At 46.4% G+C, this 72,089-nt stretch overlaps 2 protein-coding genes across 2 annotated transcripts; one reads left to right on the top strand and one right to left on the bottom strand.

The window, feature by feature from the left end:
- Positions 1-18,575: 18,575 nt before the first annotated feature.
- Positions 18,576-21,006, top strand: LOC125758081 (uncharacterized). The gene is made up of 4 exons (XM_049414842.1): positions 18,576-18,712; positions 18,802-18,981; positions 20,396-20,549; positions 20,870-21,006. The coding sequence occupies exons 2-4, from the start codon at positions 18,890-18,892 to the stop codon at positions 20,924-20,926; spliced, it is 303 nt and encodes a 100-aa protein (XP_049270799.1). The 5' UTR covers positions 18,576-18,712; positions 18,802-18,889; the 3' UTR covers positions 20,927-21,006.
- Positions 21,007-39,617: 18,611 nt separating this feature from the next.
- On the bottom strand, positions 39,618-64,092 carry LOC119391417 (neprilysin-1). The gene is made up of 7 exons (XM_037659099.1): positions 63,654-64,092; positions 52,157-52,255; positions 50,418-50,540; positions 46,504-46,701; positions 43,193-43,323; positions 42,747-42,893; positions 39,618-39,959 (listed from the first exon to the last, which is right to left on the bottom strand). The coding sequence occupies exons 1-7, from the start codon at positions 64,090-64,092 to the stop codon at positions 39,618-39,620; spliced, it is 1,479 nt and encodes a 492-aa protein (XP_037515027.1).
- Positions 64,093-72,089: the final 7,997 nt, after the last annotated feature.

Raw genomic sequence — 72,089 nt, 5'->3', positions numbered from 1 at the left:
TAGAGAATGCTGTCAAATAGTACAAAGGAGGCGTGAAGCTGTGCACTTCTACAAAATATAATACACTTCATAGGGGAATTGCGGTAGCTAGAAAGACAACATTTATCTATGCTGTCGGCATTACCATTGGTTTGTAGTAAGCTCTCGGTACTTATCTCTTGTAGGAGCGATTACTGTCCTACACAAGCTCCAGGCGGATAAATTAATTGTGTGGCGCTGAGTTTCTTTATAGCTATATGTCTGGTTATACGATATTTGCCGGATATTTCTTGCTTCTTCTACAATGCGTCAAGGACTCCCATCAGCCGGCCTCTTCCTTTGCACTACTCATATTTGTCTGCCCCGGTATAGTAAGACCTTACAGCAAGGTTGGCTCTTTATATAGCAGTGTCAGCAACATCATGTCAAATGTGACACTTCTGACAACTAGCGATGAAATTAGGGTTGGCGCTGCAACCAACGTATTGACCAGTGCACTAGTCATTGATATAGTGAAGAAAAGACACCTTCTTTGGAAGGATGGCTGCAGCGACATTCGTAGTTCAGGCATTGTGGGCTTAAAGATTGCGTAAGATGTTAAAGATTGTGTAAGGTCTTTTCGTAACAATCTGTATTAGCGGCAGTCGGTCACCAATGACTGTCTTACCTCTAAGTTTCTCAAAACTTTAAGACGACTAAAAAGAGAAACTATTTTTCTTGCATTAAGAAGTAACCCTTTCACAATAACAGACGTGCTATATTTACAGCAAAAAGTAAGCGAGAAAGCACGCCAAAAGAAAATTCACATGGCGACGCCGCCCTGACATTTTTTCAGTCGCCTATTAGGGCCTACACACTGCGTTTTGAGAAATACCATGTACATGGTGCTACATAAGTGCGTTCTTAACAAAGAATGTCATCGAAAAATATTTCGAGTTTGTAAATCAATGTGGACAGAAATTGAAATAATTTACATCAAACAACTGCGGCACGCTCAAATTCATTTGTTCTAAATAAGACCCGAAATTGAAAAATCAAACTGGCATTGACGTTCTCTTGTAACGTTGAAGCTGTCATGTCGAAAATGACGACAATAAATGGCAATTAATGCGTCGGGAATCATCTACTATTTTGTAATTGTTGTCCTTATACTCTTCTTTTTCTCAGTCGAAGCGCGAATTATTGAAATAGCTGATGACGCTTAAACCTGTGCATAACGCAACGGTAAGAATTCGTGGAGTACCTCGGAAAAAACGTCGGGTCCCGGCCACTTGAACGTGCCACATACATAGGTGTAGAAATCTTCGCAAGGATCTGCATTTGGGTCAAGCTTCTGGCGGAGCCACTGGGACAAGAAGTGGCATTGTTCGGTCGTGCAAATGCTGGCGTTGTTTCCAGAAGGTGGTGAAACAGTCACCGGAACTGTCGTCGTAGTCACCGGTACAGGTGTCGTAGTCAGCGGTGCTCGTGTCGTAGTAACCGGAACACGTGTTGTAGTAACCGGAACACGCGTCGTAGTCACCCGCACAGGTGTCGTAGTAACCGGTGCTCGTGTCGTAGTAACCGGAACACGTGTTGTAGTAACCGGAACACGCGTCGTAGTCACCCGCACAGGCGTCGTAGTAACCGGAAGACGCGTCGTAGTCACCGGTACAGAAGTCGTAGTCACCGGTACAGGTGTCGTAGCCATAGGGACAGGTGGTACTGTAGGTGGCGTCACAGGAGTGGTTGGAGATACTTCCGCAGGGCTGATAGTGACAGCCCGCCCGGCGGTGGTGTATAACACCGATGGTGGTAGCGTCATTGACCCTCCAATTGGAGGTACGACGATATCACCGCCGGATGAGCCAGATGATCCCGATCCTAGCCCCCCCTGTTTAATAAACAATGCGATTAAATTACTCACAGTCGCCACTGACTTATGATCTTTAGGCGTGCTATTAGCACTATGTATGTTCTCTCGAGCCGTTAGGAGCGAACAAAAAGAGCTCGTACAATCATGCAGCAATTTATGTAGAGGTGGACCGCAGCTATGGATTGTACTATGTGAAATTCGACAATTATAAGCTGATTCAAACTGCCTTTGAGTTGTACAAAGCGAACGTGCCCGCATGATATCTTAGTCGATATCACAAGGCTTTTTTAAAAGAATCATAGGTGTATGTAACGGCAGTTTATTAAATAAAGGTACTCAAAGCTGAATGAAGCGTACGTGCGCGCAGTTGTCAAGACACCCAAGCTTTGTGATCAGAGTAACGTATTCTAAGTATGCCCTCGCTTAGCGCGCTACCACGATCTGCATAAGTACCATGGTTCTGTAAGATAACTCTCGAAGTATCTTAATTAGGGACGTGGCTACTCCATGACAATGAGACAGCGACTTTGGTGATCCTTTCGGCATGCTGCAGCGTTCCTAAATGGCAGCAGTGACAAATTTTGATGTAATGCTTTTAACTAATACCATCATAACTCAGAATCATTTATGGAATGACTACCAGGCCACGGCGGCTCCTGCGATATGCTCCTCTGCCATTTTAATAGGCGCGACATTATCCTCGCCGCGTTATCTCTACTACTCTCCGTGCATTGCAGTAAAGCTACGGTTTGCGCCAGGCGGGGAAATGAAAGTTTTGTTCATTGTCTTGGATGAAGCGTTCTTGATGCTAAGACGTCTTCCTTCACCAAGTACAGATTTAAGGAGTCGAAGTTGAACACTTTATTGCGATAGCAATTATATGGACACTATCTGCCGATTTTTGCTGTCGCCGTCATGCGCCGGATATATATATATGTATGTATATATATGAAAAAGGCATAAAGAAAATAAAGAACAAGAAAATTCTGCAGTACCCGACCGCGGATTCGAACCAAAACCCTCGCTCCCCAGCGCGCTGCGTTAGACAACTCCACCACACGCCATGTATGCGCCGGCGAAATAACGGCGTGCTATTTATATACACCACCATGTACCGCTGGTGGTAAACAAATCTTTCAAAGCAAATTTTCTTTCAATTTGAAACCTGCCCTTGAGACGCGCACGACAAAGTGGCCTTTTTCTGTACTCATTCGTGATGTGGAAGGAAAAAAGAAACAAAGAACACCGGGCACCATAGAGTTTCTTACAATGATACCTATAGGGGAATCTGGCGCTAGTGTCTACGTGGGCTCCTTGAGCGGCGCTTCAACCACCATGGGAATGATGGGAAGTACAGGCTTCGGATGTGCTTCGGATGGATTAGGTTCTTGAGATTCGCGACGCTCGTTTGCCGAGTGTAAAACAAAGCGATATGAAGTTATTTCCAATTAAAACTTGCTTCATTCTTTTGTACGTAAAACTTGTTGCAAAAAGTTTGCGTGACCGCGAGATGGAACTGAAGCCTAAACAAATACAACCACCAGGGTATGCATTGCTCTACAATTGCGTTCCAGATTTGGCATCACAATATAATGAATTATTTTCTTTACAACACTTAAAACAAACGCGCTTGTCTTCCCCTCTAAAGTACGCATTATCTATTTATGGAAATAACAGTACCGTACTGAGTGAGAAACACTTAATGTATCATCTGCTGCAATGCCAGATGCGTCTGTCTAAGTGGCCTGCCCCCAACGCGTCTCTCGTTTTGTTGTGAAGTCGAGTCAGAGGAACGCGACGGTGCGTCTACTTAGTTTCGCCGTCATTTTGCGGTTGATTTGAAAGAGTTTTGACAAGTAGCGCTTATCACAAAACGTGAACTCTATGCAACTTCCGGCACTGGCATGGGACGCTACATCTATGCGCAGCGGTGAGTGCACGACGCTTCGCTAAAACTGTCAAATACAACCTGTAAAGCTGCAACGTCGCAGCAAGTCAAGAGGTCTAGCCGTGTTCAGCCTCTCTGAACGACAAAGACGCTGCTTGAGTGCTTTGAAACGCACCACACTACCCACGCTTCGCGAAGAACGAAACTGAAACTGTAGAAAAAGATTCGAAGACACTACGCTAGCTAACGCTATCCAATCCGAAGCCTGTACTTCCCATCATTCCCATGGTGGTTGAACGATCGCAGCGCCAGTTTCCTCTCTAGGTGATTGTATGAAACTCTATGCCGGGCACACCTTGCATCAGACGCCCCCGTGTGGCTGGAGACGCAGGGGGTCAGTCTACGGGCCGCAGTTTAAAAGCAGAAGAAATATCTAATAGCGTCTGATTCTCCATTGTCGACACTTGCAGATGCAGCGCTCCTAATTTTCTTAAAAATTCGAAAACTGCCTTTGAGACGCGCACGACAAGGGGCCATTTTCTGTACCCACACGTGATGTGGAAGAAAAAGAAAGAACACCGGCCACACCTTCCATCAGACGCTCCCGTGTGGCAGGAGACGCAGGGGTCACCCCACGCACCGTAGTTTAAAGGGCCCCTCACCAGGTTTGACAATTTTTCAGCTAACGAGCGCAGTGCATACACTGGGCGTTCACGATGACGTCTGCCAAAATTTGAAACGCTACGCGCCGCGGAAATGGGTCAAATTTCAAGGTGAACACTGCTTGTCCATCCTCTCGCGGGCGTGCGCCCAGAGAATGAGGGATGACGTACATGAGAAAATGGCCCTACGTAAATAGTAGTGCTGTGACGTCGCACCTCTACGTAGACGACTGTGCTCCGACGTCGCCAACAGTAGCACGTGACACTGCGATAATTAGTTACACGACATGTGTAGTTTGTGTAATTTGCTGCTTGAATAGATTAATAAAGCTTGAGAGAAATAATGAGCACACAAAGGGAATGTGTGCGTCTTTTTCAATTTTTTTTCCTGAATTGCAGCGAGATGCGGGGCTAATGTGCCTCAGCTGTTTCCCATGCGTTTGTGTCCCCGCGGCTAGCGCATCGAGCAGACGCCAGCCCTGAACGAAAGTAATGTTCTGGCGCGTTCGAGCACTCGATCATTATGCTCATTTATTCTACCGCATCCAAGTAAACGTTAATGCGGCACTGGCTCATGATAGGCACCCTGCAATGCAGTTTCCGAGATACGATGGTAGCGCCAGAAAACACAGCCTAGCGAGTAGACGCAGCAAAATCGAGTGTCTATCCTCCGCATCCTCTATGTTCAGAAACGCTCCTCGACTTGAACGTGACTTGCCATCGCCTCAATGCAGTGAGTTTGAAACGCGTTTGTAGCGTTTCTGCTGCCTTGGCACAGCCTGAAAAGAGCGCGTTCTAAACGCGCTTGTGCTGCATTGAAGGCGGTGGCAACATCCCTGAGGTGATTACGAACGCACGTAGGAAGCGTTCGTTGAAAGAGGCGCCCAGAAGGGAGACACTTGAGCGCGTCGATGTGTCCAGCGAGCGTTTCATTTTCTTGGTATCCCTGGCGGCTGGTGCCCTCAACACTCAGGCGTTCGATAAGAGCTCCATCGCGCCCTCTGGTCAGTGACGGGTGCCTATACCGCCACTCTCGTGCCCGTACAAATGTCGCAGCTTTCATGCCCGTCCCACAGAAACAGGCAGTACACCACAGAGAACGCCGTCACAAAGCCAACGGCCGCTACATAAAAGAAAAGGTAGCGGCCTTGCAACGCCGCTCGTGTTCTCGGGCTGGCTCAGGCACGTCATGCGCACGTGACCATGCATGCGCATGACGTGTTTATGCGTATGTTGCCAAGTGAAGAGGGCAGGAAGGGATTTGCTTGCGAAGGCTACACGGGGCGACTGGCAAGGTTTGAAACTCGCCTCCTCGCATCATGGTTTCGCGGCGCTACATAATATTGTTTTTCTCAGCTCGTAATGAACCGATTTGAAAAATTCTTGCGGCATACTGCACTTCATTCGGCACACAACAACTTCCAGCGTCTAACTAAAATTTGCTATGTGCCTGGTGAGGGGCCCTTTAAGAGAAGATAAATGTCGAAGAGCGTCTGGTTCTCCATTGTCGAAACTTGCTGCGCGTTGCTCTAGCACATAGACATAATAATTGTGACAGTTGTTAGTTCACGCTTGCCCTGTGCATGCCTGTGCGTTCTTTTAGGTCGTCCTTCTTTGTGCTTCAGCGGCGCGCTGCAAGTATCGAGCTGCCTCTGGTTCTTCGTGTGACGTTGCAATTGACAGAGCACGCATCTGCAACGCAGCGAGCGCGGAGCGTCGGCATCACGAGGCGAGAGGGGGGGGGGACTAAAGCACGAATCTGCAATGCAGCGAGCGCCTCCGCGCCATCTAGGGATCTTTCTGGGAACTAGAAGTGGCTACGACAGCGCCATCTAGTGAACACTCTAAGAACTGGAGGTGTCTACCTACTACTACTACTATACAGAGGAGGACAGACCCACACCCTAAGGAGCTTCGCCCCTAAAATACATTTTGATTGACACTGGACACATCTGTGTTGGTTAGTAACATTTCATATGTACCACTTATAATCTCTGTTACTGCAGTCCCTTAGGTATAAAAATGGGAGTGCGCGCGCCCAGAAGGGTGTTAGGAAGAGTGAAAATATGAGGTGTGCGCTCGGCGGTTTTGCGAACGTTTGGCGACGGCTAAAGTCGTGCGCTCTCCGCAAGGAGCTACCCGCTGGCAGCTTGAACGGGAATGGACGCGTGGGCGGCAACGACGCCGTCGTTCAGATTCAGAAGCCAGCGCCAGAGATGCCGTAGCCAAGCGCAAGCGGGGGGCAGGAGACCCATAGGTTCGAGTGAGGGAAGCTGTGGTTAGACCTGAACGGCTTGCACGGGACCCTGAGTTTGAAACGAGTAAAGACGAAGTGACAGAGAACGATTCGCTGTTCCAACAGCCTGCGCGTGGCTAAGTCACAGAGGCTGGTAATTTTTTTTTTGGTGCGTCACTGAAAAATCCATAAATTTCGCGGAATCGCTCTGTTGTGCAGTCTTACCTCCGCATCAAGCGCACTTCATAAGGCTTCAATGAATCATCCCTTTCTCGAGAGATCTGTGCAGTCGATGAGGTGGTGACAAACTTCACTTTTTCAAAACATACCTCGTTCTTTCCAAGTTGGCAGGCTGGCTCTCCTTAGAGCGATGAACACACCCAACTGGCCACGCGAAGCAGTAGCGGGACCATTTTGTTATGCTTGCTGATGGTGAGGATCATAGCATTCGGAGTATCAGGCGTGTACTCATCAAAAATCCGTGCATCTCGCCAGACTTTTTTAGGGACTGTATAGTCCAGTTGTTGCAAGCTTACTTTTTATTGATTCAGTATATTTTCGATTTAATTTATCTTGAAGTGAGTAGGGCATATCGGTCAGTGGGAAATTAAATCTCGCTCTCAGTCGTATTCAGAGCACGTTTTATTGCGTAAGCAATGCCAGGTCCATGGCCGCGGACGTGGAAGTAATCAGGTAATCCGGAACTGGCTTGTAGCATAGCGCGGAAACAAACGAGGACAGCAATGAAGTAACAGACGCACACAAGCGCTAACTTTCAACCACGAAATTTCATTTCCAGGAATTCGGAACGAATACATACGAATACGCAGTTTATGATGAACAACAAACCATATTGGTACCCTCGTCGCATAATTAGAAATGCACATAACAGGCCATTATTAGGACGATAACTCTTTGTTTTCGCTTTTTCACACACACTGGCAACCTCGAATCAGTTCCACTTATAACAACGCAGTGTGTTCTTTTTTTATTCCTGCGGAACATAAGATAAACGCACTGTCACTGTAGTGCGTTGCGGAGTTGAGCAACTTTCCCACTTGATTGTTTCTGCGTATGCCTCTTGGCAATGCTTCAAAGTTCTTAGAACTTCCAATCGACGGCTTTGTATCATCGGCGCCCAACATTCGTACCTCTGTGCATAAAGACAATTCTTTGTCGCAAGGCGCGTTCAGAGCTCGAAAAGCACCCAATATATAACAAATTATTTTTACACACAAATATTACCAGTGGATAGAGTATTCTGCTACGCAATACGATACATTAGGCATATAGTGGGAATAGTCATGGGTGGTTGCTGAACAATGCTATGAATTGTATGTGACTGGATTGAATGTTACAAAGAAAACGATAATGTGAACTTCTGGCGTTGCCATTCAGTTACACTGATTGTTATATGCATAGCTTCTTCCCACGAGCTATCAACGTATGGAATTCTTTGACCGAGGAAGCCGTTTCATGCGCATCCGCAGATTTATTCTTAAAACACGTAGCTCATATCCTCATTTGTAGCTAACAAAACTTTATATGTCTGTACGTGATCTAGTACATTTAATTTTATTATCTGGTTGCGTTTCTTGCTGTACTTCACTTTGTCCCTTTATCTGTAAGTTTGATTTTACATGTTAATTATGTTCCAATTCCAGATGACCGTTATATTTTGATGTATTGTTTTCCACTCCTGTAATAGCCCTGTGTAAGGGCTGACGTATCTGTAAATAAGTAAATGAATAAACAAATTAGGAGAGTACAGCAAGAAGCGGCCCCAGGGGATTACTCGGCTGAGCATCGAACATTAGACTTTTACAAGTCACTGGTAAGCGCAGTTCAGTTTGTCATAATTAAAAGGACTGAGATAGATGGTCAAGGTTTCGCTGACCACATTAGGGCCATGCCGAACTCCTGAAAAATAAAATTGGGGCAGCTACGCGATAGCAGTGCGAAGACTAAGGAAGCGGCGGAGCTAGTGGCTTTGCCTCACTCTCACTTCCCTTTCCCACCCTTCTTACGCTATACTATACAAGACAGCTCCACTAACGTGAAAACTGGGGAGGTGAGAAGAACCGTGTTTCGCACAGGGACACGTCAATCGTTGCTACAGCTAGATTCGCAGACATCGTCCATCGCAGAAACACAGCTCTTCCTGGGCCAACGCGCCGTCTTGATTGCTACTCGGAGAAGCGCACGTGGCATTGTCTCTCGCGGGCGAGCGCGTTCTGGCGAGTTCTTTTCTGAGCGAACGCGCCGTCTTACTTGTCCATTCCTTTACCTCGACGGGCGGTACACAGTGGCGGGCTACGACAAAGGAGACGCCGACAACCCTAGCGCATAGGGTGCTTCGCACCTAAAATACAGCTATGCGTCATACATAGCGAGGCAATACGCTGTCGACTAAGGCATGTTCATCATAATGGCTCACGGACACAGATTTACTGCTCTCGAAACCACAGAAAACAAGCCGAGCGCCAAACCACTGCGAAGTGTCCAACGTTGAGTGTATGTTCAGGAATTGTCAGCGATATTGGGTGAGACTTAAGCTGCGCCGCCCCCCGTAACTCTAATGCTCTAATTCACAGTACCGTCTCCCCTACACAATAAAGACGCTCTTTATTACAGTCGCACGGAATAACCTGTGCCATTAGGGTCACCTACACCGCTACTGCTGCGTATTGGCAAACATGTCACGCATTCATTTCATGCTTTTTATAGCAAATTGAGGCTTTGTGTGTCCCATAACTGTTATTGTTTCCGGCTCTGTCCCGTGCAGCGTTACGGAATGATTTTACAGGTATTGTCGCCCTGACTTATCAGAGGCTAAGGTTTTATGCTGCTAAGCATGACGGCGATGGTTCAATCCCAGCCGCGACATCTAACTGAAAGGTGATAGAGGTCAAGAGAAGAGATGTACAGAGTGGTCAAAAGTTCCCAGGCCGCAACGCCCGGCTGAGGAGCAGCAGCTCGCTGCTATCGGGGCGCTCTCATCGCAATCACGCCTTGGCGCTCGCTGGCGTCGAGCGTGTGCGTGAAAGGGGAGGGGCACCCCTCTCCATTTCTTGCTCTCCTTGATAAGAAAGCGAGGTATAAACTTGGTTCGTCATGTTTCCTCACTGTTCGCTCTTCGAATACTGTGCAGCGTGTAGTGGGGCGATAGTGTTCCGGAAACTGACGCATCATGCTTGCGGCCACATTTCCTATAAACACCCTCTTACAAACCCATTCCCGTGGTTTTCGGCTTCCTCGAAAACATATCGTGCGTTTAACTTTCCATTGGCACTGCGGTGGTTCTATCAGCCGTCTTCGCAGGCCATTTCGCTGCATACGAGTTGGTCGGAGCCCGAAATGTATTCAGAAGAGCTTGTGTTGGGGCTAGTTGGAACATCTGAGTGGAATAAGCAGCGCTGCACAGTAGTAGTTTATAACTAGGTTCCTTATGAAGGGAGAGCAATAAAGAGAGAGAGGGACACCCCCCCCCCCCCTTCCACGCACACGCTGGACGCCAGCGTGCGCCAAGGCGTGATTGCGATGGCAGCGCCCCGATAGTAGCGAGCCGCTGCTCCGCGGCCGGACGTTGCGGCCTGGGAACTTTTGACCACCCCTGTACATAGATTTCACACGGCATTCAGGAACGCAGCATGGCGAGAGTTATTCCGCACTACCCAATTATGCCATGTTTCATATCGCATCATGGTTTTCGAAACCATGACCCCGAAATTTATAATCTAGATAATTATTGTCGCAAACGCCTATACCGCTTTAGTCGTCTAATATTTCAAAGAGTCAAAGAATATTACGTTGCGCCTTTCGTGTTTTTGACGCTTGTTCTCAGTCGGGTACTCTGAGTAAACAGAAATGGCGCTTAGCATTGTGCAAGCTTAAAGTGAACCCACGCTAGAGACAGTGTCCTGGAAAAGTAGGTCACGACGCCGTAGATCACTTGGTGAGGGCATTAGCGTATTTTCTTGTGCACGCATCAGTATGCTATAATAGCCAGTGAAAATATAAGCAGTTGCCTAATATTTAGCGGCTTAGCTTCGCATAGACTCTATGTCTACTCTGTGGATTTGCATCTCTATTTTTCTCTGCCTCTGCAACGTTAAAGTAAAAGCTGCTCTTACCTTAAGGGTCGTCTCGGATACCGATTCATTGGAGATATAATAGAGGGTCAGCGCCGCGCTGGTGAAGATCCCTGGCACCACGGCGATCAGGCAAAATATATGCCAACTTGCTGGTACTGCTATGGTCTTTCCACTGTTCAGTATTCTGCTCCAAGTTTCCAGTTGATTTCACCAAGGAGAGTTGGGACATTGGCTGACTGATAAAGACCTGTGTGGAAAATGGCAATTCGAGCAGTAATAAATAATCATGACCGCTAGTACGCCTTCCTTGATTTTCCCGTACCAGAAGCTCATCAAGGCTGATATCCCTCTTTATGCTCCTAGGAAGCGGTTTTTATTTTTGCACAATGTTCTGGTAATATGCCTCAAGTTTTCATGTAATGTCAGACGTCTATCGCATATTTCCACCGTAGACTGGCGATTCAACAACGCTGCACTTCTTCAAATTGCAACACATTTATCGCATGTTGAAAACGAAAGAGAAAGAGCATCTCTCGGGCTACTTCGTCGCCACTTCGTCTTCGTCGCGTCGCTTCGTACGATACGTCATGTGCCCTTCAGTCGAGTGTTGTAATCGGGAGGAACATCTCAATTAAATTACGTGCCAGTATGTCGCGTAACAGTTTTGCGTTCCTTACGCCAGTGGCATTTTGAGTAGCTTAAGGCTGAAAAAAAGTCTACGTTGTAAACAGCTCCAAAGGTCGTTTATAAACAGTCCTTTCGTTTCAGCTGCCCCCCTTGAACACAGGTCACGGTAATACGCGGAGGGATTAGCACATTTGCAGCACCAGTTCAAGGGATGCAGCTGGATTGCGACACTGACGTGGGTACGGACGCGGCACCAACGACAGAGAAGCTTCACGAAATTACTGCACGAGCGCCGCATTGTTGCTGCACCTTTTGAAACGAACGCTAGGGTGCAGGCGGCGCTAATCTGCACCGCTGAAACTAATGGCAAGGTGTGGGCCCTGTGAACCGGTTGAAGTGCTGCAGCTGAATCGAACGGACTGAAAAGCGTCCAGAAAGGAGCGGACATGACTCCTGTACGCGCGTCTCCGCGGCGCATTCAACGCTTTCCTTACCAAAGTCTCCTCTATTTTAATAGAGGAGGCGCTGGCCTTACTCACCTCGAGACTGTTCTGCCCATCGAAGTCGAATGGTTACATGGGTGAGACGTGCCTACAGGGTCGCCTGGCTGGGGTCCAGCGCGTGCGTGCGTGCATGCGTGCGTGCGTGCGTCTGTGTGTGTGTGGGTGTGTGCGCGTGAAAGAGGGCGCCCCGGCGGAATTGAAGAATTGGCAGACGCCAACGCAATTCTAAGCTGTGCGAATGTATTTTACCATGGAGGCGACCGTTAGGTTTAAGCAGGTCCGTAGCCGCGGAGGGGCCTGGGGCTAAGTGGTCTGGCCCCTCTCTCCCCCATAATCTTGATGGAGGGGGTTGTTTTAAAGAAAAAATAATGGTAATAGGTGTTTTTCTGAAACAGTCAAGGCCTTCAGCAAGTGGGCGCCCTCCCCCGAAAAAAATTCCTCGCTACAGGCCTGGGTCTGAGTAAATCGTTTTTAGGGGCGAAGCTCCTTAAGGCGGCACCCGTTCGTCCCTCGTAGTCGTCGTCGTCGTAGTAGTAGCAGTAGTAGTAGTCGTAGTCCGTAACAAGTCTTACGCTTTTACCTCCAGGTGGTGCCGGTGGGAATTTTTCCTGTGCGTTGTTGAAACAATAAAAAATTCGCAGCGTGCGCGTTAACTAAAAGCCGAATTCCTGTCTCTCATTCCCCATTAGCAGCCATTGGCATGTTCCTAGGAAACGTTAGTAGAAGTAGAAGTGTAAGTGTTAGCTAAAAGCCGACTTCTTCTGTCTCTCATTCCCATTATCAGCCATTGTTTACCTCCAAGGTAGTGCCTGGTGAGATTTCTCCTGTGCGTGATTAAACAATAAAAATTTTGTTCAAAACGCTGTTGATTGATGAAATAACCAACGAAAGACGCCAGATGTTTTGTAAAGCAAAACGAAAGAACGCCAGATGTTTCTAAAGCAAAACGAAAAGACGCCAGCTGCTTAACGAAAGACGCCAGATTTTTCTAAAGCAATGGTTTCTAAACAATGAAAATTCACAGCGTACATGTAAAATTAAAGTGAGCTGCAAGTCGTCATAACTCTCATCGAACCTTTATTATAAACGCGCCCGATCTCACGTCGGTGATGATGTACTGGGCAGAATTCACGGAAGATTCACGGTTTACCGATGAACCTCCGCAGCTTCGCCCACTCATCATCATTCACTCGTGGATATGCTGTGATTTTTTTTTAGCCACCGGCCGGACTGCTTGTTTTTCACGTTGGCTTCACTTCAAGCATTTTTGTTTTCGTTTCTGAGGGAGCACACTGTGACATGGTAATGTGTAATGGTGCTTGGCAAGCGTGAGAACGTGCGTGGTGCGTAACGGCCTGATACCACAGACCACGGCGTTTCATTATGTCCTGCAAATGGGGCCCAGATTCAAAGGCACGCTCTTAAAGTAACCAAAATTGCCACGCTTGTGTAGCGCTTACGGGGCTCAGCTGCTGGCCCAAAGGTCGCGGGTTCGATCTCGGCCGCGGCGGTCATTCGATGGTGGCAAGATGCTGAAGGCCCGTGCGCTATGCGATGTCAGTGCACGTTAAGAACCCATGTGTTAAATATTCCGGGAGCAAGGATTGCCAGGCCGAAAACAAGAACTTGACAAAATTCGAAAAACTAGCCAAAAAGCAGCCAAGTTGAGCCGAGGGCAGCAAAAGGCGCCAAATGCAGCGACGCGTGTGTGAAAGAACTGCTACGTTGGAATTTAAGTTACTAAATTGAAGATCTTTAGTGGAAATGTTAAGAAGTACAGCAAAAACACTTCGAATGATCATTTCTTATATTAAAGTATTAACTGTTGACCTTAGCAATAATTTCATACAGGATGATGAATTTTTTTGCACTGCTGTAAAAATGAGATTACCTTCACTCGACCAGCTTGGCTTTCTTAATGTAGCTAGAAGTATCAGCGAGAATAAAATTGAGTACTCTATGAGCGGCTCAAAAGCACAGTTGCTGTGATTGAGGCATAAATTGGAGTCGCTTCCGCTATCGTATCTCGCGTGATCATCAAGTTCGAACAATTATTATTCTCGAGTCGCAGTGCGTACCTAATATTAAGAAACGACACAAGCAGTTCTTCATATCCGATCTCTAATGTCAATGAGTACAGAGTGTCCTAAATGCGCAGCGCTTTCGCTTGCCCCCTTCACTTCGAATTGGTGATTAAAGGCGTCTTCTAATGTCTGCGAAATGAGGCGCCAGGCAGCAGCTTTCCCCTCCAATTTCAGTTATTTATCCAAAAGTCTTTTCTTTCGTCTAATGCAAGCGCAAAGTCAACTTTGCGAGCTAGAAACATACCTTGGTCACCATATTTTGACACAGCTAACTCGACGCCAGCGGCGGGGACGTCACAGGATATTGATATTTGCTTCAAATTGAGGCAACAAGAAGCTAGCCAAAAGGTAGCCAAGTAGCCAAGTGCTTTTTTCTGGAGCCAGTGGCCTAAAGAGTAGCCAAATTGGCGCACAGTAGCCAACCTGGCAACCCTGCCCGTAGCCCTCCACTACGGCGTGCCTCATCATGAAGTTGTGGTTTTTGCACGTAAAACCCCTGATGATTATTAAAGTAACAAACTTGCGTGCACGTGATTCTACGGTGCTTCACCGCGGTGGGACGCTAGTTTTTTGATGTTTCTTATGATATTAGGCGGGCGTTTTGAAAACCGTCAAAATTTGTCATATTCGATGACGCTAGCTTTATACACGATACATTAGAGCATTTGTATCAAATTGCGGCAATACGAGATACAAAGCTACAAAATAATGCTTACAGTTAGAAAATAAACATTTACTGTCTGTGCTTCTTTAAGTTGTCGCGCATAACTTGTATTGGCCTGCTCTCACTGTTCGGTTTCCTTTTTCTTGTATTTCTCGGCTTTGCTGCCACTTGCACATGCGCGCTTCCGAAGGAATGAAATATGTTGTAAGGACTCGCTCACGAGCTGTGACTAGCGCGGGTTGTGTGATCAAGTTAGTCGCGAATGCCGCTTTGGTCGCAAAGTTACTGCTTTGGCTCAGTTGCTCGCAGCTCGAAATTTCAGATGCGCGTTTGCAGTCGCAAACCTCTGCACCAATCATGCCTCATAAGATGAACGCGTTGGTATGTTGGTCGAGCACCTCAAACCAGGAAACAGCGCGGTGAAATTGAAGACGAAGCCGAGGTGCTGTGTGTAACCCGCTTCTCTGCTTCCTCTTCGTTTTTACCGCGCTTTTTCCTGTTTCTGTCAGTTGCGGAATAACAGAACTTCAGCTTATATTACACCCAATGGCAGCGCGAGCAGGCACGAATTCTTTGTGGCGACGGGCATAGGTCGCACGCAAGTTAGAGTCTCGTTCACACCTACGACTATAGCGCCGGTCGCGCGACCGAGTTAGTCGCAAAGCGACTGGTTTGGGTCAGTCACTCGCTGCACGGTTTTTCAGTGGCGTGACTGCAGTCGCAAGCCTGTCACACCAATCAGATGTGCAGGAACAGAACGCCAGCTCATTTTTCGGGGCAACCGTATGCAAGCCATATGCGAGCAGACGTGAATTCTTTGTGACGACGGGCACGCAGGTGTGAACATCGGTCGCCATGATAACTTTACCACTCGTAAATGGTCACGCGACCGATGCTATACTTGTATAGTCGCAGGTGCGAACGAGCCTTACGTCAGCGCCTTGTTCGTCATGCTTCCTTGAGTGCTTGTCTAGGTAGTTGCACTGTGGTTAAACATGCGTCACCAACTCGCCCAAATTCTCACATTGCATACGGCTCGATTTTAAGGCCAAGTTCGTCCTGACGAGCACGCAACAGTCGCTCGCGGCCCCATTTAAGCTCTTTAAGCTCATGAAAAGGCACTGTACCTCGCTTGCAGTTTCATGGGGGAAACGGCGAAATAGTCGATGCGGTATCATGGCAATAATAGTGCTTGTGCTTCGTAGCTTGCTGCTTGCTTCCTTGGTTGGTTGGTTGGTTCCTCAGTACTTTGGCTCACCCACTGCGGGGGATAGGCCATGAAGCGGACGGTGCTTTGCTTAGGAACTAATTCACTTCGTAAAGGAAAAAGCTGAAATGAAATGTTTAGCCTTTACATATAAACTCGCAGATTTAAAGAAGAGAAAAAGAAAAAAAAACGCCTATATAGAAACAACAACAAGAACAATAAAAAAAATAATATATAATACAGTTGCATATAAGACAACTGAGGCTACACTCAACATTCAATTCTTTTGGATTCTCGTAAAAAATTAGAGACAGCGTTGAAAACGCTCCTGTGGCTAAAACCAAATATGGTTGCCCCAAATGAAAGAATCACCGGAAGTGACAAATTCAAGCCCAACTTCCGCAGGGCTTCTAGTAGTCTTTTTCTTTGTGTTTTAAATCTTCGGCACGTCAAAAAGAAGTGCTCCAGAGATTCCCTCTCATTACAGTGGAGGCATAACGGTGACTGAGCCAGACCCGACCTGTGAAGGTAAAAGTTCAGTGGTGGGACTCGACAGCGTAGCCTTGTAATTTGTATTTCTTCCTTCCTAGATGAACACCATCTGCTCTTCCAAGGAAACTTTAGCTGTGGGAAATCTGATGAAAACAAGGAGATTTATCGAAGTTATTGGCCGTGGTACGCTTTTCAAATCTCGCTGCTGTGACATACGCGACGTGGGCAATACAGACAAAATAGGGCCATCATGGGATGATATTGCCAGTGCATCCGCATATTCATTGAGTGCTAGCCCTCTATGGCCTGGTACCCACACTAATCGAACCAGCCCTGCTTGTCACCCCACGGACTTCTTCCTTTTCTTTAACGAGTGGCAGATGCCCACGTGCATAATATCAAGTTCTCTTTATAATAAGGAAATTATTAACCTGCCTAATTGCCTGCGATTTGAAATGTGTAAATTTGTTAACTGTATAATAACAACAGCCTGATATCGATTTCTTAAGGGCCAAGAAAATTACCGCAGATGACATGTCATGACAACACATTTACTTAAGTCCTGAGGAAATGAGACCTAGGGAAGCCGGACCCCCCCCCCTTCCCCTGATCAATTCGGTGGCTCCGCCCCGATGGGATCGGAAGACTGGGCCCTCTGGGCGGACTACCGGGGATTCCTTCGGCGACAGCCGCATTTTGTGTTTGCGCTATTGTTTGCTTTGTTTTCCCAGTACTGCTGGCTCATACACACTCTGTGGGGTTTATCAAATTAGAGATCATTTTCAACCAATAACAGCATTGAAAATTGAACGTAATATGAACCGATAGCAAATGCGTCGCAATAATTGTATGTACAAGTTAGTGAGTTGAATTGCTCTTTTGAAGTTGGCTTAAGTTTTGAAGTTGAAGTTTGAAGACGTGACGCAATATATAAATATGACTACAGGCCGTACTTTTAGGCGTTCGAAATGCGCGTTTTATGCGCCAGATATAGGCAGGCAGAACAACGTTTTAGGCCTCCAGCATAGTAAATATAGGCCCAATCAATTTTTACATCAATGCAAACAAATTCGAACGAATATGTGCGCGACATGTACCCGCAACAGAAAAAAAAGTGTTATTTTTTATCCTGATAAAGGCGTCAACGGTTGAACACAGCCGCGCAAATGTCCTTTGTCCTGCGTAGTTTTTGGAGCACGGTATCTCAATTTATACGGTTGCATGATTATTCAAGTGTACACTGCCGAATCAAAACACTCCCGAGGGTCTTTCTTCTCGGGATGTCTGACATAGCAGAGCAGGAGCAGATAGCCGACTACTAAAAGACCAGAATGAAGGAATCCCTCTTACTGATTAGGTCAAATCACGTAGACCTAATTTCTCCCCTAGCGGGGAGTACCACGCGCTCATCAATTTTTAAAGACGATAGTCTTTCTTGGGGAACTTAAACGCAAAAATTTTGGTCTGTCTGTCTTTCTGTTAGAAAAAGTTTATTTTATCGTAGGACGTTACGAACATTTAGAAACAGTGTCCGTCTGTCTTTCTGTCTGTCTTTCTGTTTGTCGGCACGTCCATAGAGAAGAAAGAAGTTAAGAGAGGACACTCCGCGAAATCTGGCCTCAGGAAGTACGTCACGACTACGTAACAACTAGTGCTCTCACCAAACGCCAGAGGACGCAAGCGCGAAAAAAGAAAAAGTTGTCATCAATCCAACAGAATGTTTTTACGAAATAATAATTATACGCACAAAGTTGGCCGGTTCTTTATACATAAAAACAATTTAACTCAACACTTGGTTATTTGTTGCTTGGTTATTTTCATTCAGCCGTACTGTCATAAACACCATCTCAAAGCGACAAACCCATGCATGACAGCGGGAAGGTTTCGTCCACGTCGGCTGCGTCGGTTTTTTCCTGTGTGAGACAACAGGTGAGGCACGTTTGCAAGAGAAGCTTGTACAATGACATGTTGTTAGGCTAGTTGGGTCATTCATTCAGGAAAAGGTTACAACTGCGCGAATAAGACGCCATGTAAGTAACATAGAAGCCCGCACACACACTCACGTTGCTCTTCGTGTGTGTGCGTGTTTCTGACCTGGTGTCTTATTCGCGCAGTTATCCGCTTCGTGCGCTGCTGCTTTGAGACGGACAGGTGGCGCCATCTACGGCAAAAGTGGCAAAACACAGATGTGCCGGTGGCGCCGGCTCACGAGTTGACCGTCCCACCCTGCAAACCACCATGGCGGACCGCAGTGAGAAACGTCGAAAAGGTCACTGCTGTGTATTGTTGTGTTGGAGGGTGCCACAACAGCTATAAAAACACCGCAGGAAAGCTGCCAAAGGTGATATTCTACCGATTCCCCTGGAGGAAGTACGAAAATGACAGAAGAGGACAGTGGATCAGGGCTGTGCAACGAACAAGGTAAGCGGCCGTTCTCTTTGTTCCTCTCTGGTAGATTATTTTTATACGATGTATTTCGTAATGTGATCAAATGTATTCCTTTCTTTAAGGCCGGAGAGGCAGCTGTGGCAGCCTGTGCGGGGCGAGAGTCGCGTATGCAGCGCGCACTTCGTGGGAAACAAAAAGAGCTCCGTTGCGATGCACCCTTCTTATCTGCCAACGATATTTCCGTCGTGCGGCGGAAGAAGCAACGGCGTTTCAGCGCAGTCAAAGCTCGACAGATACAACAGGCAAGTATCCCTATCCAAGTGCGTTGTTTGGGCCAGATCATTAGTGTATGTGTTTTTTTTTTTTTGCTCGTGTGTTGTTGCGGTGTGTGTGGCTCTGCCTCGCACGCATCCGTGTGCTAGATGTATAAAAAGGAGACGATGCAAAACATTTGGCACAGCTTTACGGTTCATACTTAGTATATTGTGGGCTTAAAATCAGGGGGGAGGGGGCTTCCCCCCCCTTCTATTTTTTTAGGAGCCCCCCTCGACAGGTCAGCTGTAGCACTGCAGCAACCATTCGGCAAGCGTTTGAGTTGACTATTTTGGCAGTACTGCCTTGTGCGGGGGAAATTGTAACTCTACGATTTGTCGCATAATGATTTAATGTCGAATGTTCGGTTGATGTGGTGGAAGGAAAACGGGTATATACTGTTTCGAGAGGCACCTGAGCGTGAAGCTACGGGCTAGTGACTTTGTGTTACTCCTTGCGGTACCAATCAGTTGTCATTCATTTAGTTGTGCATAATATCAATGTCGCATTGCATTTTGCCTACTTTTTCTATGTAAGTATGCGTGAAAATAAAATAGAGCATTTTCGTGACTGACGTTCTCAATGCAATGAGTAAATATTCTGCGTTGCAGTTAAAGTTATTTGCTTCGAGCTCTGTAACCCTTCACATCCCCAGCTATTTTTGAAGAATCATTTCCAAAATGCCACTAGTCTGAGTGCTTGATTGGATAAACATGTAGACGTAGTGGGAATTGTTTGCGAGATAATTTGCATATTCGCAAGTAAGTACAAATAAAGGCACGTCTGCAATACGAACTTGTATGTGTAAACAAAAGCGTTGCTAGGTGAACATGGCAGCAGTGACCAGACGACTGACGTAACTTGGGCACAGCTGCTCGGATTAAAACGCACACGCATGCGCTTGGTGTGTAAACAGAGACTATCGGCCAAAGTCACAGATGCGCTGACTGTAGCTCAAGTTCACCGGCCACATTCCTGCACCGCGTCCATGTGGAATTCGAACTTTGACTGCGTTCCCTCAGGGGTGCTGATTAAATAACCACCCCGAATACACTAGGAGTGATACAATCAATTTTATAACATAATAAGCATTTGTTCAATTGTAGAGACGGCGTCACTACATTGAGATTGTCTCAAACAACTTCTGTGACCTGTGAGAGTTGTGACGAAACTGTCTTTCACACAGATTAACAGTTAATCTCTAGAGTGTTTTATGTCTCTCTGTCTGTGTGTATATATATGATATATATATATATATATATAGTCGCCTCTCTGTGACACTACCCTCAACTCTAATAAAGGGAGGCTTTAATTCCTGCGTATAATGAGTGTGTGCTGTCTGTGTATGTTTTCCCGCTCGAGCTTTAAATGTGGTGATGCTTATGATGCGACAATGTATTGCAGAGCTCAGCGGCGAGCCTCGGCAAGCATGGCGACAGCAAGCATGGCGACAGCAGGCGTGGAAACGGCAGGCATAGCGACTTCAGAAGCTTCAGGTGTGGACGAGCTGAGTGACACTCCAGCACCAGAGGCCCAGTCACAGCGCTTTGCATCTGTGGTTAGTTTTTTTTTTCTTTTTGTGCAATGCCGTGCATTTGTAAGTTGCATTAATTGCAATGCACAGCTCCATTGAAATTGGTGTATGTTGTGGTGTTGTAAAGTGACGTTTAATCTTAAAGATATCGCATTGACAGTGATTGTATTTGTAATGAAAATTAAGTGTGAGTAACAGGTCCAGTATTACTAAACCCTTATGTAAGTTCTGTGCAGCTTTGAGCTGCCTAATCATGCTTAGCAAATCAAGTAAGGGTTGTTTTTAAGTTATCAAAGGCGAGCAACATGTCATTGAAAGCATACCTTCTGTGGCTGTCTTTCCAGATGACTCAGACTGACGACGCCGCACAGGGAGGTACCTGCACACTGTCTTGTCAGTGACATCTCATGGCTTGGCATCGACCCAGGTGCAGTGTTGGTGCAACGGCGCCATTTTGCTACAATCCGACCTATCTGAGTCTCGCTGCACTAAGCGCAGTAAGGTTGCATTAACTGCACCAAATTTTATTGTTCTGTCCCTCCACACAGGAAAGGAAGTTTTTTGCCCGAAAAACCCATACCGCATCAATGCGCTCACGTGCCAATGTAAAAGCCAATTTAAACAGCCACTGTCACGATCATTAGGCAGCAGTCAACTTCCTCCCAGTTTGCAAAACATCCCATCACGTGCCTACGCGCGCGACGAAATTTAATAGTGCTCAGCGAGGCCACATTGTCTGCCAAATAACAAGAAATGCCAGGAGGAGTCTTGATTGTCAATGCTGCCAGTCTCGCTACTCACCAACTACCGTAGTGCTGATGTAGCATGTAATGGAATTCATGCAATCTGAAGTGTATGTCTAAGTCATTACATTGTGTAATGTAATGTTGGGTAAATGTTTTGGGTTGTGTGTTGTCCCAAGCATATGCCGATGGTTAAAATGTCCTTCGTGAAACTTTACCTACCTCAAGTATGCTTCACAGGAATAAAGATGCGTTTTCTCCGGATATGGTCTCCGGGGTTACGATACGTGGCCTAGATGTCGTGCCTTATACAGTATCATTAAACACACTTGCTAACGCGCATGCTGTGCACAGTGTACGAATATTTCTCCACGTAATAATAGTTACGACATACAATGGAGTAAGGCATGCAAAGTTGGGCGGTCGATGGTATAATATGTATGTAAGTTTTATTTTTCAGGAATTTTGAAATGTGTAGGGGGCTGCAGGCAGCACCCTTTCTGATTACGTTTTGTTTGGAATGACATATTGACACCTGTTGCATGCAGAAACTTACTATGTTTGCCTTTGTCACTAATGCCTCACTGAAAGACTTCTTGTATATCGTGGTAAAATGAACATAGCATTACTCTATGTGAAAAAATTCTGTTCTCTTACGGTTGGCAATCCCTCTTTGTGTACATTAGAGCATTAGCTGTTCACCCAATGATGACAAGCTACATGAAATAGTCGCACATTTACTGTTACACTGCCCTATGTGATACCATACATTTCTTTTTCTGTTCCACCACATTGTTGTTCCTGTTCCAAAAGTGCGCCAAAGTGCTTCATTTTTACTCCGAGTGCGCTCCTAAGCGGCATTTTTCGTGCTATAAAAGTTGCTCCAAATCCTAAGTTCGCTGGACCACTACTGCAGGTGTGCCACAGTGCCACTGTCGACAGTGGTGTGCAGACGCAGATGTCCACAAGCTCAACAGCTGCCGGACCAGACGAGCGAACCTGTAGCTTTCTGGGCTACAACTCGCTTGTAGAAAGGAAGGACGCATTCAGAGAATTGTGTGGAGTTGACGCCAATGTTTTTTCCCTTCTAATGTCTGTGCTGTCACCTCTTGTTGTGAGATCAATTGATGTCCCCATGTCACAAAAATTGACTATCTTTTTAATGAAAATGAAACTCGGTGTTTCTTTCGCAAGTATTGGAGTACTTTTCGGGCTTCACCGCACCACAGTCAGCAGGATTTTTTTCTTTGTTTTAAGCAACTTGCTTAGCGCAATGCAGAGGTGGATCCCATGTCCATCACGCACAACTGTGCAGTCAACTATGCCCGACTGTTTTGTCCGCCACTATCCACAGTGCAGGTACATAATCGACTGCACGGAGATCAGAACAGAGGAGCCACCCACCATAGAACAGAGGCGTGCACTGTTTTCCCATTACAAAGGCTGCTACACGTTGAAGTTCTTAATTGGCATATTGCCCAATGGAACTGTCACCTTTGTGTCGGAAGCTTATAGGGGGCGGACTTCAGACACCCACATCACTGTAGAGTCTCGATTTCTAGACCGTCTAGAACCAGGCGACGTAGTGTTGGCTGACAAAGGCTTCCCTGGCATAAGAGCTCCGGCTGAAAGTCATAGTGGTATTGTTGTCCTGCCTCCCTTTTCAAAAAGTAGTGCACAACTTACATTGGAAGAGCTTCAGCAGACCTACCATATTGCCCAAGTGCGCGTGCATGTTGAAAGGGCTATACAAAGAATAAGATGTTCAACATTGCAAATTCTAGAGTACCAAATGAACTTATTCCCCACATGAGCGACATTATGAGAATGTGCTGCATTCTTGTTAACCTGCAGCCCCCGATTATTAATGTCTCTTAGTCTGGTTAGGCTGCTATTTGAATTATTTGCACTGCCAAAAATTGCAAAAGCCTGAGTGAAATGAATGCAGCCGTGAAATGCCTACATTTAGTTGTCCAGAGTAATAATATCTGGGGTTTAACGTCCCAAAACCACGATATGATTATGAGAGACGCCGTAGTGGAGGGCTCTGGGAATTTCGACCACCTGGGGTTCTTTAATGTACACATAAATCTAAGTACACGGGCCTCAAACATTTTCGCTTCCATCGAAAATGCAGCCGCCGCGGCCGGGATTCGATCCCGCGACCTTCGGGTCAGCAGCCGAGCGCCATAACCACTAGACCACCGTGGCGGGGCTTAGTTGTCCAGAGAGCGGTCTGTTCTGTTTTGTGTCGAAGAAGCATTGGAGGTGATGTGGTAGTAAAATAAATCAAAACTGTATGCTGATACAGATGCATTTAGTAGTCATAGCAACAGCGTGACCAGTGATACCTGTTGTCTTTCATTTGTGGCTTTTTTTGTTTGCTTGGATTGCCAAGGTATGCTGATACAGATGCATTCAGTAGTCATAGCAACAGCTGTGACCAGTGATACCTGTTGTCTTTCATTTGTGTTTTTTTTGTTTGCTTGGATTGCCAAGGTATGCTGATACAGATGCATTCAGTAGTCATAGCAACAGCTGTGACCAGTGATACCTGTTGTCTTTCATTTGTGTTTTTTTTTTGCTTGGATTGCCAAGGTATGCTGATACAGATGCATTCAGTAGTCATAGCAACAGCTGTGACCAGTGATACCTGTTGTCTTTCATTTGTGTTTTTTTTGCTTGGATTGCCAAGGTATGCTGATACAAATGCATTCAGTAGTCATAGCAACAGCTGTGACCAGTGATACCTGTTGTCTTTCATTTGTGGCTTTTTTTGTATGCTTGGATTGCCAAGGTTCCAATAGTAATACCTGGAATTTTACACTTTAAAACCTAGATATGATTATGAGGTATGCGGTAGTGTAGGGCTCTAGAAATTTTCAAACCTAGTGTTTTTTTAACGTACAGCTAAGTACACAGACATCTAGCATTTCGCCTCTATCGAAATGCAACTGCTATGGCCAGGTTTGAACCTGCGTCCTTTGGGTCAACAGCTGAGCACCATAACCACTATAGCACCCTGGTGGCTGGGGTGACTGATGCAACTGTGTGTGGGGGCTTGCTCAAAAAAAAAGGGTTGTCGGCTCAAGAAGCACATTTGCATGACGCTTGGTTACACATTGCTTAGCGTACTTGTTGGCTTTGTCTACAAGAGATACTGTTTAGCACAGTTCTTGACTGTGGCATTTTTTACACTTCACTTTTAATAGGCAGAGTTATGTGTTTCCTAAGAGGACGAGAAGGCTAGCACATGCTTGTTACTAATCTTGCTGTTTGTGCGAGAGATAATGCTTAGCACAGCTCTTGATGGTAGCATTTTATACACTGCACCTTTTAAGAGGCATAGTTATGTTTTGCCTAGGAGACTGAGGAGGTCAGCAACTGCTTATTACTAATTTTGCTGTTTGTGCAAGTGTTTCTCACAACCATGCATAACAGGAAAAGTAGTTCCCATGGTTGTACCTTAAACAGGTGACACATCACTCGTGCAAAGTTGCAAAAGATGGACATCACTCATTATGTGAAACATGTGGCCATGCTCACTATGTTTCGTTTAGGTGGGCACATATCATTTGAGCAAGGTCTTGAACTTGTGATTGTTCCGGTATGCTTTTTTTTGTTCGCCTAAACTGTTGAAATGTATAAAGGCTCGCTGCAAGTCGGTGTTATTTAAACTGCAATGCGTTGACAAAAACACCACTGCAATTAAAAGGGTCGTGGCAAGTTTGGTGAGGAATGTTGCATTGCAATGCGTGAACACGTCTGCGTCATATGTGTTGAGTGTTTGAGTTAATGATACCTGAAGGTAATACATGTGAATTGTGATTATTGCTGGATCACCTTCTCACCTGGCCTGAGATGTATTAGGAAACGTGAGATAGCTGTTGAACACTGCTGAATTTACTCGTGCAGACAGAATTTTACTGCTATTTATTTATTTTAGAAGGACTGACAATTGGGCAAGGTGGTACGGATTCATACTGCCGATTCATTTTAATCTAAGAAGTTCATTTGAATTGTACATTGCTAGTTTATTGTACTGTATATTATGAATACAAAGTGTGTGTGGGCAAAACTGTGGTGCTTATGTATGACTGTGTTATCCCCTAAGCACAAGGAATGCTGCTGATCTTTGGTATTACGGGTCATTGTACGTGCAATATTGATTGTCTCGTATTTGAAATTGTGACCTCCCTTTGCGCACAACTGAAATATGTGGGCCATGAGTCATCTCTGATGTTTTTGTATGTTCATAGGCATTGTGTACATAAATATCGCATTTGTATTATTGATACATGAAATGCTGGTAATGGTTTCCTGGTGCAATTACTCTTCGTGCTGCTTGAATTTTATTAGTATTTCTAAAAGCACCCAAAGGAATAAACCCAATTTCGAGTACCTCGTGTACAGATGAAGATATGGATTCAAATTCAGAAATGGGAACAAAATGTTTGCCACATTGCAACACACCTTAATACGTACCGCATCATGTGTCTTCATGTGAAAAAGCTCTCTTCATAGCCCTTGTGTTCTGCAGCCTGTTTTATATTACATTTGAGTAGCCTTACTGCAGCTGTCAGCTGTTTAATTGAATGTTGAGCTGTATCGCATTTTTTGCAATGTACTGAAATGAGTACTTTCTGTTCAAAGTACTTTACGTTTTTGCATGTAACAAGGTACTGTGTCCTACAAGTGTTGCTATCTCTGGTAGCGTGTGTTGTACTGAATCATTACTGTTACAAAAATCAAGGGCAATCATAGATGAACATGCTGCAGTGAAGTTGCACTGAACATTTATTAATAAATATGCTTGAATTTTTACATCTGCATTTCTTCCAAAACCAACTGTACACAATAGAAGATAAGTAGGACAATATGATCACCACTTTCAACAACACAGTAAAGGTGGCAGAACATTTGTTATTTTGTTTAAATAAATGTCAACAATGCTGAGGTTCCATATGTAACTGCAAAATGAAGTGAGAAAACCCATGTGTGATATGCCCCATGGAAAAGTGTCCAGAGCAGGATCGCCAGGTACAAAAGACAACAAATAGGCAGGGAATTTGGAAAACTAGCCGAACAGTAGACGTGCATGTTTGAAAGAAACTGTAAGGGTTTCAGTTAAAGGACTAAATGCTAAGGCTTTTTGGTGAAAAATTTAATAAGTACAGCATGACCACTTGAAATTCAGGACTGTTGAGACTCGAATAAATTGTTCCCTTTAGCAATCATTTTGTGCAGGCTGATGAAGGTTGTTGCGTTTCAGCAAAAAATGAGACTCCTCACATGTGTTCCATGACCATTCTTAAAACGACTAGAATTAACAGCCTTTTAGTGACAATAAAAATGAGTACTGCGCATGTCTGCTGAAAATCATTTGCTGGGAGCACGTAACTTGTAGTCAACTATCATTTCTTGCGCGATGACGAAGCCCGAGCAGTTAATATTGCTTAGTCGCAATTCGTTCCTTAGTCTGAGAAATGAGGGAAGCACTTCGTCATGTATACACTTGCCGATTTCAGTGAGTGCACAGCGCTATGAATGTTGAGCGCTTTCAATTGTTCATTTCCAATTACGATTTCTATCCTAGTTCAGCATTAGGCGGTCTGCAAAATAAGGCCCCACGCAAGTTTTCCCCCGAGACCCAGCCATGTATCTAAAAAGCCTTTTCTCTTGTGCAATACAAGTGCCAAATTCAAGTTTTCAACACATTGGCCGCCTTGTTTTGTCATACCATACTCGAACTCCAGCGGGCGCCACATCACTGGATATTGGTGACTTGGTTGAAATTGAGGGACAAATAAAGTAGGCATAAAGCAGCCGTCTAGCCAAGCCACTTTTTCTAGCACCATCAGCCTAAACGAGTAGCTAAACTGGTGTAAAGTAGAAAAACATGACAACCCTGGTCCGGCGAAGACTGTGTAAGAGTCACTTTGAACAAACACCGAGGGGATTTTATGTGGAAGAACCCCACGGCACTTCAAACTCAATGCCTCAAAACACCAAAAGTGCCAGTGACTGGAAGAAAGGCCAACATTACCGCAATACACTAGGACGCAAACAAGACTCGAAGAATGATAGACCCACTGGCTTACTTCCAATACTACACAAAATGGTTACAAATGTCATTTCAATAGGATAACAGAAACAAATAATTTTAATCGCCCTAGAGAGCGAGCTGGTTTGATGAAGGGATACTATACAATGTATCAGTCATGGGATCAACCAAGTAATTGAGAAATGTGCTGCCTAAAACCAAGACCTGCACATAGCTTGCATGGACAGTGAAAAGGCATATGAGCACTGCAGGTATACGTGTAGACTTCAAGCAAAACATCCCCAAAGAGTATGTGATATATATATAAATACCCGAGGCAATACTTGAACAAACTCAACAGCTAATCTGCTTCTCCATAAGAAAGGAAACAGGATCGCAATAGCGAAGTGTATCACACAATGGGCTATGATCTCTGCAACGTTGTTCACTGCAAGCTTACAAGTGTTCAAATGACTAGACTGGTATAAAACAGGAATAAACCTCAAAGAACAATACCTTCACAACCTACAATCTCGAGACAACACACTACTCTCCATCAATGAGCGTGATAAATTAAAAAAATGATAGAACACCAAAACCTAGGAAGTGAGAAACTAAATGTGAATATGCGAAAGACAAAGATGGCGGAAAAGAAATTTCATGATTTGCAATCAACCTCTGGAGTGTGCACAACAATACACATACTCATGGCAATTACTGACTAGAAGACTATGAAAAGGAATCTATCAAAGAATAACGGCCTGGAGCACTTATTGGTAGACTTTCCAAAAACGTGGCAGGCAACTTCACTTCATCAAACAGGAAGTGTACAACCATTGCATACTAATGTATGCGGAAGAAGCTTTTAGGAGCCACAATGCACAATACAGTGAAGAATGATAGGGGTAATGAGCAGAGCAGAATAGAGAAGAAACAGGGATAGCAGACGCTGCAGGTGACATCAACAAAAATAGCGCACCTGGGCAGGTCATGTAATGCCAAGGACAGATAACCAATGGTAAGCTGAAGCGGTGGTATGGATACAAAAAGGTGGCAAACATAGCCAAAATTAATGAAATCAGTCACAAAAATGAAACTGGCTCGCACAATACATGAAAATCTTGACATCATTTGAAGGGGCCTTCCACATGCAGTTTGACATGAATTAGGATGCAAATAATGACATTTGCTATGGCTGCACCAAGGTTTACAATGAATTTACGTATTTTTCGCAAGTCGTGGCAACAGGTGTGCAAAGTAAAATGTCTGAAGTTTTGGAATGAGTTCTGCCAAGAAGCCGTCGTCCCTTTCAACTTTAATTGTGATGTTGTGCTTCTTAGAATACACAAAGAAAATGGCATCTGTCAGACCTAACACATACAGCAGCACCATCACCTGAGTGTAATATTGGTGATTTCTCCTGAGAGATAGCCTGCCATCAACGTAATGTATGTACGGAACATAACTCACTTCTTTCTCATGATCGATGAGCATGTCATTTTTCAAAGAAAATGGGCACTTAATTTCTACCAGTTCGAGCTCATTGTCGGAACAAATTAGTCCATCTGGGCTGCAGCACAGCCATGGCTGTTCCGAGTGGATGATGAGTCCAACCTACCGGGAAAGGAAAAGAATAGAGGTCAGCATATGTAGTGTTCGGCACAACGGCATGTCTGGCCAAACATAACCATACATTTCATTCATGCATTTCATTCCGTCTTTTTTAATGTGCAAACGAATAAGGAGAATGATCGGCTTGAAACTGCACTAGAGGGCCATGCATGATTACCTGAGAAATGGGAAGATGCAAAGACGCTGACAGCTGTTGCCGCGCCTCCTGTTCGTGGAGTTTGCCTGAAAACAATAAGTGTCACATGTATACAGAGGCAAACGTATAGATTTATGCTGCATCACCTCTCGCACACCTGCCGGTCAAAGCTTACGATGCATTGGCAAGACAGTAAATATGATTTGTTGCTTTGATGACGCCCATTGTGTACGTTGCAAGAGCTCGTATATGCTGAAGCATACAAAGGTTTTGTTTCTAGGATAAACTGTAATTCAGCTCCTTAGGAAATGTCGTGTCAAGGAAACATCTGCGAAATATTACAAACTTCTTGCTCAGTCAGGGGGAGTATGGTGTGGTAGCTCGTCAAAGGCTGGAAATGCAATTGAAGCGCACAATATTTACAATAGCACAGTCCACATATTGAAATTCCAATTTCAAAGAGATGCTGCACATTTCTGTAGGTAGCACATATTACTTACAAGGCACAAATGTCAGTGAGTAGTGATATCATGTGGAACCTTATGTTATGCCCTTTTGTGGGCCTTTCACTTATTTAAAATATTCAAGTAATTCTTTGCTGTGCTCCACATATTTGTTGATTTTAATATTCCAAAGAAAATCAAGAATTCCGGACACAACCACACTAAATTAGCAACTCATTATCGTTGACTACAGTTCTTGCATATACAAGACTACAGCAAATGTCGTACATTATGAACAGTCACTTTGCCTCTCCAGTGTTATAGCAACTACAGTTTCTTGAACATATAAAACCCCATATAAGTCTATATGCTGACAACTCCCAGCGCTGCAATGCAGCCACTTTAAATAGCATGAGCATCTAGTGCGAGTTGAATGAATCACATTTGCATAGCAATGATCACTGGGATGATGATTTCACCTAGTGGTTTATTGGGAGGAAAATTTGCAAGCGCGTACACCCTCTTTTTCTTCAGTGCAGCCCAATAACAAACGAAACATGGATAATATGCAAAATCAAACCGTTAAACTTTGTATTGCCAGTGGAGGAAAGTCGGAAAAGGAGTACTCGTCTTCATATCGCTTAGCATACCTCGTAGTTGGGTGCAGCCGTTACATGAGCGTCTACAATATTTGCTCTTCATCACAAAGAAAAGACACTGCTGTGTTATTCCGGCACAGGACGTTGCAAGAAATGCTTTACCATATGTGGTGGCAGCTGATGAGAATGGCTGTGGTTTCGCAAGCTTGTCTGCCAGGGCATCGAAATCAGACATCCTCGTTCTGATGCGGTGGGCCTGAGAACTGGTCACACGAAGGCGACGTTCCAGGTGCCACCTGTGATAGACATGCTTCAGTGAGTTCACATGCTAAGTAGACACTGTTAAGATGTGAACAACCTTTTCTCAGATGCTTGCAGTTTCGTTGCCAGGGCGATCTCCATTACCTCGTTAGGGGACTTCTTTACGAACTTCTCATAGAAGGCCCTTTCACGTGGTGTGAGGTTGATGAACAAGTCACTTTTTCTCAGCTTTAGAGGCCATACGCTTGTCACTTCTAGCGTTGCATATAGCTGCCTCTCCCTGCTTAACAATGTTTCAACCATCTCTTGATCTTGACTGCCAACTGATTCGTGTTTAGCCAAACCTGCACTCGAGTGCTCTTCCTTTCCTTCGCAGGTCTTGCTTTCAAGAATATGCGTAAGTGAGCATTTCAGGTCCGGAAATCTTGCGTGCACCTGAACCGGGCTCAGTGGCTGAAGTTTTGGGGCTGGAAGAGGCCGACCTGCATGAATACAAGGCGATGTATCATACCAGTGATAAGATTTGCTGGTCAACCGGTAGTGTCACCGTCCTTACTTGGAAAGAGGTCCTTGACGGACTTCTTCGTGTCGAGCTGTGGGCGTGATGATGGCCGGTTCCAGGCACACGGCAAGTCCGTGCACGACGTGTGGTGGTGGTGGTTCACGTACAGTGCCAGCGCTGCGGCGTGCTTGCACCAGCCGACGCACCCTGCCTTGCATGTGCAGCTGGCTAGCGTGATTGCGCGCCTCCCTCCGGAGAGCTAAAGGACCAGAACAGGTTATTAGAAATGCTCGTCCGCGAACGGTAAACAGGATTCTCACCTCTAACCGAACATCGTAGTCGACGTTCTTCATTTCGGCGACACACTTCCCCACAATGTCGGAGGGTCCGGAGGCACTGCTCATTTCCTCTCGCACGCCGTAGACCCGTGCGGAAAGGTCATGTCCAAGTCGCAAGCTGTTACCCTTAAAAAACTCTTCAATATTGTTGATCGCCTTGAAACCGCAATATAGCACGCGTTTTTCATTAGCCGTTGCCATTTTACACTGCGCGCGTTAGCGTGGGGCGAGTTTCTGTTGCTCTCATTGGTTCACCTCCTGCAGGCGCTTGCTGACGATACGTTGCCACTAGCCGCATCATCACGGCTGTCACCACGACGATAATGACGCGATATGAGCTGCGCGGCCTCCACCTCATTTTTGTTTGACCTTCGTTTTATTTTTCAAGGGCTCGCCTGCCGTACCGTTATGTTAGTTACGCTTGTTTATTGTTTGTCGCAACACGACCAGCACGCAAAGAGAGGCAACGGCCGGTCAAAAGTATATATTGTGGCGCGTGCACTGTAAATCCGACTGGTCACACACTTGTAGAAAACAAAACAGAATGAGCACCGACAGATCGTTTCCCAGGTCATTCAGTTGCCCTCGACGACATTTTGTCTCCGCATATTTCTGCTTATATGTATTCACCATTGCCCTAGCGCCTATGCAGCGTTGCGTAGTGCGTGTGACACGCCTTTGCACCTAATAAATCGAGTCCAGCTGCAATACACAGTTGCGTAGCTTTATTGACAAGCTTACAAGATACATAACAATACAGGCATACGTTCCGGCATCACAAATACCTGTCACATAAGCGAAATTTTAGAAAATGCATACATCTTCGGATTAAATATACCCCCTCGAGACGCACGGAAGCCAGAAAACCTTAATTCAGTTAATGCACCATTAAAAACTAGAGCACGTAGTTACAAATACTTATTGTAGCTCGCCAAGACCATACGACGCAAGCAGCAATATTTTACAACCAATGAAAAAATTCACGCGTGCATAACTAAGTGCTGCTGATCTTGCAACGCTGCACAGATTACATATTTCAAGCACTGCGATACAGCAGCATGCATCGTAAAGTACTACTCAGAAAGGAAGTATTCAACTGCTTCATTTAAGGGTAGGCACAATGGCAACTTGAATAGCAGCAGAATGACATGTTGCATGAACTAAAAAGAAAACACAAGTCATACTTCTCTCAATTGAGCCACACTGCATGAGCGCATCGATTCGTCACCGAGAATATGGCATACGCGATATCCAGAGGCTGCTTCACAGAAAAACACACGTTTCTAGAAAAATACCAACCCTTGTCCGTCACTAGTGCCTGAACCGAAAATGACAATTCACTCACCCTTGTTTAAAGAGCATTCCAAATTCACAGGTATATTTGCCGAGATACTACGACTTAACAACGATATCAGCACACGTTTTTTCCACACGGCAAACACCACGAAGACATCACTAGCTGTACCGCAGTCGCATTAATTGCAGTCATTTGCGTGTCCCGCGCAGCAGTATCTCAACCACTCTGGTGTGAGGCGAACAGGTGTAATGATGCTGACGCGACGCACGACGCAAACAGGAAAGCCATCTTGTCTTCCCTCACGCATTGGGAGCCGCGGAATATACGCGCACCGCAGTCAGCTTTCACCACAACAACGGCGTTTAACCGCGAAAATAAACGAATTAAGGCTCGCGGTCCTACATTTAGAGAGCACTGAAACACAACCGCAAAAACGCCCAAAACTATTGACAATGCACGACCACAGCAAGGGTCCCACAACGCTGCACTCGCAGCTCGTCGCCTCGTCTGAGCCTCTGAGCGCTCCGCGAACAGCCCTGCGCGCTGCTACGCTAACGAAAAAACAATATAAAAAAGCAGAGAGAGGTTAACTAACGACATTGCAGAGCGGTGGAAGCAAGAAGAGGTGTTCCATCGTCGGTGTGGCGTGTTGTCAACAGATGGCGCTAGTTTGTTTCTGCGCAACGGAATTGCAAACTTCAATCAAAATGCATGGGATCCTATGGGGGGTTGGGAGAGGGCACATCTTCCTTTCTCCTCGCTAGTCACCAGGGGAGCCGAGCGGTGGCGCCACCATACCGATGCACGAGGCGGATAACCTTTTTCTGAAGGCTGTAAGGACGGCGAGGTTCGCTAAAAAAACAGTTTGCGGCTCTATGCGGCAGCTAGACGTGAACATTGTGCAACGTATGCGTCAAGCCGAGGCGACGCGTGCTGCGTCTGCCACCGATGCGAGCGTCTGTGCGCTGAGCTCGGTGCGAAACATTGAGGAGCGTTCGCTGGTCCTCACATGCTTCACGGCGCGTTTCCCGAAGCCTCGGACAACGAATAAATCCTGGCTTTTCTGGTATATTGTCTCCTGTGGTTTCTGTACGCTCTTTTTTTTTTCAGTGCATCATTTCGGTGAAACGCAGTCGTGACTCGCGACTTGATTGTTATGTGCATTTTACTGCTTCCTTCTTCAACTTTGTGCGCTGCGTTTTTGCCAGAGATCCTTACGGCCCAGTGTGTCATAGGCACCGTACACTGACCAGAGGGAGCTGCGTTGCTCGCACTGGCCCGTCCCAAGTTCGCTGGCATAGGCCGTTAGGGGCACGCAGAAAACAGACGCGCGAACGCGTCCCCCGTGTATCCCGGCCGCAGTCCGTCCACTCATTCAGAGAGGGAGACGCGCACATCGCGTTCCATTTTGAGCAACCCCGTCTCATTATTGCGTTTTTTGTCCGCTAGGTTTTGCATTCTGCCGCTGCAGTCGCACTGGAAAACTCGACTGTACGGTGCCTATACTTCACCAGCTTCTGCCAACTCTAGCGATGTGTGCGTTGTCTATGTTCTCTCTGTATTTGTTACAATTTATTTGCAAGCCGAGATGCATTTGTTGTCTACCTTGCATTTCTGTGCGGTGCTGTTCTCATTTTGTGCTTTTTATATGTTCAGCCTCTACCGTGCCTTGTAATAAAAGCATTGCGGATACGCTGTGTCTTTGATTGATATATAGATTGACCGCTTGTTCCAAAAGAAAAACACAAGCGCGATAAATGAAGCCGTAGTGAATTATAATATCCTGCATCTCTTTCTATTATAACTTAAATGAAATAAAGATTACGTCACGACATCAATTCGCACGAACCATCGAACATCGAACTATACAAAATAGGGAATCGCTAACTGTAAACGACAAACAATAGCTTTGCCATTTGGGCGAAGAAATAAGTAACTTTCGCCATAGCCAAACGTCGGTTACGCACAGTAATTCAAAATTCGCGCCAGTGAAACCGAAACAGGAAGCGCAGGCCACTTGCTCTCACCAACCACCAGGTGCGCTAGGGTCGATTGGGCCGCTGGGGTCTATGGGAGTGTCCATGGTGTCCACTCTTAACTTTTTTTTTCTTTTTCTATGGCACGTCCCTCGATTCAGCCACTCGGCCAAAGGTGAACCCCTTGCACTAGGGCCAGCCGTCGTGAACGGCTCACTAGGTTCATACTTGTCTACATGTCTGATCAAAGAGCAAACATTACGCATATCTGAGGCGCAACATCACTAGATAAGTATTAGGTGGTGTGTTCCTTTAATAGAAAATACATAGATACGTAATTCTAGAGACCCTAGTTTCTTAAGCTGCGCTGAAAATGCGACTGCGCCGAAACTTGGCTCCACCGTGCCCTCTGCGCGAGCTCATTGTTGTGTTTCGGTTTCAGTTCAGTATTGCACTGTACGAGTGCCATGGGGCGCCGCTCTGGCATTCCTGCTTTACCCAGGCGACGTGAATATAAAAGAGTGTGTGGATAGTACTCGTTGAGTGCGGACGTTTCTTCTGCTTCGGCGCTTCGCGCCAAACCGCGTGTTCGGGCTGGCTGGCGTCCCCGCCGGTCGCGTTGGTCACCGCCGGTCTTGCCTGCTGCTGCGCCGGGACTACCAGCCCGCAACACAGCATTCACGTTTCCCGACGTATTGCCAGAAGCGTTCATATCTCACGCAGCGCCTCTTCTATCGTCTTTACACGACATTTGCAGCGAAGCAGGCAGATACGCGGCCAATTTTTTTACTGGTATTGGTCTTCATTCTCCTTTCCCCTGATGCTGTCCGCGATTTCGCATTTGTCAACCGCTCGCTCCATGTCAGCGCGGCAGCGTATGCTGGCCGGCGCGTCTCGCTTCACTGCAACTAGCTGTTGTTTTCCGGTATTCGGTTGAACAAGAGGACAAGTCTGAACCCCACAGAGTTCCGAACAGTCGATTTTGCCTGGTAACATTATGAACGGTCTCAAACTGCACCCGAATGCGAAACTTGCGGCTAAATTGTGTTAATATAAGCGTTCATTTGGAAAATAGGCATTTAAAGGCATTTAGGCAGAACTGTCAATATAGACATTTATACAGACACTATAAAACCCTATAAAGGCCTTCGTAACCACTAATAAATGCTCATATCTCAAAGTGGGGTAATAACTCCGCAAGGAACAAAATAAGCATTTGTCTAAAGTCCTAGCTGCCTCTATTTATCATGTTATTCCCGGCCGTACGTAGCACCATTGGCGAATACCTGAACACGATGCTGGCAATGTTCACACACGAATTCAGTTGTTTTAGCCATGTTCGAAATCTTAAGTTCCTCGTGATTATCACAACGAGAACGAGAACATGTCAACCACGGTATAGCGGATGTCATTAGTGCGCAAGGTATGTAGGAATAACTTCAGAAAGGGAAAACTTTTAGCAGCGCGGTGCACCGTGAATGCAGTGATGCCGTGTGCGTAGCAGTCGCGGTTAAATTTATGTACAGAGGCCATTTGAATGATATGAACTTGTAGCACAAAAAGTGCCGCGACCTCTGCCTTTCATTAGAAAAAAAATCGGCAGATCCCACGCGTTGTGGGAATCGGTTTCATGCGAAGCAGTCAGCGAGTACTTCCATGCTGCATTTTATGGCTTTGAGCCAAGCGTTACGAGGTGGATCGACGTGTTTCTGTAAGTGTAGTAGCTGTGTGTACATCGTGGGCTTACCAGAGATGTCGACAATACTGACGTTTAAAGGGTAACTTAAAGTGCGCCGTAACGTCAGCCCTCACGTTAGAGTACATACGTCAATATTATCGAAACTATGTGCACTTTATGGTGCAATCCAGTGAATATCATACACGACTTTCATTAATGTGTTCCTCCGGGGCCGACCAATGCTTCAATACAGCTTAATTAATCATAGGAATACAAATGTAATGTTTATTAGACTGCTATAAAAGCGGAGCCAACACTGGAACAACAGATGTTAATCTGATATGACGCCTTTATTGTACGAGTACATATATAGTGTTTATTGCTTTCTTGGAAAATAAATAGCCAGTACCACAACCACGATTGACGTTGCCCCGTTATTAAGCCTACATAGGCTGTTTTTTCAAACCAGTTTATAGACCTTGCGTGGCTCTGTGGTACAGTACCTGATTACCACGCAGAATGCTTAGGTTTGATTCCTGCTGGGATCCAATTTTTATTCCTTCTATTCGTCGGGTCAACGCTGCCGATGTCGGTTTTTATTAACGAACGTACTCGTATTTAAGTGACCAATGTCTGTTCTCGCCGTTCCTGGGAAGCTATAAGCTGTCAATCACCTGTGACGAATACTCGTACACCGCGGCCCATGGTAAACGGGTATGTGCCACACATGTCTGAAGGAAAGGGAGGAAAGACGTACGCGACAGGATTTTCACGTTATTCATGTCATCACCTGAAAGTTATATTCGTCCATTCCTCTTACCCTCCCATGCCAATTTTGGTCTACACCAATTTATAGAGGCGACCATGAGAGCACCCAGACGTAGGCGGATGGATAGATAGATAGATAGATAGATAGATAGATAGATAGATAGATAGATAGATAGATAGATAGATAGATAGATAGATAGATAGATAGATAGATAGATAGATAGATAGATAGATAGATAGATAGATAGATAGATAGATAGATAGATAGATAGATAGATAGATAGATAGATAGATAGATAGATAGATAGATAGATAGATAGATAGATAGATAGATAGATAGATCGAAACGCTAAGAGCGCCCAAGGTTCGCTAAGAAATGCTTCGCATTTAATAAAGCGACGGCAGTACGAGAGTGGTTCTCGCACGTATGCAGTTGGATTAAATACTTGGAGGACGCTTGAGCTTCGCCTTCAAGAGTAGAACGCGATAGCGTTACTAGGTCCTCTTCGCATCGATTTCTCGTTCCCTAGCCAAGCGCTTCTGGGTGGGTGCCTTAAGCGTGCCGCAAGGAAAGGAACTCCTGTAAACGCAATATTGGCCGTTTTAAACTATCCTGGAATACCTACTGCCAGTAAAGTTGAAAGTCGCCCACTACACCACAATTCATCATTCTGCGAGTTAGACGAGTACCCTCTACGCATCCGTAAGGCATTGCGCGCTCCCAGGAAGCTGCACGCTTTGTTGATGTTGTTGCTGATGGTAATGATAATTTATGCGTAAGCGCTTTCTAATGTATGGGCCTTTAAACCCCCTGTTTGCGCAAATCGCTTGGCGTGACACGTTGTGCGATTCGACCCATCTGCCACGCATTGTATCATGTGTGGACGAGACCCCTCGCGCTGTACAACACATTTATAGGGTTTTATTGCGAAACGGTTTAAGCACTGGCGTGGCCCCGCGTTGGAGAACCTACTTGTCACGCAGATGACCTGTGTGCGATTCCGGCTCGGATGATGATGATGCGGATGATGATGATGATGATGACATATTGTTTTTTTTATGGCGCAAGGGCCATTGATGACCAAAGAGCGCCAGGACCTGATACCGGATGTGACCAAAGGTGATGTTAAGTGGCTGTATAGGGGCGCAAAATTCCTCGCGCTACAGGCGGGTAAAACGTACAAGTAATAAAATTACGAGAGTGACGTGACATGCGTGCAGTGAGCCTCAATGATAAATGGCCGTGATCTTAAAAGTACGGATGGATGGCGTCAGCACGAATGCCTCGTCAACAGCCCTTGGGTCCAAGGGCCGCGATGCAGACGCTGTCTTGAATGTAGCCACCGCAACAGCAACCTCTACTCAGAGGTCGTATTACGGGTTGCCTTGAAATACGACGTGAAAAAGTATTTAGATCTTCTAAAAACGCGAACAGCGACTCATATTTAAATAGTGGTTCCCTACCGATGAACATCGAAGGATGTAGTGAGAATTGCTGTCGGTAGGGTAATAAAAGGTGCTTTTTCCTGATAGCGTCTATTTCATTGCACTGGATCAGGATGTGGAGCACGGTAAATGGTTCTCCACACATTCCGGCTCGGAAGAATCATTTTTATTAATTGCATCAATCGCGGTTGTTTGCAACGAAAAACCTTGATTTTTAACGCGGTAGCGTTAAAGAGTCCCTTTAGGTGAAATACCACTGTCGGCGTCGGCTTCGTTGTTGTGAGCGAAAAGTCAGCATAGATGCAAATCTTCGGTTCTAGTGGGAATCGAACCTGTGAGCAGAAATCAGTTACTATCATAAAAAAGGTCATCTACTAAGAAACAAAACTGACGCCGAGACCCTTTGTTTATGTTGCCAGGCCGCGACTGAGGAAAGCGAGTATGGTTACTAAACAACGTCATTGCCGGCTTCAAACGCATTAGTGTGACACGTCATATTAATCTATTCTGGTAGTACAGGAGACCGTACGCTCAAAGACCACTCACAAATGAATGTGGTTCATCTCCCCTAGCCCGCCCGCGTTTCGCTTTAAAAATAATGATAATGTTTACAGCATACCTTCTGAGGAGGAAACAGGGCGTGGTAATTGCCTGCATATCCCGCACGGCTATATCCGCTTGCAACTTGCAACCTCCTCCTCCTCCTCCTTCCATATCAGGTACGTTACATGTTTAGAGCAGAAGAACTCATAACCCATGACCCTCTGAAGACCACAACGTTCAACCCATAAATTTTTGCAGCACATACTAAAATGTCATTACTTACTAATGTTAGCATACGTCATCGTTCCCAGAACGTAAATGGAAGCTGTGGAAGAATGAATTTTTGTATTGTTTCTAAGTACTCGAAGAGCACATTCATCAGGACCAATGGAAATATGCGTGAACAAGTGGTATGCACCAACAGATAGTACACGTCAGTTGTTAAGCGACTTATTTCTAAGAGCGATTCTGCTTGTTGACACAATGAAGGTTGTTGGCACAGACGTTACAACCGCGTATACATAAAAACTATCAATACTACGTAACCTATGAGCAAAAGCCGACGGCGTTCATTCCACGGCATTCTTTGAGCTTTCGTGCTGGTAAATTTCAATGTTCATGATAGCGAAAACTGATAACCAAGACATATAGCAAGGAAAAAAGAAAAGCAAGTCGCCCAAGGCGACGTCACGACCAAAAGGCGCACTTCTTAGACGGGTTCATCGGACTTTCTGGCGCACATCCGAACGCGCTTGAAAACTCGGCCATGTTCATGAGTGGCACGTTGCAGCGGAAGCGGCTTGCGGCGTAGCGTTCTGAATTCACATTCTGCCTCGCGCACAACTTAGCGCAGCTGCCAATGAAGAAGAGATGCTCGGCCGTCAGGTTGAGGCCCGGAAGCGCCAGATTTCGCTCGGCAGAGGGTAAGGAAGCGAAGGCCGCGTGAGCAAGCGCGGTGCCCACGAAGTCGGCCAAGTTCTCCGAATCGACGGTGTCGTTTAGGACACCTTGCCGGGCTTTCTTTGCCTCCTGCGAATGTTTTATAGAAGTACGAAATATAACGGAGACGCCGAATCTCCACGTGCAAAGTGTTAGGCTCACAGCACATCGTCCGTAGTCACGAAAAGCGTCTTACGAAAAAACTGTTAGCAAGAACAATTTGCTGCCAATCCAGAAGCAGAACATATAAATGATCATCCAGTCGGTGGATGCCACTGGTCAGTAATAATATTCCTCACTGCCATTCCGCCTCAAGGCACATATTCACAAAACGCTCATACGCTAGAATTCGTTCGTACTAAACAAAAAATCACAGCATATCCACGGAGTGAATGATGATGAGTGGGCGAAGCTGCGGAGGTTCATCGGTAAACCGTGAATCTTCCGTGAATTCTGCCCAGTACATCATCACCGACGTGAGATCGGGCGCGTTTATACTAAATGTTCGATGAGTTATGACGACTTGCAGCTCACTTTAATATTACATGTACGCTGTGAATTTTCATTGTTTCGAAAACCATTGCTTTAGAAAAATCTGGCGTCTTTCGTTAAGCAGCTGGCGTCTTTTCGTTTTGCTTTAGAAGCATCTGGCGTTCTTTCGTTTTGCTTTTAGAAAACATCTGGCGTCTTTCGTTGGTTTATTTCATCAATCAACGGCGTTTTGAACAAAATTTTTATTGTTTAATCACGCACAGGAGAAATCTCACCAGGCACTACCTTGGAGGTAAACAATGGCTGCTAATGGGAATGAGAGACAGAAGAAGTCGGCTTTTAGCTAACACTTACACTTCTACTTCTACTAACGTTTCCTACTGGAACATGCCAATGGCTGCCAATGGGGAATGAGAGACAGAAGAATTCGGCTTTTAGTTAACGCGCACGCTGCGAATTTTTTTATTGTTCAACAACGCACAGGAAAAATCTCCCACCGGCACCACCTTGGAGGTCAAGATCTGGTACTAGCGTTACGACTGGTTACGCACTACGACTGCGAGGGACGAACGGGTGCCGCTTTAAGGAGCTTCGCCCCTAAAAGTCATTCAATCGTAGCGCTCGAGAAATCACTGGCAAAAGTGACTAGCCATAGGAAGGATCACATAAAAACGAAAATCTTCGCTCATTCGGCCTCGGGTTTTTAAATATTTTTTTAAATTATTCGCAAACCAGGCTGACCTCAAAAGAAATCTAGAGGTTTCTCTTCAGTTTTTGCAGCGAACTCGACGAGCATTGAAAAGCAAGTGCTTCTCTAGGAAAGCCAGAGAATATTGCCATGACTTCCGAACATTATGGAGTTTCAGTTTGAAAATGTCGTCGATTGGAGAGATTTCGGTTACCCTCGTTTGTCATCGCACGTGCACTGTTGATCATTCTGTTTGAGCGGAAACCATTTTCATTCCAGTGATGCTGAGGAAGCTCAAAAACACTCAATGAAAAAGAGGTAAACCTTACGTAAAGTGAGCCGTAGTATATTGCAGGCCGACCTAGCAGCCGTCATTTTCTCATTAAAGACTCAACTGCGGGCGTACTTGAAAACATTGTGCACGAAGTAACGCCCCCTCACATCGCAGTGAAGCTTTAATGTGAAATTGTGCGTCTACGTAACGACAGAACGTGCTATCTTAGGAGTTTTAAATGGAGCAGAGTTTCGCGAGCGTTCCCCGCTTTCAAAATTTCTTATTGTTCCTCGCACAAGAAATAACAAACATTTCACATGTCTTATTGCGTTAGGATTACAAATGACCACCTTGAATATTAAATAAATAGCTGCAATACGAGAGCAAGGAAACGTGTTTTGCACTTATGTTTTCTCTTTGAGGAAAAAAAACGCGAAATGTCCTGAAGAGCGGATCCACTTACTCCTCGTCCTTCTTGCATAAGATAGTTAAAGCAACAAGAAAAAAAATTGTAGTTTTTAACATAACTTGAAATTTTCGAAGCTGGTTGTCTAGAAGAAACAGCTGTGAACTATTCGCTAGCAGCCTATGTAAAACCGGGCTGTGGTGCGCCGCATAACACAGCCCATACGTGAGCTCGCCACCTCAAAATCAGGCCTAGCCAGGCCTTGCTGTAAATGCTACTGGAAGCACAGCTCACTCTAGGGGCGCCTAGGGCCCGCGTTTCCGAGTGGCTTCGAGCCCGTCCAGTGCTCTAACTCTGACGCCAACGACACCTACAGCGAAAATATACAATGACTCTTCATACAACTGAAATCAAGGTAACAGGATATCGCAACAGATAGCTTTCGGTAAGGAAGTGGAAGAGTTGTTTTCGCCTCGTAATGCGTAGGGCATGTATACAGTGATCAGTTGAGGCAAAGGAATTTATAGCAAGGAATGAAAAACGCAGCCCAGGATGGCTGGGAGTGATGTGGAATGATATAATTAACAAGTGCGCGAGCATAAAAAACTGTCATCTCACAAAAGGTCGGAAAAATTGGAAATGATTGCGAAATGCCTTCATCCTGCTGTGCACAAACAATCGGCTATCGATGACGACGTTCATGGCGGGAGTCGAACAGAGAGAACTTTATATTGAGTGAATACTGCGTTCAAAGCCCAGTGTGCCAGTAATGTTCGTACGTCGATAGAATTCGCCTGCGAAATTGTCCCGCTCTAGCGACAGGTATCTTAAGTAGTCATGGGTCAACTGCAGCACGAGGTTGACTTATGTTGCTGAGTTTTCCTGTGTTTTCATAAACGTATAAGTGTGCCCTCAATATTATCACAGCCACATGCATCCGCACATGCCTTTCTTTTCCATTCAATTGATGTCGGCTGTGGTCGCGATAGCCAACCAGGTGAAGAAACACACACTCACGGCAGCTCTGTGCGACTCCCGCAAGCAGAGTGTCCTCTCTGTATACTTCTTCATGAACTCTGGCGTTCCCCATTCTCGCTGCATGCTCTTCTCGTCGTACATGCTCCCACCGACATCGTAACCATGCATTATCTCGTGACCAATTGTCTGTAATAAAGAAAGAATTCAAGAGCATTTTGCAGGCACCCAATTGGAACTTGAACGTGAGGAATATTTACAGTAGCTAATCTATACCGCGTATATAGGGCATTGGGAGGAAAGGAAATGAACCATTATAATGGACAGAATTTCCTCTTTCGAAAACACTACTTAATCCAGGTTTATACACACCAAGGGCTACTCACTACGCCAGCGCCGCCATAGTTCAAGGCAGCAGGACCGTCGACGTTAAAAAAAGGATGCTGGAGAATACCTGCGGGAATCACCACTGTATTCAGTTCTCGTACATAGTAGGCGTTCACAGTCGTTTCATCGAAGATCCAATTCTTCTGGTCTGTCCACGATCGATGGGTCGAAGCTTGTAGTGCTCCTCTATATGCTTTGAAAAACCTCTTCGTGTCCACGTCCGGCACTGCATCTGTAGGATGTGATCAAAGTGGGCCATGTATTGGTCAGGTGGTTCTCCGTCTACTAGCTAGTACGGAAATTGCGCGCCCATATGGTGCAATTATTACGGTATCTGGCTGCTCTTTTATTGAGCCGAGTGTTCAAACGGGATAACTTATCGCGATTGGACGACCACTGACTGGTTTCTCATAGGCCAATCATTGCAATGGACCAGCTTCTCTTGGAGTTGATATTCTGCTGAGGCTGTTAGTTGACCCCGCGAGGTGCCTACTTACAGAACCTTGTTCTTTATTTGCAAACAATTGCAAGTTTACCAATTTAAAAAACTACAACATTGGAAAACTACCTATTTGTTTTACACGTTGTCACAAACGAGCGTGTTATAAAGCGCGCGCGCGGCCGCTTTCAGACGGCTACAAGACAACGGCGCTAGCCGCGCGCCCAAGAAGCGCGAAAGACGAAAAACCAAGCATCAAAAGACGCCGGCGCGCCGCATCCTCCTCACCCACAGGAGCCAGACGCAGACAACGCGATCAAACGCCCGGCAAAACCTGGATGTTTCTAGAAGGAAGGGGGAACGCATTACGGAGCGACGCCGCCGCGAGTAGAACCGGCGAGAGAATTCTCGAACTATCCTTAGCCTTGGCTGTACTGCACGCCGAAGAACCTTCCCGACGCTTCTAAAAACCGGGGGAGAAGGGATAAAAGCGTGCAAACGACGACGGGTCAGACAGTCAAGACAGTGGAGTGAAGAAGTGAAGGAGACAGGAGTGAGTCAGTCGGCCCGGATATGGTGAAGTAAGCTGAGTGTGGCTCCGTTAGCCAAAGAAGACGTGTTTATGATGGTGTGCGGTCGGCCGATCGTCAATTTGGAAGAATTGGATGACGACGCCGTGTGAGCCGTGACAAGACACGACGACGGTTGAGCTACGACGATCAACGCTGGAGCTGGCGTGAGTGTTTCCTTGAAGAGAAGCATTCGATTACCGTCCAAGTATTGTGGACTGGATACGCCATTGTATATTCAGGACTTTAACTGTCATTGAATAGTTGTAATGCATTTGTAGCGTGTGATCTGTTTGTTTAGCTCCCGTTGTGTAAACACTATCTGAGTTATATTGTGAAGTTGTAACTGGTACCAGCCGAGTGTGCATTAGTGATGCAGAACTATCGGTAAATTGACTATCGATAGTATCGATAGTTTCTGTGAAACTATCGATAGTGTAAACAAACTACCGATCGCACTACTATCGATAAACCATCGATAGTCGAATCAGTAGTACCATCGGTAATATTACTAGCGATGTTAGTGCCACGCGTGTTTATTGCTTTGTTTTGATGTATTCAGGTTTCACCCACAGACTGCTAGCAGCATTTGACGCAGACCGCGCCGCAATGTTTGAGAATCTTCGTGATTGTTTGACATTTGAAGATTACGCGCCGGTAGCGAATATTCAAGTTTATTCGAAAGCTTACGCGAGCACCAGCGATAACGCTGGAAAGTTTGATGACTGATGTATAAAAGACGAAGCGTTCCACCGGTTATCAGATTACTCGACCGCCGGCGACTGTTCTCGAGTCTATCAGTGCGCAGCGTGTATCGCTCGTATTCTGACTTTTGATTTTCTGGGCACAAGTTCGACCACATAAAGAGCTTCGTATTTCCCAGTCTTGCTGCAGCATTCTTCACCGTCATAACCACGCGACAAACTATCCATAATGGTGCGAATAACGATGCTGTTGCTGGCTGGCCAAATTGGCAAAATATTCGCGATAGCGTACTATCAGCTTCGCTTAATTTGAGCAAAATTTTGGCGAAAGAAATTATTTGCGCAGTGAAAATGGCGGCATATGTCCATCAACAAATTCATATTTAAAAGCAACCAGTTACATCTTACAATTACCAAACTTTGTTCTTGATCATTTTTTTTTACTTTGAAATCATAAAATGCAATATAAAACTGAAGCCGCGCAGTTCCACCCCATGTAACAGCTTCTTTCCGCTACAGCTGAATAGTTTGACTTTATGATCATGTGTCAGCGAAGCACTCTGGTGAAGAACACAAGCATGTCAACTTTCTTGCTCTTCAGCCTGCTCCTCCGGCTCTACTATGTACCACGCGCGCGGGAAACCATGTTTATTCTGCAATGAGTTCGCGCTGTTGATTTTAAACTATCGATAGTACTTACTATCGATAGCGCTATCGATAGTATCTTTTACCATCGATAGTTCGATAGTGACTCAGCTATCGATAGTATCGATAGTACCATCGATAGTTCTGCATCACTAGTGTGCATGTGTTTGTGATATTTGTATTGCCTTAACCGAGAATATCTTTCGTTTTCGTTTGTGTTATCGACTCTCGGCTCTAACTCGGTCTTTGGACCACAACTGACGTTCGCTGGCGCACCAAAGGACCAACCCTAAACTGTCCGCGCTTTCGTGGTGCGTTTTCGGAGGGCCGTGACGCCAGCCCTTAGAATCCGCCCGGCGATCGCCAACCCGATTAACGGGACAAGTGACACATGTACCAATCATATACATGTGTAATCTTTGTAGCCTTACGAAATAATCTGATTTGATCCCAAGAAGGTTGCGTTATCGACATTTGCAATTATGTTTCTCCCACCTGCCACGTGAGACATTGATTCGTTTGTATTTTCTGTTCACGTATATCTCCCCCCTTTTCCGTATGTTTCTCTAGAAGTTCGGATTGGGATTGCAGATTTGCAAAAATTGTAACAGCGAATTGTGACTGCACACTTTATTGTATAGCTTGTCGTAACTTTAAGATGCGTTCAAAGAATTTCTTCTCCGCGGTTTTGGGACATTATTGGGGACAGCAGATAGCTTTACAATATTTTGCGTTTCAGTTCACTGAGTCCTCTCCTGTCTTCTTTAAGACCGCGGTGTATGACACAGAAGCACATATACCACCGAATAAATTCAACTGTACTCAACTAAATTGGTGATATGGTCCCTGTGGTTATTGGGCTGTAAGCACTACCTAAATCAGTTTCTGTAGTACCCTGAGGGTCGAAAACCGAACAGTGCTCTCTCAGCGGAAAATATACCTTTCACGCAAGAGATCGATAATACGGCACCCCAATGTAAAAACGAGGCTTGTAACGCGTTTCCTGGGTTTCTTCACGTGGTTTATAGAGTAATTATTTTGCGGTATCTGCTCACCGTAATAATTATCAATCTTGGCAGGGTCCAGTCGTTGGCCAGGGCTTCCCACGTAGTGCTGCATGTTCTCGAGCTTCTTGATTGCAACTTCACGCACAACGCCTGTGACCCAACTTGACGTGCTAAAAGCCGTCCGAAAGGCCTCGCGAAGTTTTTGCACCATTGACGTGGCAGTCTTCACCGATTCTCGGTTCATCACTGGTTTCCATGGATAAAAACAAAATGTTAATTTTTAATAACCGAACATTATGTGATGCACATTGATCCACGTTAACTCAAAGATTTAAATCTAAAAGGGAACCGGCTTATGCAGTATATACGGCAGCAAGAATATTTCGCACATTTATACAGGATCATGCGACGCCAGAAGAGGGAAAATAATATGCGCACCCAGGCACATCATCGGGCAAAGCTTAGTTTCACTTCTCATTAGCTTAGTACCCTGGGGCCGAATAAGCATACTTCTTGGATATAGTCTGCTCGTTAACATTTAAAACTCTACCGCACAGCTGAATGACTGATGCCGTCGAAAAATGATCGTTCGCCATTTTGAAAAACGTGCTCCAAGTTCGCAACTGTTTTCAACAAATTAAAGCTGCAGAAAACCGCGATATTTTGAAGGAAGTAACAGAAGAAGAATATAAACCACTTCGAGTACAGAATTTGTTCAGTGTCCAGTTGTCTTACATGTACTTGGGACCACAGGTAGCGCAAACAGGACACACTCTGCATGTGTATTTGCTTCCCTTGCGCACTCTGCCGAGCGTAGCTAATTTGCGCTGCATGTAGATGAAATCGTGGTTTATTTCGCTTATGGCAGTCATTACGAAGACATGTCATCCGATTTCCGCACTTTTAACAGTATTTGCGCAATCTTTATAATTCCTTATTCATGATGTAGGATAAATATCACGTAAGACGTAATAAATCAGCTGTATGGGACGAACACGCAACGAACGACAAGACAATCATGAAATGCACATCTATAAGCCGTAAATGCGGGCTAAAGGAAGGAACACAGAGAAAACAATATTGCAAGAATCGCGAAGATGCTACCTCGACGTATGTACAGCGCCTCGCGGGTAGGTATAGATGAATTCTCACCAAAGCAAAAAAATTGTGCCATCGAATTAAGGAACATGCAAGATTGTATGCGTCTACTATGGCTGTCTGGATAGGTGGGCCAGCTCATCTTACGCCTTCGTAAGCTAAGCGAGTTGAATACTTGTTGCCCCGTTCACCTTCCTCGCATCTACCCTGTTGTCTATTCTTAGAAGCCTTCAAAAAACGCTCAGGTCCTCGACCCAGGCCTTAGATAATTCAGCTGAACACCACAGCCATGCAAGCTTGTGCGAAACAGGTTGCCGATTACGGGGATGATGCTATGACGCCAAAATGTTGTTAGGACATTTCATTCTCTGTGTCTGCAATGCTAACCCGTGCAATATTGCAAGTGTTTGTACACCCTCGGCGCGCCCTTTTTCCATCGCCTGCGCCGTCGGCGCCGCCGAGAGCTTCCGTATGAAGTCCAAATCGATAGAACATCGGCCCGTACCTCTTATATTCGATGCTCGACGGAAAGCTCGCTTGCGCAGCTGACGGACGCTTAGCTAAGAAAAAGGAAACGCGCAGGCCGTCTTTCGTCGAGCGAAAAGCCTATGGGGGGGTCAGGTGCTGGAGTGGTGGTTGGATGGCTCTGGCAGCAACTCAGTTAGAAAGATAACAGAATGCAGAATTTTTGATGGGGCAGAGATCGAACGCTAGCAAACAGAACAAGCATCACTAGTGGGCAGCTGACTGAGCATTCGGCGCATCTGTGCTAGTTCTAGTAGTCGGAAACACCTACGCCCTAGTCACGTGGTAATGACAATAGCCACTCACGAGGCCATGCTTGCGACAATGCTGTATCATCTTTTCCGAATGATACAAAACACACATAGGACCTGTTCAACTAAACGATATATATCTGCAACAAGCTCTGGGTTGAATAAAATGGATATATAGGGAATAGTGGAATAGCCGGCAGGAGCCAGAATGTGTTTGTGACCATCTTCTTTCGAAAAAGCAAGCAGCTGTCACTGAACGACCATTTGTTCATTGGCAGCGTGACTTTTTCTCACTCAGTGGTTTGTCTTGAGAATGCTTACATTTTGATGATGACGATATCTGCGGTTTGACGTCCCAAAACCACGATATGATTATGAGAGACGCCGTAGTGGAGGGCTCGGGAAATTTCGACCACCCAGGGTTCTTTAACGTGCACCGACATCTAAGTACACGGGCCTCAAACATTTTCGCCCCATCGAAAATGCAGCCGCCATGGCCGGGATTCGATCCCGCGACCTTCGGGTCAGCAGTCGAGCGCCATAACCACTAGACCACCGTGGCGGGGCCTGATGATATTGCTGGTAAACATTAGACGATACCTGTTGTTTTTAACGCGAAAGTGTTTTATGCCGGGGTCCACCAGGACTTCAACAATGTATTTTCGTCACGGATGTGACGCTGGTAAAAGGCACACCAATGGATGAGAAAGAAAAAAAACTGGAAGAAAAAGTTTCGCCATCGGGAACCGAACCCACGACCTCTCAATCGTCGATGGGGGGCTCCCGGCGCTCTACCGATTACGCCACGGACGCACATGCACGAGGCTCCACAAACTCGCCTTATATCTCTCACATATTCTCTCTCACACGGTGCTATCTGTTCGCGGGTCTAGGCGGGGCGGGGAGGTGCCACTGTCTGTGGGCTCTGAAGTGAATTACTGTGTCATGACACTAACGAGTGCCAATAGAAAGTGTTTTGGCGACAATGCAGCTACAACGTCTCGACGCCAGCGAAGAGCGCTGGCCGCGCTTGCATCGAAAAGTCGCGCTATAGACGCAGTTACGTTCTTTGCCTTTCGCTACGTATTCGCGTGTGGCGGCTCGTTGTCGGAGTAGTGCAGCTTCCACATGCACCAACGATGCTTCTCCGCCACCCGCTGCTTCGAGTGTCATAGCACCTACTAATAAAATCGTTGCAATAAGCGTCGCAGAAAGGCAGCGGTGTCGACGGGCGATCGTCGTGCCTTGGTGGAGCGAGACAGAGGGCAGCGGGATGTGGAACGCGTTCGCGCGTTCGCAGCTCAAGCTCCCGTTTTGCTTAAGCGCAGTGTGGTAGTATATGCATCAGCTCAGGCGTAGGTTACCCTATTACTCTAGAATGTACATCGCGCCGTGTCTCCTCAGTTAACGACACTTTGAAAAAGTGCATATCGAGTACCAGTGTTTATTACGCGCTTGTTGGTGCCATCTTTGCGCGGGATTCATGATATGCTGTGCCCGCATATATGTTAACAATTTGCGTTGCCACAACGGTTAAATAATTATGATGGGCGTTAGTCGTCACGATGGAGATGTGCCACTGCGCGTCAACGTGGGCGCATCCACGTCAAACAGTGCTATAGCTGCCAAACACCACTAAACAGTGTGCAAGCTATCTTACATCAATGTACAAAACACAATCAACTACTTCTGTGTAGACACGGTTTACATTCGTGTTATGCCAATTCCTAAGACGGATGGATGAGCCATGTGTTCCTTCTTACCTTTCGCTCTAGCGATTTTCTCTAAAACAGGTTCAAGCAGGAACCTTCCTTATATATACCAATTTGGTGTTGCGTGAATGTGGTTTTAGTTCCTGCTATTCGAGTTCATATCTTCATCGCAACTACGCAGTATGAGAAATACATAAAAATAAAAAAGGGGCAGACTTACCGAAGTGCAGGTACCGGGACGCGAATGCGAGCTTCATCACTTTTTCGACAACAAGGTAGCAAACCGTGCTCGCTCTACCGGCGGAAAATAATATCCTCGGCTCCGTGTATCCCAACAGCTGACGAAACACGCTCCAAGCAATCAGAGAGCTAATACCTCCCGCGTCCACAGACTCGAACAGTTCCACGAGAACGTCGAGTAGTGCCTCTTTATACAGAATGGCGTCGTCGCCATCGTAGATGTTGTTGGTGTGTTTGATGAAAGCAGAGGCCCATTCATCTGGAAACAGTGCCAACGGAAGCGCAAAGTGTAGCAGCTGTTCTGGGTTACCTAAAGCACTAGTACATGAGCAAAGAAAATGCGCAAGCATTAGTAGTAAAACGTTTTCCTGCTAAAGAAATTTATTTCTCAACGTTCAGCGAGATTCGCGTGGATTGCAAGCTAGGTCATAAAGTTTGAGTTGCAAGGATATGCGTGACAAATTCGCATCCCTATGGCAAGGGCGATGACTGCATCGACCGTAAATGAATCAGGGACCGCTCCTTGTAGCATCTCCTGTAACAGTCTGATGGTTCTCTAAGAGTATTGTAATAATGCCCAACTATTTCCGAGTTTTATGTAACTGTTAATAAATGCGAGGCATTTCTTAGCGAACCTTTGGCACTTTCAGCGTTTCTATCTATCTATCTATCTATCTATCTATCTATCTATCTATCTATCTATCTATCTATCTATCTATCTATCTATCTATCTATCTATCTATCTATCTATCTATCTATCTATCTATCTATCTATCTATCTATCTATCTATCTATCTAGCCGCCTACGTCTGGGTGCTCACATTATGGCCTCCTTAACTTGGTGTTGACCAAAATTGGCATGGGAGGGTAAGACTTGACGAATATGACTGTCGGGTCATGGCATGAATAATGTGAAAATCCTGTTGCGTACGTCGTCAAACCCTTTCCTCCAGACACGTGTGGCACATGCCCGTTTACCACGGGTCGCGGTGTACGGGTATGCGCCACAGCAGATTGACAGTTTATATCTACCCAGGAACGGCGAGAAGATACATCGGTATTTTAAGTGCGAGAGCGTTAAGAAAAACCGACATCGGCAGCGTTGACTCGACGAATAGCAAGAACAAAAATTAGGATCCCAGCAGGAATGGAACCGGAGCATTCTGCGTGGCAATCAGGTATTGGACAACAGAGCCATGCCAGGTCTATAAACTGGTTCGGAAAAACGGCCTATGCAGGCGTAATGAGGGTGCAACGTCAGTTGTAGTTGCGGTGCTGGCTAACTAGTTTTACAAGAAAGCAATAAACGCTGCATATGTACGCCTACGATAAAGCGTCATATTAGATTAACATCTGTGGTTCCAGTGCTGGCTCCGCTTTTATAGCAGTGTAATTACATTTATAGAATAGAAGTCATTACATTTGTATACCTATGATTCAGCAAGCTATATTGAAGCATTGCTCGACCACAGAGCAATGCATTAACGAAAGTTATGTATGATATTCACATGATTGCACCATAAAGTGCACTTAGTTTCGATAATACTACCGTATGTACTCTAACGTGAGGGCTGACGTTACGTAGCACCATAAGTTACCTTTTAAACGCCAGCGTTGTCGACGTGCCTGGTAAGCCCACGATGTGCACACAACTACTACGCTTAATTTCAAAAACACGTCGATTCACCTCGTAACGCTTTGCACAAAGCCACAAAATACAGCACAGAGGTAACCGCTGACTGCTTCGCATGAAACCGATTCCCGCAATGCGTGGGATCTGCCAATTTTACAGGGCGCGTTTCTAGATCGCGTGCACCCACTGTGGCGAAAGTTTCAATTGTGCGTAGAGCATAAAAACTCAACATTTGCACGTACCTTCTGTGATGTACGGCCCTGTTCTTTGCCCCAAGCCTCGAATTGGTCCAAACACAGACGTAGAGTTGGCCATGGTTTTGTTGAGAACAATGTTGTCAACTACGATGAGCAAAACAGCCGTTTTTACAGAGAGGAGATATGCGTCGTACTTTCGATAGATAAGCAGACAAGCGCTATATTTACGCATCTTCGTATAATATCTGCGTTATTTTGCATGCTTTCATGGGCAACCGTGTGATATTAGTACCTAGTTCTGACTGATTTCCACGCGTAAGCCTTCTACGAGAGGTATATCTAAATGGGAAGCATTTGTTAGCGAACCGAAGGCACTTTGAGCGTTTCCATCCATCCATCCGTCCGTCCGTCCGTCCGTCTATCTATCTATCTATCTATCTATCTATCTATCTATCTATCTATCTATCTATCTATCTATCTATCTATCTATCTATCTATCTATCTATCTATCTATCTATCTATCTATCTATCTATCTATCTATCTATCTATCTATCTATCTATCTATCTATCTATCTATCGAGCCGCCTACGTCCGGGTGTTCTTGTAATCACCTTCTTAACACGGTGTCGACAAAAATTGGCACGGGAGGGTAAGAGGATTTCACGAATATAACTGTGCAGTCATGACATGAACGACGTGAAAATGTGGTAGCGAACATCGTCAAACCCTTTCCTCCAGACACATGTGGCACATACTCATTTACCACGGGCCGCGGTATACCGGTACGCGCCACTGATGATTGACAGCTTATGTCTACTCAGGAACGGTAAGAACAGACATTGGCAATTTAAATGCGAGAGCGTTAAGAGAAACCGACATCGGCAGCGTTGACCCGACGAACGGACAGAATAAAAATTAGAATCTCAGCAGGAATCGAACACAAGCAATCTCCGCGAAAGTTAGGTATTCTACCACAGAGCCACGTGAGGTCTATAAAGTGGTTCGGAAAAGCAGTTTATGGACCTTCTAATGAAAGTTACGTATGGTATTCACATCATCGTACCGTAAAGTGCGCTTCGTTTCGATAAAACTGACGTAGGTGCTCTGACGTGAGTGCCGGCATTATATCACACCGTAAGTTACCTTCTAAGCGCCAGCGTTGTCAACGTACCTGGTAAGCCTACGATGTGCACACAACTACTACACTTACAAAAACACATCGATCCACTTCGTAACGCTTGGCTCAAAGCAAGAAAATGGAGCACAGAACGACTCGCTGACTGCTTCGCATGAAACCGATTTCCACAAGGCGGGCGATCTGCCGAATTTTTCTTTCAGGAATTCTCGCTGAGTACCTACTTGGCTACCACTACTTGGCTTTATTCTGCACGCTTAATGGAATAAATAATGCTAGTGGTGATTAAAAGCCACTTCGCAGCCTAACTATTCTGAGAGAAAACATAGCTTAAGGGTCTGAATCAACGAACCGTTATTATTTTCTAAGAATGCATGTTGATCGTCTAACAGCGATCAATAATATTGCGCACCCTACCAGCCCCAACCTGCACGTGTGCTCTTCGTCAAATTTAGCACAAGACTTCTGTGTCTCTCCCTTCCCCTCCCCCCCCCAAAAAATCATAGGTAAGGTAACCGGAGGGGCGCGTTGACAGCGTACGGCCTGCGCGCGCCGCCGGCGCACAAATACACAGAAATACGCGAGCGAGGGGGGCGTCTAACGGAATGCGTTGCGTCCTGTGGTCTGGAAGTACAAGCCCCGCAATCGGCGACCACCACAATTCACCTCGCTCCCCCTAGGCAGCGGAGCAAGTCACGGGAAAGAAAAGAAAAAAACATGGACCATCTCCCCGAAGGAAACCCTGATGGGATGCGAAGCAGCAGCGGTGCGCACGGCGTTGACCTGGTTGAAACGGGCGTCGACGCGGGTGCTGGAAGAACGGTTTGGAGCGAAACTCGGTGTAGCGCTTACTCGAGTAAACGTTTGTTTGAAACGCAAAGACACGGGGGGCGGGTTGGGTTTTGTGTAAGTTTCATTAAAGCGTTTGGCAAGACTTCGTAGTCGTTGTTTCTCCAGAGTCGAGACACGGGCGCTGGACCGCAGCAGGCGCGCGCTTCTCCTTGACTACCACGGGTGAAGCGAGAGAAAAGTGACACGTTCAGAGGTGTTGCGAGCGGGCGGAGCAGCCGGCAGCTGCGGGCGCTACGGCGAGCATGCTGCGGGTGAGGGAGAGAGAGACGTCAGCGCGCACCTGCGAGGGAAGCGTGCGAGGAGAGAGTGACGTCAACGCAAAGCTGTGGCGTGACCTACTTGGTAACGCTCCAACACCTACGGCGAGGGGAACGCGTTGCGGCGCATTCGTAGGGACGCACGTAACGTACGGCGCTACACACGTGAGTCAAATAGCTGAGTCGCATCTAAAAACAAACAAAAACAAGGGACGAACCAATGTACGAGTAGATTTCAGGTGGTCAAGTCGGTTCCATGCGATCACGAGAAACAATATGTTGTTTGTCGCAAAGACGAATAGTCACAGCTTCGACTGCTGCAACAGGCGAAACGCCCGCCCTCCGCAGGAGTGAACAGCGCTTCCACTGTCTTCTGTTGCGCGAACGCATAGTTTGCCAGATTCATCCCTGGAAAGGAAAACACTGCTTAGCCGCGGCTGATGTGTTGCGCAGTAGGCTGCAGATGCTCCAGCCAGGAATGTTGTTATTCCACGCGTTGTGAAGGTACTGGCGTAGGGCATGGCTGCTCGCCAAAATCAGCCTCCTCGAAGGTGGATTGTAGAGCCGTATAGCATTTCTGCTGCACTGAATGCAATACTTTCTTTTACCGCGCTACAAAGGCCCAGGAAAACGAGGAGGAGCTTCTCCACCCGGTGGTCAATTCCACCCGGTGCGCATTATTCAACTTGGTCGTCAAACATGCCATCATTTGATGGCGTAGACGACCCACTGTTTCATTGCTCACTGTGTGGTGCATTGTAGCAACGTTCCAAGAAACCTTGCTCGCGCAGAAAACAGGCTGCTTCGGAATGGTCGGTCAGAGTCAGTCGTGGCCGAAAACACCGATGTGACGGTTTTTGCGGAGATGTCAAGAGTCGGAGTAACCTCAGGCCAACCAGATACTTGTAACTTCTCGAAGGAGGAACAGGTCCTACGGAAACCGAGTGAACGTGATCCAGGTGACAGTCTGGCAGCTGAAATGGCTGGGGTACTGTATGCGTGTGGCGATCGAGTCACTCTGGCTGAGACATGTTCGGCACGTTTGCGCCCAGCGTCGAAGGACCGCGTCCACTCCTGATCGCATGAAGCCATCTGTCGTACACCTTTTTGTCGCACGGATTCCTCGTGGCTGAGGCCGTAAAGGCAGTCGTAAAGATGGAGCCAAAACTGGACACGGACGAATGATCTTGGAGATTCCTGAGGTGTGTCACCATAGTCGCTGCGTGTGGTAGCGGTATATGTACGAGCACAGGTGAAAATAAATCTCCCGCACTTCAGGAAGCTCTGGATCATACAGCTGGGCGGTAGCTAGTGCGTTGAATTGGAGAGACACGAGAACGATATCGATAAAGAAGAGTGCGTTGGCTGCTTGATTTTGGTCACCGAGATGTCGCAGATACGCAGACGATTTTCAGGCTCCCACCGTTGTTTCGCTGGCACTTAAGATGACATCCAAGTATACAAAGACAAATGGCAGTCAACGGGTCGCTTCACTTATAAAAGGCTGGAACGTTTGTGCCGTGTTTTTAAGACCCTTACTACATGCGGACTAATTGAGCAAGGCGGATAGGGGTTTTCATGGACGTCATTCCTATTGCGCTATGCTTTTTAGATGCGAAGCATCTTATGGCGGAGTTCAAACCGGTGGTGATGGTGTTGGTGGTGTGCGGCGTGACCACCCTTACCACGCATGCGCAAACCCTCTCCGCTCCTCTTCCCGCTCTCCCCTTTTCCTTCTCCACTTGCCCTCTCCCTTCCCACTCCCCCTCAGAAACGCGGGCTCGACATGCCGAAACACTGCTTCGCATCGCCTCATGGTCCCATTTAGCGGGAGACAGTGTGATTTTTTGTTCAAATGGATCATGTGGCCTAACTCACGGCGGTCGACTTTGCTCCTTGTCCAGTGAGTCGCCATTGTCTAGCGGCGACGCGTGGGCCGGCAAGAAAAATGTGCTCGTGCTTGATTGGCAGTTCTGTGTGATTGATTTGCAGGTGCGTGTTCAGAAATTTAGTGACTGCAGGGAATTCCGCCAAAACATTTTGGAACATTGACTCTGGGTGATGAAAGTGCAAATAACGGAGAGGACAGGCCCTACTTCAATATCACCGAGCGAAGTGAAGTGATGTTGTCCTTGAGAAGACTGTCGCGAATACTGCCGTCGACTTCGAAGTGGCTGAGAAAATCAGCTGCGAGGAGTGTAAAACTGACGTCGGACTCAAGGAAGGGCCATCTGAACATGACCCCGAGTCAGCTATCTATCGTCGTTGGCTTAGCTCCATATTATACAATATCAGTGCTATTGACTGCCTTTAAACTAGAAATGAACTTGCCGCGTTGGCAATGTTCGGCTATCAAAGAGGGAATGCATATTGGCTCCGGAATTGGCGAGGAGGCGTGTGCCGGTTATGTAGTCGACAACGAACAAGAAGCGGCTTGATGAGGGTCTGGTGTCACGCTGCGCCGTTAGCGTATAGATGGTGCGTTTTGCTTCCGCGAGCATAGTTAGGTGCAGCTAGTGAGATGATGATACCACCAGGTGGTCTGACGTGCTTCGCTTTAGTGGCTACGGCGCTCCCCGCTTCGAGTATGGGGATGACGAAATGATGGCGCGCAGACCGGACGTGGTTGTTGTAGTCGAACGACGGGGTGACGTATTCGGTAGCTGCACCCAACACGGTCTGCATGTTCGGACGTTCCTGTTTTTTTGTGAGGGCGCGGGGCAGGCGGCCATGAGATCGGCGAGTTGGGTCAAACGTTCGACATCCGTGTCGTCAGAGCAGGCGAGTATCATCTCTGTTAGTTGTGGCAATCGCCGGAGAAAGAACTTCCGAAGCAATGGCTGTTGACGCTGTTCTCGCGCTTGTTGACCCAGCAGTTGACGCATTCGGCGAAGCAGTTACGATCGGTGCTGATCACCACGATCTTCATGAAGCAAGAGTTCTGGAAAACTGCCCTGCTCGGACGCCCCGAGTCCCTCGAGGACGGTGCTACTTAGTTCTCCGATGGAATGGGCGTGATCTTATCGTCTATGGCGTCAGCGATGTTTGGTGGCCGTTCGATAAGCGCGTGAATGTTTTTCGGCTCCTGCGATCTCATGCCGCGAACCTTAAAGCACACCTTGAATTGTGCAAACCACAGCCTGGGCTCTTTGTGGGGCGTTGATTGCGGGTGAGTTTGGAGTCACTTCTGGATCGGACATGGCTGCTGCTTAGTTCCAATCATCCCGGTTACCAATGTGCAGTGCACTCGCCTCAGTGGGAGCGAAAAGAAAACGTCTTCCTTTCTTGAGCGCTGGCACGTGACCAATTTCCGAAATAACGCAGGTTGCCGAGAAAAAAAGCACAAGACATGAGGGGGCGTGTTCGCAGTGTACTGGCGCTGCGCGTGGGGGATAACAAGAGTGGGCGTGTTGGTAGCGTACGGCCAGCGCACGCCGCAAATATGCGAACGCACAAAAGCAAAGCGACCATCTAACGGAGTGCGTTTCGTCCTTTATGCTGGAACTCGTGGTCCTGGCATCGCGACCGGGACACGTACAAGCGCATTCAGTTTGGCCTGCGCATTATTTCAGCAACCACTTCAACATACAAACTGCATTGCGAACGTACGCCCTCGATCCCTTTTCCAAATTTAAGAACGGTATGATCTCAGTGATCTCCGAATTATTTGTCCCGCTATTACGTTATCAGGGCTTCTAAAAGAGAAGCTAAATTTCTCACGTTCTGCCTCGAGTTGGCTGATATTGGTAGCGAGACTGACAGCACCAGAGTGTTCCAAGCCGTACACGCGAAGAATGGCAACGTAAACGGCAAATAACTGATCTTTTGGACTGGTTCTCGTCGATTCTTGCCAATCTGCGTCTTCTTTACTGTAACCCATCTGCAAAGAAAAACAGGTAATATTAGTGTCCTTAACCGTTTCCTGCTGGTGCTATTGTTCGCAGCACGATTGCCTTCTTAGCCTTACACCACATGACGATTGCTCTGTGATAGCATAATATAGCTTGTATGGCGACTGTCGCCATCTAAGCAAATAATCTGCGAATCGCTTCCACAAAAGTGGCGGCTCACTGATAAAAGTCGCTATAATAGCCGTTGAACCATTCTTGCGAACAAATTCCTCCACACTTCACTGTACTTCTCAGACTGCAAAGTTAGATCGAGCAGCAGCCTATATGGGTCAGATTTTGATGCGGATCGTATATTACAATACTGTGCGTGTTATGGCACGACATAGCCAATCTTGTGGCACACGGCAATAAATACTCAATGCGTAGTAGAATGAACTACGATCGCTTTAATGGCGACATAGAATCTGAAGAAGAAGAAAAACACGTGCGTAGTGGGTCGCTTCTCCGCTTCCTCTTTCTCTTCTTTTCTAGGTCCCAACATCTTCCGGGGCCTCAGTTGTGGTAGCGCCGATCCCCAGGTAGTATATCTTCTGCGCGGGTCTTTTCAAAACTTTTCCGCTACTCAGGCGTAACAGGCAAGCGCGAACAATTCCGCATTGCCGAGGTAAACTTCTTCCACTTTTGCCAGAGGCCATATAAGCTTCGCTTTGTTGGGTGTGTCCACAATCACGATGTCTCCAACTGCTAGGTTGCGGGAAGAAGATCCAGAAGAACGGTGTGCGGATGGTAGAGTGAGAATATACTCGTGCTTCCAACGTCTCGAAAAATGATCCAAAAAACTTTGGCGGTGTTGTAAACGCAGTGAATATTCCTTCGCACCGCTGTGGTTCACTGAATCTTCTGTTGAATCACCATCCGGCAAAGTGGTAAATTGTTGGCCTTTAAGAAAATGTGCTGGTGTAATCGCGGATGGCTCACCAGCTTCGAGGCAGGCGTAAGTAAGCGGTCGGGAATTAACCACAGCCTCGACCTCGGCAAGTAGCGTACCGAGTTCTTCAGCAAAAAGGCGGTTTCGTCCGAGGACTTTTCGTAGAGACGTCTTCACTGATCTAATCAGTCTTTCCCACCAACCACCCCACCACGGCGCCGCATCTACGATGAATTTCCATTTAATCCGCTGTGTCGTGATGAACGACTGGAAGTCGGTCTCTTTGATTCGGTCCATTACCTCCCTGAGTTTCTTGGACGCTTTTTTGAATGATCGAGCGTTGTCTGAGTAAATGACGCTGGGCAATCCTCTCCTAGCAATAAATCTTCGGAATGCTAGCAGGAAGCCTTTCGCAGTCATGTCGCTCACCAACTCCAAGTGTATCGCCCGCGTTGATGCACAAGTAAAAATTACAATGTACATTTTTTGGTCACATTGTCCAGCTTTTTTGGCAAAGACTGGTCCTGCGAAATCCACTCCTGTAGTGTCGAATGCCTTGGATCTTTCAATCCTGCAGGTCGGAAGTGGAGCTTGTGGCGGCGAGCTTGCCTTTGCTCTATAGCGAGCACATAACGCACAACGGTTAATCACCGTCTTCACTGTTCGGCGAGCTCTTATAACCCAGACGCGCTCTCTCAGGTGGTTTAGCATGGCGGTTATGCCTCCATGCATTGTGCGAACATGGGAATCTCGAACTTCAAGAAACGTGAAGTAATGACCACCAGGTAGCACCAATGGGTTTTTGTACCAAGGCTTTCATTGAGGTTTTGTAGCCTTCCACCAATTCGAAGCAGGTTTTCTTCATCTAGAAACGGTCGCAAGTCATTCACCTTTGAACTTTTAGATCGAACCTGCTTCTTAAGAAGCGCAAACATTTCATCACCAAAGACTTCACTTTGAACTTGGTGTATCCAGTAACGCTCAGCTGCCAATATTTCCTCTGTCTTCAGACATCCATACCTCGGGCAACATTTATTAGCGTTGTGTATGAAGCGCCGTACCCACGCCGTGACTCTCAGCAGTTTGATGAGAGAACTGTGTCTTGTTACGTCAAAGATTGGCGCTCTCCGCTCATGCGATTTGTCACCTATTTGAAGGGCTATATGTGTCGAGTTGATTGCTTCCTGATCCTATTCAGCAGCTAAAAGCTTCCTGAGTGGCCATTCAGAAGGGCTCAGCCGCAGCCAACTCGGTCCTTGCCACCAAACGTTCTTTTGTATCAAGGCGTCCAGCGATTCACCCCTTGTTAGCAAATCCGCAGGATTTTCGTCACCTGGGCAATGCTTCCAGCTGCAATCCCGTATTTGAGTCATTGCTTTGATTTCAGCGATGCGGTTTTTAACGAAGACTTCTTGCTTGCATGAATCTGCTTGAATCCAATTCAGGACAATTGTAGAGTCTGTCCACATAAAAGAAAGTGGTCTGTCAAAACGAGGAGTATATGCTTCTTCTATATATTTTAGCAATCTGCTGCCTATTAGCGCTCCCATTAGCTCGAGGCGTGGTAAAGAGAGAGGCTTCAATGGGGCGATTCTAGATTTCGCAGCAATGAGACTTGTGCTGATGTCGCCGTTAGCTAGCTCAGCGCGAACATATGCGCACGCTCCATAAGCTGTCGTGCTTGAGCCCACAAAGACGTGTATTTGAATGTCACGAATATCAGCTTCCTCTGACGTCAAACGTCGGGGAACATTGACCTTGGGAAGGTGAACCAAATCACTTCGCCAGCTCATCCACTGCCGTGCTATATCATCTGGCAGCTATTCATCCCAGTCGACTTTACGGACCCACAGCTGCTGAAATAACATCTTTCCTCTTACCACGAAAGGAGCAACTAGTCCCAGTGGGTCATAAATTCTCGACACTGTTTGCAGAAGAAAGCGCTTTGTATCTTGAGCCTTCTCCAGAAATGACAAAATATTTTGAGAGCTGTAAGTAAGACTGTCGGTCTCCATGTTCCATGTCATTCCGAGGACTTTTGTTTTGGATGACGTTTGTCCGCTGCTGTTAGGTATAGCTGGTTCGTTTGAGTCGAATATGTCCTGCAGCTCTTGAAAACTTGTTGTCCATTTTCTGAGTGGCATTCCAGCGTCATTGATTATTGTCTTTGTGGTGGCGTAAAGTTCTACAGCTGCTTGTAAGTTATTCGCCCCGATCAGCAAATCATCTACATAGAATGACTTTGCAAGTAGTTGGGCCACTCCGTGCTGCTCGTTGTCTACACCTGTTTTGAGGGGATGTTGAATGGTCGCTGTAAGCATGAAGGAACTTGACGTCGATCCGAAGGTACTCTTGTCATTCGCCAGACTTGTATGTCGTCTTCCCTGAATGGTAACGTCGGCTTCTCAGCAAACCACAAGAACCTGAAGAGATCTCTGTCTTGTGGTCTAACACCAACCTGCAGAAATGTTTTTCTATGTCTGCAGTCATTGGTACTTTGTACCAGCGAAATCGCATGAGGACTTGTAGCAGCTGAGGATTCAAGTTCGGCCCGGTTTGTAGGCAATCATTCAGCGATTTTTGGTCTCTTGCATGCGAAGAGGCATCAAATACCACTATCAGCTTCGTAGTGAGAGAGTCCTCACGGATAACTTCTCGGTGAGGCATGTAATATGTGCGCTCCTCATTGGGTTTCCTTTTGGAGACTACTTCCGTGTGTCCCGAGTCAGCGTACTGTCGAATGGCATGGTCGTACCGTTCCAGCAGGCTTTTTTGGTTGATAGTCGTCGTACAAGGCTCTGAAGGCGGTTACGTGCGACGAGGTAGTTGTCTTCAATTAATTCTGTCAGGTTTTTTGCACGGCACTGCAACTTCGTACCGTCGATTCTTCTTGACAATATTCTCTAGGAACCTGGACAACGTGGTTGAAGAAGTTAGCTGTTCTTCCTCTGGGGAGATGCCCATAACATCCAAAGTCCAAAAGGACTGCAGATCATCATTAATCTCCGATTGTGAACGTATATCTGTTCTTAATACACATACCATCACCCTGGATGTGCTTTGAACAAAGCTCCTTTTCTTCACAGGTCCTTGTAGTGTCCAACCCAATATAGTGTTAATAGCCACTAGTCCTTCAATTTCTTGGCTTCTGATGACTTCACCGGTTATTATCTTCCATATTTGGTCTGATCCAATAAGCAGACTTATTCCAGGCTCGGCTTGCGTCATAGGAATGGTAAGCTCGTCCGCTAATGCCATCTTCAGTTCACGAAGGTTCTTGCTAAAGGAACAGTCAGTATTCGTCACTGCGACATCTTGACAGATCACTGGTATCGTGATAGCTTCGATTACCTGTTCTTTGTCCCCAAACTGACTTCTCACGTGCACTTCGACTATTTTAATTCGTCGTGGTTGGGAAGGTGCTTCAGACGCAAACGTATTGATTGCCAGCTTCGTTTCTCCGATTACTTTCAGCTGCAAACGTGTAGCGAGTTCTTCCTTTATAAATGAACGCTGGCTGCCGCTGTCTAAGATTCCTCTTATGTAGCAAGCCTTATTTTCTCTTCCCACCCAAGAACGAAAGGTTTGAACATGCACACCTTCGTCAAGTTGGCAGCTCGTTACGGCAGTTGATCTTTCGCTCTGATCTGACTGCGTTTCTTTAACACATGCTGTCGTTGTGTTCAATTTCTTCGTACTCTTTTCATTGGCGTTTGGGTTGCACATAGTTGTTGCGTGCCTTTTATTACAAGAAATGCACTGTATGCGTCTTCGACAATCTCTTGCTAGGTGTCCCGGTATAGTGCATTTATAGCACCTCATGTTTCTGCCTAGTCTATCTTTCTTCTCTTCGAGCCTTAGAGAACTGTCGCAAACCTCCGTTTCATGTCTCATGGATTTGCAGAAGAAGCACTCACCATATTTCGGCTTTCCCGTATGCGCGGTATGCAGCACAGATGCCGATGGAATATGCTTGCGGTTGTAAGTGCGTTCTGACGATTCTTGTGTCCCTGATCGCTCTCGACTTTCGATTTCGATGCGGGTAAACTGTAGCAAGCTCTCGAGCTCCTGACACGATGACACTGTTTCTTCGTTTGTAGCAACCGATGTTCGGAGCATGACTTCACTTATTCGGCGCTGGCGGTGAAAAGAAATGACGATCTCTTGCGGCAGTGCTTTTAGTAGAATGTCATATAGCATCGCAGAAAAGCTGCTTGTCGGCACCCCGAGAGCGTCGAGACCACGCATGTTCATCTGGACTTGGTCGTATAGATTGCGCAGCTGTTGTACGTCAGACGCCAGTCTCACGTATCGAATGTCTCTCAAGGCTCGTAGGTGATGTTGCTCTATTTGCCGTTTATCCCAATATCTCTCTTTTAGTAGCCGAACTGCATTTCCGTAGCATGCGCTTGTAGTCGCAAATCCAGCGATTGCTGCAAGCAGCTTCTCCTCTCAGGTAATTCCGAAGGTAATGGAACTTGTCCGTCTCGCTTAGTGTCACATTTGAATGCACGGTACCTTCGAACTGCTCCCAGAAGGTCGTCCACTCCCGTATGTTTCCGTTAAACGGCTTGATCTCCAGTCGAGGTAGGCGGGGTCCGATATGTGCATTGCCGACATTCGTAGGAGCATGGACGGTACTTGCTGAATCTCCAGCGTCGACGGCTCTCTGCGCGTTGTTGATGTCCTCGATTCGGCACTGTAGACGTGCAAGTGTCGCTACTACTTGATCTTCGTAGTCTGCGGCGTATTCAGACGCGAGCTCCTCTGTTGGAATGTGATCTTCCATTTCGTCCGATATCTTCTTCAGCTTTTCATTGCTGGATGTCAGCCGCTCCTTCAATGCGATGATGGTCGCTCTATCTACGCTGTCGCTTTCCAAAATAGCTGTCGCCTCGTTGATTATCTTGGTATTCTGAGCTCGTGCCGATGATCTCTTCTGCTTCAAACGATCCATTGCTGCAGTGTACTCGCAGGAAACCTTGGGCTTGCGTCCACTCGTTGATGTAGCTGGGCGCGGCCACCGACGAGGCTTACCAAACACCGACGATTATTCCTCGGAGAAATCGATCTTGTCGATGCTGCCGTCCGTGTCGCCGATTAGCCGCAGATCCCGGGTTTCGGCACCATATGTTATGGCACGACATAGCCAATCCTGTGGCACACGGCAATAAATACTCATTGCATAGTAGAATGAACTACGATCGCTTTAATGGCGACATAGAATCTGAAGAAGTAGAAAAAGACGTGCGTAGTGGGTCGCTTCTTCGCTTCCTCTTTCTCTTCTTTTCTAGGTCCCCACAGTGCGAATTGTCAAAATCTCCTCACGTGCGAACTTTCCCAGAACCAAGAAAATAGCTCTCCTTATATTTTGTTACTTTGTTGTTACTTTACTTCTGTTGTTAAAATCATGCTTCTCTCACGCAAGTGCTAGAAGCTTAAATCGCTAAATCTGGTTCACAGAATTACGTGCCGAACGCTGCTCAGAACGTTTATTGTTTTATTTTTCATTTTCACTAAGGCAACAATTCGCACTTTCGCTATCATGTGCACAAAAACACACTACGTCCTGCGTCTTATGCGGCACAGCAGCATAATTACAGCGTAATTCTAAAAAAAAGACGTGCCGTTGTGGGAACTGTTGATTAATGCTCAGCTGAAATTGACGAGGGTAGCGAGGAGGGCTTGTTGGTCTGTCATAGTTGTTCGATGGGGGCACGAAAACACAAGGACGAAGGGAAGAAAGACACACACACTGGCGCCAGTGTTGTGTCTTTCTTCCTTTGTCCTTGTCTTTTCGCGCCCACATCCAAGAATAATGCTCAGCACCTGGAGCTCTTCATCGTGCATCTTTACCTAAGAACATGAGCGGTTTCTGTTTGTTGATTTTCTTTTCTTTTAGCCCTTATCTATATGCGACAGCCACAATGGGGGCATAACCAACGACCTCAAGTTCATTTGTATAAAGACATGGGCACAATTATGAAACATACACAGACTAATTGCCTTTTCAGGTGAGTCACTACAATTTGTTGCGTGTGTGAAAACTACTGATAACTGATGACGTACGCAGTTGTAGCCTATAAGGGCCGGTGAGTGTACGGAGCACGAGATATGAAGAAAGAAATTTAGAATACAATCCGTGCCTCTGCTCCGGATTTGCTCGCGCCTATACCAACAACATACACATTCTACTACTCGCATAGCACAACGATAAGCTAGCACGCTGCACAACCCGAGATCACCGGCAAATATTGAGTGTACAGGATATATTGTGGCAGAATATAACGCGCGAGAAGACGCCAGAAAAATCAGTAACTCTCGCAAAGCAACGATACGCAGGCGAGCACAGTCTTTAGTCGTCCACAGTTTTATCGTCAGTGACGCATGCCGGCTTTATTAGATGTGTCATCGAATATCTCGCCTTAGCTCAAGAAGAAACTCACCTCCTCGGGTCCTGCGCGCCATCTTATCTTAACAGAGCAGTGTAAGGCAATCGCGAAGGCTCCCTCACTTTCCGGCACGGCCGGCGCTGAGCACTGCTTACACGCGAAACAGTATTTGTGAGTGAAGCTGCTCTGGTTTGTATCCCTACCTTTTGTTTTATATATTGACAGTCTCGACGGGGTTTTGCCGTTGCTGTCGCCGCCATGTCCTTCCGGTATGAAATCCAAATTCAAATTGATGAGATACCTCCGCGCAATTTATGTTCTACCGCGGGTAAAAGCGCGCGCGTGGGGGCACGAACGCGGCCAAAGCAGAGTTCAAACGAGCCGGCCCATTTCGTCGCTCGGAAGGTGCATGCGATAACATCACCGCGCTCAGGAGGCCTGCAGTCGAAGTAGACAGGAAGCGTCCCGCCCGTCTTTAACCAACCTTAAAGGATGCGAAGACGCGATAGGGGGGGGGGGGAGGGAGTGTCGCGCGAGGAGCAACTTTGAACTTTGAAGCTCAGGGCGCGGTCGCGATCGCTGGCGCGCCCGCTATCTACATACGAGCCGCCCGCCATCACAGCGGGCGGCTCGTATACCCTTCTACGTGCTGCGCTCTCAACGCGAAGCGACTATGCGGAGAGCATCTCTCCCTGGAGCGGCCGTATTCTCTTACACCAGCGTTTTCTAGTTACGCGAGATCGGATACAAAACAGTTACCTGCCATCGTCACTTCGTGTAACACTACAATTTGTTGCTATCGCATTCATTGCTTCGCCCTTGCGGTGAAACTGCGACATTTTTGTATCTGTTTCTCACTTCCTAAATTTCTTTTTCTTCAATGCCCACCGCCGATATCATTAAGGCCTGATATAGACTATCAATTGTGTATAATTGGTGCGGCGCTTATGTTACGTACACTAATCACAAACATTACGAAAATGAGCGGAGAAACAAGCAATTTTAACACGGAGCATTCGAAGAACGACTAGATTTTACTTACGACAATTGCCCTCTTCTTGTTGGCGAAAAAGACGTCATGAAGGAATATTGTGATGATGGCGTGCACTCCGAAATCGAGAGAGCAGCGCACCATCATGTCCTTTGGATCGACGGTCTCCAGTGCTGTCACATTTCCCAGGTCGAGATCTAACGAAGTCATCCATTCCACAAGGTCTTCCGTCTGCGAGAAAAATACGTCCGCTAATGGTTAAACGAAACGATCTTGGAGCCCGTCGTGGTCATGCGTCTCGTTCTGAGGCGTCACCTAAAACCGCTGGAGAAAATGTAAGGCCGCTCCGCACTAGCGGTGCGAAGACTAAGGTAGCAGCGTAGCTGCTCGCGCTCTCCTCCTCTTCACCCTCACTTCCTTATGTCGTTCTCTGTTTCTCCCTCTCTCCTTATTCCTTTCTCTTTCTCGGTCTATCTTTCTTTCTCTATCTTCCATTTCCTCATCTCGATTTCTATTTCTCGCTTCCTCTTTCTATCTTTATATACGTATGTTTCTGTCTCTTTCTTTGATTCTCTCTCTTTATCTTGCTTTCTATGGCACGCTTTACTCTCTCCTCTTCTCCTTTCCCTCCTCATCACCCTCACGTGTTTACTCCTCTCCATCACTTCCCTTTCCCACCCACTTGCTATTTGTGCTCTGCCAGCCGCTCGCCTTAGGATGGTGTGTACGCGGGTGCGAATCTCGGCTCGCAAAGAAATTTTTGCTCCTTAGAATTTTCTCTCTTGTTGACTGCTGACCCGCAGGTCGAAGGATCGAATCCCAGCCGCGGCGGCCGCATCTTTGATGGAGGCGAAAGAGGCCTGTGTGCTTAGGTTAAAGTGCGCATTAAGAACCCCAGGTGGTCGAAATTTTCCGGAGCCGTCCACTACGGCGTCCCTCATAATGGTATCGTGGTTTTGGGACGTTAAACCCCCCTCCCCCCCAATTATTGCTACTATTAGTTTCTCCCTTTCTTTATCTTTCCTTTCTTTCTTTCTGTACTCGTCGACTCGCCCATCAGAGTTATTGCATCCCGCGCCGGCAAAGTCGGCGCTTGTGTGTTGGTAGCGAAGCAGGAGATGAAGACGATGACGACAATGAAGAAGAGGACGAAGAGAGCGCGTGCCGGTTCATGATGATCTTTTCCTGGTGAAACCGAACAAGCTCCGGCGAGCTACAACATATTCGCTATTAAAAAAATTCCGTTTGTCTTGAGTCCTGTGTTGTCTTGTGCTCTGAATACTTTACTATGGAAAAGCGACTCTAAAGTGCGAGTACTTCGCAAAACTATATATTAAAGGTTTCCGACCTACACATTTTAGTTGAAGTGTATTCATGAACCACGGTGAACTCCATTAGTGCCCAAGAACTGATCGGTGGTGTCATGCGTTGGATGCTAGTGAGCCCACTTCCCCTCTTCTAGTTCACTACCACGGCACACCCACATGAGCAACTGGTGACGTAGGCAGGCGAGAAGTAGAAGCGAGCGCGCACGGTTCTCTTTGCACGGCTACAGCAGAGGGGTACTGAGCTCACCGTGTGGCAGCGGTAAAGATGTAGGTCAAGTCGGCGATGTTAGAATAATAGAGCTGAGCTAGTTGGTAAGTATTCATTCTAAAAAGACAGAGCGTGCAAACAGGGGCACAAGAAAGAATTCAGGACACCACAAACACCATAAAAACCACAAACGCGTTTGTGGTGTCCCGACTTCTTTCTTGCGTCCGTGTTTGCACGCCCTGTCTTTTTAGAACGGTGATGTTACCCGTGGTCACAGACGCTACATCGATCTCGACGGTCGCGACACCTGGTCCGAAGCAGTGCTACAGGGGAGACGCGACGAGAAGAAGGAAAAGGTTCTTACGCTGCTGCGCACCACGAGCTACGACTGTCGAGGTCAATGTAGCGTCTATGACCAACGCTCACGCCCAAGGACTCTTCGGCGGCAACACGCGTTCGGCGCCAGTGAGCCCACTACGCCTATTTTTGATCACTGTACCATGGCAAGCCAAGTACAGCAACGGGTGACGTAAGCAGACGCGCGCTCTTATGCCCAGCAGGGCGACACCCGGCGAGCGTAGGAGAGCGCCAGAGCAGTGCACCCTGCGCGAGCCCTGTCCTCTCGTGCATATGACGCAAGCGCTGTGTAACCCGTCGAAAAGCTGGCGCAACGGCACGGAGGAGCGTCACATAGCGTGTGGCTGGGAGGATGTGACGTCAGCACGCCAGATGTTCATGGTCTTTTAGGGTATTTGGTTTATGAAATACTTTAATGTAACCTCTATCACACACAACTCTTAGCTTAATCCATTCTATCCCGTTTATATATACGTTTTGGGCCTTCGTGTGCCCTGGTGTATACACTAGGTGAACTTCGTGTTTCGCGTACTGCTGAAACGACGTAGAACGAATCGCGTGGTTCAGACCTGATCCTTCAGGTGCCGCATCGAGCCCCACCCGGTAAGTTTCTGATATTTAGCTACTCCTTGTACTAATTTATGACATGCCTTAGTCCGTCTGATAGATAGATAGATAGATAGATAGATAGATAGATAGATAGATAGATAGATAGATAGATAGATAGATAGATAGATAGATAGATAGATAGATAGATAGATAGATAGATAGATAGATAGATAGATAGATAGATAGATAGATAGATAGATAGATATACGCTTGTAAAAAAAAGGTGTGTGGAACCAATTGCAGTCAACTAGTTGGACAGCCCGCCTAGAAGTAGTCATAACTGCGAATTGGCGTCATATACTTCCGCGGTAATTATCACAGTGCAGTGAAAAAGGCCGTTTGAAGTAGCGTCTATCGCTCGCCCACAAAAATGAAATGCTAGAACGAAAACGAAACGCGAGAGCGCGGCAATTTTTCACGAAGCTAGGTTTGGCTCCCGCCTATGAACACCTTGTTCAGGATGATGCTTCAGGTGCAGCCCTCGCTGTAAACACGATGACGGCCTTATTTAAAGTGCGCAGGCTCCCTTTCAGCATTTTAATAGCACCGTGATTGTTTCAACGCACCATTGAGGCATTACCGCCAGCGATCTCGAGAGTTAACTGATAGCTCGATGATATCACCAAAGGCACTAGAACAAAAATCTGTGCTTGTGCTCATGCATATACCATACAGCGCTTCAGCCACGGAAAGGCAATGTTCGTAACTTGACCGTGAACGTGGGAAGGTGTTCCGCTTACCGCTGGCATGTCTCTCGTTGCAGTGCACCCAAGAAGGCTATAGAGAAGTTTAAGGCGTAGGTCTTCATGTTGTTCTGAATTTTGCGCTAGATACATCTCCACTAACGTGAAACCCGAGAAAGTGCGGAATACGGCATTGTTGCATGCCGGAGAAGCGACGATGCACGTAGAAATGTTGGGCTTGATGAGGCGGTGGCACCCTCTCTGGCGCAGCGTGTATGTCAGCCTGAATTTCGGAACCGTTTTTAGCAATTTTCAGTTACCTGTCGCGATCAATTTTTCGTTATTCCTGTATTTTAGGTTATTCTGAAACGTGTTAGTTTATTTCGAACAGATTATCCTGAATCGTGTTTGTTTTTATTTACCAGGCAATGTTAGCCTTGTTTTAGGCCTGTTTTCGATCCGCTATGGTGGTCTAGTGGTTATGCTGCTCGACTGCTGACCCGCAGGTCGCGGGATCGAACCCTGGCCGCGGCGGCCGCATTTTCTATGGAGGCGAGAATGCTTGAGGTCCGTCTGCTTAGGTTTCGTAGCCCATTAAATGACCCCAGGTATTCGAAATTTGCGGTGTCTGTGATAATCATATCGTGGTTTTGGTACATTAAACCCCAACAGTTATTAATACCAGGACAGTTTTCGCATTTTTATTTTGAACGTGATCAAGTGTCACAAGTACGAACGTTGACAAGCCGGGGCCTTGAAGTACTGTGCACTAAATGAGTAGAACTGCAGACAGTACTCGGCCTGATAAATAGGACATGTTTAAGAATGAACAAAACAAAAGCGCATTACTTATTCATTCCTTGAGCAATGCAGACGCGATCTTGAACGCACTGGCGACGCTGTCGAAAAACGAAGGAGCTGCAATTACTGCGTGTACTGATTCAACGTTACGGCCGTTTCATCAAGCAAAACGAAAAGCTGCAGAACTATTCTGCCGCTCGTTGGACAATGATGACAGCAGGTCCTTGAATAGGCAACGCGACTGAACATTCGGTGTGTAAAGAGTTTAGATGGTTTAGCGTCAGTGGCAGCTTTTATCTTGTATGATCCGCAGAAACCCACAATGCACAGTGGGTTGCTGCTGATTTATCATGCCGATAAATTTGAATTTTCATAGCTTTCAGGGTGCAGCGACCATTAGAGGGTGGCTGCGGATCAGGTGGAACGGATGACCACGATCATGCCCAGCCTGTCCTTATCGCATGGTGGCCACCGAGTGTTCGCTCGCCATCAGTTGGGACGCAACCAAATCTGCAGCCCCTACGTTTGCCTTACCGAGAGACGACAAGTGGGGTCAAGATTATGCATGCTGGCTCTAAATGCGGGTTCGAGAGTACAAATAATCTGGTCTGTTCCTTGCGCCTATTCAATCCTATCCCCTGTGTGCTCCTACCGTGCAAACAGGGAACAGGATGGAACTGAGCGCTCGATAGCATGCGCTTCTATACATCAGCATACTCTAACAGCCTTGTTCTTTAGCAACCCTGCTTTGTGTTCGCCTAATCGGTTACATTTTAAATATTACTTCTGTACTTTTTGCTGGATGTCAGGGACAATAAAAAATGTGCGAATGATTAACAGGCCAGTTGCGTTGCCGGAATGCCGCGCTCTTCCTTTCTATATTTTTACACATATCAAGTGTTTATGCATCGAAACCTGCGTATACAGAGAAACTGAACCAAACCACCTCCCGGAAACGAAACTGAATACCTGCCGGGCAACGCACTTCCTTCCGGTGAAGCAGGTGTTTTCAGTGTTGGCGTTGTGGAATGTAAATAGAACGAACATCGCCACGTGATGGCTGTAATTGAGTGGTACTTGTGAGCCGTGACTTAAACGAAAAATATGCTCTTGAGGGCACAGTTTGGGGAGTATCAACACGTTGAAGCAACGGTAGACCTAGGCGCCAAATACACTACTACGCAAGAACGCACACGCAGGACGAGTGCTATTTTGCGCGTGACCTAGTTTTTGTTGCCATTGTCCACCATTGATACTAAGGTTGCACCAACTAGCCCAATAGCAAGTACTGCAATGAAGGAATTGTAATAAACCTGATATTCCTCTTATCAGCACTGGAAGAAAGACAAGTTGCTGTGCCGTATCGAGGTAATTTTCTTTCGAGAATCTTACTGGATATCATTGTAGACTGCTTTTTGAGTGATGTAAAAAAATCTTTGTTGAACAGTCACTTAAATATTATTTTGTGCTTTGCATCAAAGTTCACACTCACGAATTTCGGTTCCCGTGTTTTAAAATGTGGTGGGCAGTGAGAGCACCGAGAAGTATTCTTCCTAAATTAACAAATGCAGAAATCTTCCATATT

Source organism: Rhipicephalus sanguineus, chromosome 4 (assembly GCF_013339695.2).
Source record: "Rhipicephalus sanguineus isolate Rsan-2018 chromosome 4, BIME_Rsan_1.4, whole genome shotgun sequence".
In the NCBI taxonomy this organism is placed as follows: Eukaryota; Metazoa; Arthropoda; class Arachnida; order Ixodida; family Ixodidae; genus Rhipicephalus; species Rhipicephalus sanguineus.
This window is presented reverse-complemented; position numbering and strand designations above follow the sequence as displayed.

What these genes read in the sequence shown, in the direction of transcription:
- LOC125758081 (XM_049414842.1), top strand. Translation starts at nt 18,890, where the DNA reads ATGCACCCTTCTTATCTGCCAACGATATTTCCGTCGTGCGGCGGAAGA. An exon ending in AAGCTCGACAGATACAACAG is followed by an intron (nt 18,982 to 20,395) that starts GCAAGTATCCCT and finishes AATGTATTGCAG; the next exon opens with AGCTCAGCGGCGAGCCTCGG. An exon ending in CACAGCGCTTTGCATCTGTG is followed by an intron (nt 20,550 to 20,869) that starts GTTAGTTTTTTT and finishes CTGTCTTTCCAG; the next exon opens with ATGACTCAGACTGACGACGC.
- LOC119391417 (XM_037659099.1), bottom strand. Translation starts at nt 64,092, where the DNA reads ATGGATCGTTTGAAGCAGAAGAGATCATCGGCACGAGCTCAGAATACC. An exon ending in CTTCTGGGAGCAGTTCGAAG is followed by an intron (nt 52,256 to 63,653) that starts GTACCGTGCATT and finishes TGCTCATCGTAG; the next exon opens with TTGACAACATTGTTCTCAAC. An exon ending in CGAGTCTGTGGACGCGGGAG is followed by an intron (nt 46,702 to 50,417) that starts GTATTAGCTCTC and finishes CATGGAAACCAG; the next exon opens with TGATGAACCGAGAATCGGTG.